Below are 60,948 nucleotides of genomic sequence, written 5' to 3' on the forward strand. Positions count from 1 at the left end.
CAAGGCAGCAGCATACAAAATGCCTGATCTTACCATCACTGATGCTGGAGGCTGCTGGAGAATGTAGAAACAGATTTGTAATAAAGGGCTGTAATAAACACCCGGCTTCAGTGCTCATTTTACACACTGCCATGAAAAAATCCCAGGTGCTCTAGATCCCTCAGCAGGACACTGGCAAGTTCTCCAAGTGCCCAGGAAATTTTCAGGCACAGACTAGAGGTACCTTGCAGTACAAGGACCAGACAGTCTGAGCCTTGGGCTTTGGGCTCCCAACTCTCAATTTAAGCAGTCTGGATCCTGCACACAGCTAACACCTTATTATATGTTCCTGTTCCTTTTCCAGGTCTTTCATAATTCCTCAAGTATCAGCTCTCCCTGCTTAAGTCCCTCTCATCCTAGCACATTGGCACCAAAACCACAGACCTGCTCTGAACATTTTCAAAGTGGTATTTAGCCAAATATCCCACTACATCAAAGATGAAACACCTCAGAAGAACATGAATGTTTCAAGAGAGTTTTGCTTGTGACCAAAGAGAAACCTTCCAACCTGAGGGCTTTGATCTCAAACTAGGCATGTCAATATGGCTCTCTTTCACAGAAACATTTGAAAGGCTCTGCTTTGTATTTTGTTCCCACAAAAGATACAGAAAGACTTCAGAAACTGCAAGAACTTTCCATGGGATGTAATGACTTTCCATGGGATGGAATTTCTGCTCTAGTACTGCCAGGGGAGGGGCTCAGGTAAGGATGCTCATGTCAACCATCTTGGTCATTCAAAAAAGAGTGACTGGAAACATGCCGCAAGTTCAAAAAGCACGAAAATTATATAAGAAATCACTGAATGTTTTGCCTAATTCTCCTAAAAAAGCCAAAATGACAAAAGAAATCACTGTAATCAAAGTAAGGTTCATGATTATAAAATAACTGGAAACCTCTTGTATCAGCTTTTTCTTTCTACACTGTGTCCAATTAGTCCTTAGTTTGCTTCAAGCTTTTATATAAGGAAAAGGGTAGCTTGGTTCATGTCTTTTTAAAAGACGCTTAGTAGACATTTTGTGCAAGTAATTACTGAAGTTGCAATAGAAGAAAAAAAAATGCTATTTCCTACTCCATTACTGTACATTAATATATCTTCCCTGACATTTACTGTCAGGACTCAGTTTTTCTTACCATCAATCTACTTCACACAATTTAGTCTCTTATTGGATGGAAACTTTTCAGACTAAGAATATCGCACAGTCCTTCTGTTGCATGATGATTCCTACCACTTTAGGTGTCTGTTTTATCAATCACAAGAACCAGAGACTTTTCTTAACAATAAAGCTAGAAGTGTGAATAAGATTCAGAAAATGTTGCCTTTTTCATGAGATGCCCTCTCAGGAACTAAGAATTTCCATTTTCTATCTACCTTTTGGCCTTTCCCATTTCTTGAGTGTAATTTGGATTTGAAATCAGAACAGAGTATGGGTTGATGGCACAGGTTTTTTCATTTTAAACAGATTACATATTATTCTTCTGCCAGGTGGACTCTTGTATTACTCTCCCAATTCCTCATTGCACTGCAGATTGTTCATATAGTCACGTGAAATTACTGTCAGCATAAAAAAAAGTGTTTCATTCCAAGTGTCCTCAACTTACTCATTGATATGTTTCTGCTTTGCTTGAATCCAAACAACTCTCTAATGGGAATGAAGGACAAGCTGGATTATTTCAGCCCAGAAGGGTGAAGCCAGAGAAAAGAGAATATTATTGCCAATAGAAGGGAGCCAGCCATGCAGCTCAGGCACCCCTGCACTGGGCCAGAGACACCTCTGAGCCTGCTGGGCAGGCTCAGACCAAGCTGCGGGAGTGGCTCTCACACTTGTAAGTGTCCCAGCCCCACAGCTGGAGCTGTGCCAGCGCAGAAGAACCATTTCTATACCCCCCTTCAGCTCAGACAGCATATTTATAAATCTGCACACAACCAAAAGGGATTATGGTGAATGATGCTCAGCAAACGTCTGAGAAGAGCTGTCAGGCTTCATCATTTTTAGCATCCTCAAACAGTTTTCATTAAAAGAAAGAAATGGATGGATGTCACTGGTTGAAGGGCTCGCTTCCAGCAGTGAAATACAAGAAGGCAGCAACTGAGAAGGTGCTGAAAGTTTCTGATATTTTTCATGCTGCCCAAAGATAAGAAGGATACTTGGACATGTCACAGTTTTCAAAGCAAAAAATAATTCCTATTCACAATATCATGAAAAATCAAGAATACCCATTTGATAATTCTGACAGAATAATCTGTCAGATATGAGGGATTAAAACTGAAGAGTGAAAACGAGCAATGAGGTGTAAAAAGGCAGGGATCTGCCCCAAAGCAGCAACAGCAAATGGTAGCTTCTTCAAGTGTAAGGTCTTTGAAGCAGGGGCATCTTGCTTGTTGCTTGTGCAAGAGGTAGCAGGGGTGGAATCCATGTGTACTGCTGCCAGTGCCACCTTGACTAGAAACAGAATGGGCTGCAGAATTGGTAAGTCTGGAAGGTGAAAGAAATTGCTAGGTTCAGCAAAAGATTGTGCAATTCCTGTGGAAGACCATCTCCAAGCCCCTGAGAAATGCTGCTGTCATCTCACCTGATCAAAGGAGCTTATCAAAGGACCTTGCATTCCATAGGAAACAGCAGGTGAATAACCAAATGCCACCTGAAGAGGAGTGACTCCATCAGCAACCATCAAATTTCTCCTCCTCCAGCAGATGCAAAGTGGGATTTCTGTGAGGAAAGAAGCTTAAAGGTTGTGACAGCTCCTTTGCTTAAGCTCCAGCATCAGAGGCAGGTAACAAAAACCAAAAACACAAGGTTCCAGTTTAGACGGTGCAAAAAACAACTGCACCAAATGAAGAATTTTATATCCTTGATTCAGGTGTCAGTGCCCGACTTCTTGATGTCATCCAGGATATCACTCACCACCACTCTACTCCCACACACCTACCCTCTCCTCCCCGAAAAAAGGCCAGAAAAAGTCTCTGCACTGCAAGGAAATACTATGGGCAGAAGCTTAATCTGTCCATTAGTGAGGTGCAATATCTAATAGGTAACTTGGCCTTCCCTCCTACTCCCATGGATCAATGAAAACTTCAGGTTATTTGTAAGATGAAATATCATGCCATTAGCAGAAGCCACTCATGACAAACACTCAGGCATTTGACTTCTGTAGAAGAGTAGATGTTGATTTTTGCTCTAGCTCCAGGAAAATAGTGATTAATTGGAAGCTATTCAGTGTTCCAGTGCCAACATGGGTATAAAGCACCAAACAACATCTTGTGAACATCTTTACTCTCTGTTATTAAAAGAAAAGGTTGCACATTCACAATAAATGTCACAGTTAGTTACGGTGACTTCATTTCTGTCCTCTTTTCTAGGCACAGGTTAGAGGTATCTGACGTAACACATAAAGAGCGTGTGTTTCTCTGTTCAAGGGTGTCAGAGACTGCTGCCAAAGCAGGGGTAGATCATGGGCTTAAACCCAGAAGGAAACTCAGGTGCATGTTCAAGAGGAGCTGTCTCAGCTCCTGGCAGCTGTTCCTGGAGGAGCAGAGCAAAAGGAGCCCCAGAGCTCTGCCCCATGCAAGCACAAACCTCCGTGACCCCAGGAGCAGCTGCTCAGGGTGTGACCAGAGAAATCCCCACTTTTCTTGTTCTCCAGCTGTCTCATTCTCCCCTGGGCAATGCTTGTGACACAGGGAGATGTAGATAAAGCTCTTTCAAAATTGCACCAAAAAAATAAAATTCATATGGTTGGAATGTACAAGGGGGAAAAGAAGTCAGGCCACATTGGAATTATTCTGTCTTCTGACTTGGCCCACAGCTCCTGTCTTGTGAGCAGCCTTTACTTACAGCTCCTCTTGCTGTAAGCCTGAGGACTCATTTTTCTTCCAGGGATGTCTTCAGCTGTAATGAAAGTTTTACTATATAGCACCATAAGTCTTTAGGATGAAAGGAGCAACATAAACCCAAATAATTTACTAATGAAAATCATTAATAATAAATGTAATTACAGAGCTTTTGTAATTATTCAAGATCTTTAGAATATTTCAACATTTGCATTATCCATTTATGATTTTAAAACAGAGGAAGATAATAGAATTTTTACAGAAATCTTTAAAAGGGAGGAATTCTACACAATCATTAAAATACTAAGAGTTTCTCCTGGAGGAGAAAAAAATTCAGGGAATGGAGAAAAAAGGAAGGGGAACAAGACTTTAAAATGTGGTTTCAGTTCCTAGGCTGTAGGAGTATTTGCACAATTTAAGGCTGGGTGGGAGGAGGATTATGGATAACTTGAATGGAGTCAAGACCAGCTATAGGTTATGGCACTGAATATCACCAGGGGAAAAATCATCAACAATGAAAACAAAGTAGCTAAGAAAATGGATGAAAAAGCAAAAGGAGATTGGTTCTAAAGAAAAATAAAGGAAAATAAGAAAGATAATATAAACCAAATAACATATAGTCTGAGAATTTTATATCCCATTTATATTATTCATTATGTCATCACATTTTGCCTTACATAAATATATTGAATGTTCAACAATATAAAGATGTGCAGTGGTGTCACTCCTCCTTAGAAATCTTCTGGGACTTTTCCAAATTATTTCTTCCTTCAAGATGAAGAAGTTTTCATTTTTTTAACTACTGCACACGTTATGAGTCAAGACTTATTAAATAAGCATCCAGCAGTACCAGATATCAGAAGTGAACAATTAACTGGTCCATTTCTTCTTTCCATCACCTTTTCTAGCACTACAGTCTTTACATATTGCCTGATAAATCAGAGCTTTTTAGAAAACAAAAGCCACCCCCCAAAAGAGTTTTCTCACAATAAACCATTATGATACCAGGTTTTTATGGTATCTTCCCTGCCCTTCTTGTCAGGACCCAGCACATAGTCTAGGTAGAATTTTCATCTCTGTTGATGCATCCTAAAAGTGGTAGTAAAATGTAAGCAAGAACAAGATGAATGGGAGGAGTCAAAAAAGCTTTAATCAACCCCTACACATTCCAAATCATAAAACAATGGCTTCAAACAGAATTCAGTGTTGCAGTCTTTGACGTCAAGAAAAACCTGAGTCAAAATTACAAAGCCAGGCCTCAGTAATACAAAATCTTCAGCAAGGTTATTTACCATTAGAAATCCAACAGGTGTTTTTTTAGTTTGGAAAAAAACCCCAAAAAGCTAACCCCAAAAATTTAAAACATGATTTTGCCCCATTTAATTTTTGTGAGGTTTTAAAATTACCAGTAATATTTGACTGCCACAAGATTTTTCAAAAAGTCATGATCTGTTCATGATCTATTCAACACAAGTGTTTTCTAGAGAAAATCAAGTTCATATGCCTGCTTAATGTTCACGAAGCATTTTGAAGATGAAAAGTAAGAAGTGCTAAACATGAAGCTAGTCTGACCATCTTCTCATTACAATACAGATAGACAATCTCTCAGAACAAGAAAAACGAGACACGAAGCTGGTCTGGTGAGGATCCTGTTTTGCATTTGAAAAATGTTAAAGTAATTGATAGTTTCAATAATACATAGTTTCAAAGTATTAAGCATTCCTTTTCACAGTGCTTCAAAGGGGTCCCCATATGCCTAGAAATGCAACTATTTTCCTTTTCATGTTTGATAGGAAAAAGTATTAAAAAGACTCTTAAAAATACAAATAAAGAGATCTATCCACTTTTTGATCCACCTTTATCTGAAATTAAAAAAGAAATTCGAGTGCTTTACATGTCCCCCTGTAATGAAAAGCCTCACAAAAAGACTCTGATGTGGAACTAATTTGCATTCTGAATGTGCTGAATGGACTACAGAGACTATAGTAACCTTTAGAGAATCTTTGCTGTATTAAAAAAAGCAATTCATATTCTACCTCCTTCTACAGAAAATGAAAGGTTGAAAGATGTAAATTAGACAAAACAAACAAACCTTTCATAGTATATTATGAGCTTCAGGTTTCCTGTGCACTTACGAAAATTTCAGTATCCCTCTTTCAATTTCAAGCGTAAATCGGAGCTATTTGACAAATGCCTTATCACCATTTGATTTAAGTGTTGCCGCATACAGGAGCATATTTCAAGGAATAAAGCATTATGAAACAACTTCTTTGAACTTCCTTACTGTCTCACTCATGCCATCAAAGGGAGGATAACTTTTTTATTATTTAAAGCTCACATAATTTCTAGCCTGTCTAACTGACTTTAGGCTTACATGACCATGTGGTGTATGTGCATCTTCACATATCCTTAATTCAAGTGTTGGAACCCGCTGACCTGTGTCAATACATTTTAACAGGGTGGTCAAAGCCATAAACAGAATTAAGTTCCTGCTCATCCCATGAAAATGAGGGGGTTAAGGAAAAGAAAAGCATCCTCTGAAAGCCTTAATTAAGAGATTGGAAACAGCATACACTCGTCCCATGTGAGAGACAGTGAGCCTTTCTAAAGACTCAGGAAGCACCAGGAATCCCTTGGCTTCAGTGTTTGTGGGGTTCTCCACTAAGGGGCAATCAAGTTAACTCCAAAAGCAGTGAAATAGTGATTTGATAGCAATTCCTTATCACCACCATGCAGCATCAGTAAAATTATCTTTCATCCACACAAACTGTCTGTCTTTCCTTATTTACTCTTGTCCTTATAACAACCCTGCCAGTCCTACATAACGAGGCCTCATTGCTTCCCCAGATGCCCCAAATCCTTGCACCAACACTATTATCTTGGAACCAGATGGGAAAGAAGGGCTGTGAGAGGCCCTTCAGCCTTCCTCTTGCCCAAAGGTATGATCAGCTAGATCTGAATTATTTTGAAATGGTGTTTATCTAACCTGTTTTCAGAAACATCCTCAACCTTCCCCAGCAACCTCGGTCAATGCTTATGAACATGACTTGTTATCTTCAGAGCACACAGGAGGGACAAGCTCTGTCCCTACATCTCAGAAACTGCTTTTCACCTGCAGGTTTCAATATGCTTCCTACTTTTCTTTTTGTAGCTAAATATGCTCTACTCTTTCTACTTTTTTCCCATCTACAGCTGTTGTGGTTTTCACTACCCTACTCCAAATTTTACCAGTTGATATCTGCTAATTGCAGTGTCCAAAACTGGACACAGCACTTCTTATTTGTAGCTTGTAAGATTTCTTTTGAAGTGTTTGCCTTAAGCATTTTCCAGAAGTTTCTCTTTTTTTTGGAGAGTCCTTTTCCCCAGGAAATCCAACCCTTGTCTTCTCCCCAGTCTTCCTGACCCCCCACCCTGTCATATGCAGGACAGCAATTAAACACATCTTTTTCCTCCTTTCCCCAGGTGGAACAAACCTAGCAAGACTGCAAGCTCTTCAGGGCTGAAACCATCTTAAAAGCCACTTAGCTATAACCTATTAGCTATAATTCTCTATACTAGCTATATAAAATATATTAATATGGATATATCACATACATATTAACTATAATAGCTATATTCAGCTCATAAGTAAGAGTAGATAGGGTATTTCAGTGCCACTGGAAATCAAATTTGAAGGGTCCATCTGGAAAAGGATGCAATTTCCCTTATTGTCAGTTCATTGGCCTTTCACTCAGCCCCTCCTTCTTCCTTGTCAGAGATCGACATAAATCCATCACTGGGTTTATAGACCCATTCTGGTCTTTAGTGCAATGATTGGCTCAAGCCCAAAGCTGGGGCTTGACTGGGGCCCTGAGCTGTCCCTGGTTGGAGCACCAAGGAGTGTGGCTGCTCTGGAAGGGCGCTGATCCCCATGGGCAGGCCTGGGACAGGAGTGTGGGCAGACTGCAGAGCCCAGGCAGATCTGACCTTGTTAAATCCTCCCATCCAGCTGCATGTAGCAGAGGGGAAAGACACCACCTTGGTGGAGGTATTTACAGACACTCCTTCTGCCATAGCAATCAGAGGTTCTAGAGTACAGGAAGCAAAAGCAGCAGGCACACAAAACAGAAAAGAAAAATAAGCAGGGATCCCATGAGGTCTATAAGAGCTTTCAGCATTATACAGGGATTTTACACAGAAGGCCATCAAACTACAGCCCACAAGGACACTGATCTTAACAGGAATTCAAGTCAGGCACCAAATTACCTTTGAAGACCTGGGCTTTAATTACAGAAAATGGTGTAAAACCTGCTGATGAATGGCTAATGCCTAGCAGGAGTTCTGCAAGCTCTCAGTACAGTCTGCCTCTGCTCTGAAGAACACTTCATATCAGACTGCAGGGAAAGAAAAAAGAATGAAGTAGAAGTTGAACAATGTCAGCCTGCACTGCTGAGGAAGAACAGACCCACTAAATGTAAACACATTGAAATACTAATTAAAGTCACAGACCCCCATCAGCAGCCTAGCAAAATCCACCAAACCCCTAGTGGAATGGATCACACATTTTGGGATCAAAGCTGACAGCTCAGTAAGGCCACAGAAGTATGTGTGGCTGCTTTACCTCTCTCATCCTGTTCCTCCACCATGCTGGCAATGTGCTTTTGCTTGCAGTAAAACTGTGTCAGAGGCCTCAGGTCAGTGCCAGATGAACAGGGCTAAATTACTGTGGAGTTCATGTTCTGAAAATAGCTGTATGTTCTTTTGATATTTTAATTTCAGTAAAAACACAAATTAGCAGGGAAGAAAATATCCCGTCTGTCATCCCGGTAGTGCTTCAGGTTGGCTCATTTACTGATGGCACTTTGCAAGAGGACACACCTTACAGGAGAATTTTGGAATGGAGGCTAATTCCAATGAGAAAAAATTGCTGTGTTGCATGTAATTTTGTGTTCGTTTCCTGAAACAGGAAAGACAACAAAATCAGAGTAGTGACAACAACCTTAAAAAATTAAGTTGGAGATGCTGTTGGAAACATAAAAAAGCACAAAATGCCAACAAGTTTTCGAAAATATATTTAAAAATGTACATAGCAGATACATGACAGCAAATGTCATTGTTGTGTCCCAGAATAATGATATCTTTTTTGTATTGCTCACACAGCCCTGCCAAAGGACTTTTCTTCCTCATTGTTCAAAAACTTCATCATACTAAAACACTGAAACTGCCATGTTTTAGCAAAGACTCCACCAAGACTCTATATCATGTTTTGTGATTCAATGAAGTCCATTTGCATTCTACTAATATGCTTCAGACTGTCTTTATTACTGAACAGCCACCAGATAATCTGCTTTCAGAGGAAATTCTTCCTGCTTCCTCAAACAAGGGAGGTTCTCACAACATGATTTCTACCCATTTTAATTTTTTTTTTTTAATTCTTGCTATTATGGTTTTAATTGCTATCATGAGCTATATGTGCTCAGTTTTGAATCTTACTAGTCCAAGCAATCACACAAAATGCATTTGTTATTGTACTCAGGTGTATGTATCCCTCTGAACTCAAGGTTCAGTCTTACTCCCCAAAAACCATTTGGGTTTTATACAACTCAGTAAAGACAATATACAGTTTTTGTCACGAGAAGTTTACATATTTCAGCATGATGAACACAGACTTTGGGTCCAGCTTATGCACACTAAGCCATCTGAAAAAAGTCCACGCTCTGCTTTCAGTGAGAGTGGATGAAAAGCGGGAAACAGAACAATTGCTTTACAGAGGCATTGCTTCCTTTAATAATTTGTGCCACATAAAGAATACTTTTCATGCTAGGTCATTCAAGAGAGATTTTGGTGGAATGTGATCATTCAGTTTATGCAGCAAAACCAAGCTACCACGATTTAATTCTGCTGTGTGCTCAAATTTTATATTGTACACCCATCAGTTGTTAAAGCATAGCTCCTGCTAAGCTGAAAGCATAAAAGAGTCTCATTTCACTTCTGAAAAGCCTGAAAATGTTTTATTCATGTATTTGTAGCACATACATTGCAGGGAGTATTGCTGGATTCAAGAGAGAATTGAACAACCCTTCACAGATGAGATTCTGTTAGTTTAGGATTTTGATTGGGCAGTAAAGAATCTATGAGGTTTTTTCTTCAGCTCCAGGTCATTCATTCTGGACATTTTGATGAAGTCTAAACCAGAGCAATTATGCATTCATGAGCAGGATGCTGAGGGTTTCACTTGGAAAACTGAAGGCTGATAACCAAAGTAAGGATCAAGTATCTTTCCTGAGGCTACTGCATAATGATGAAAAGACCACATCTCAAAGCACATATTGCAGAAAGCCTAGTGCTGCTCTTCAGGCTGCTATAGATAAACTGATGGATTTAAAATAACCAGCCCCTTCATCTGTCGGGGCTCAGTAGACCTCTACAGTGCATCAAACATAATGTGTGTTCTAGAATGAAGAGCTTTGTGCTGCTACGAGGCAGAGCTGACAGCTCCTGTTTCAAAGTTATCTTTAATGCAAAAACAAGAAACGTTCCCAACTGTATCCATTACAATAAAGATGCTGGGTGATAAAGTCTGCTGCCTAAATCATTTCAGTCATGTATGGGAAATCAAATCTCTATAAGCCTGAACGCACACAAAATGCAAATCACTCTGAACTGCCTCTAATACAAGCACATTCACATCCATCCTCAATTTCAGATACAAGGTGTTATTGTGAGCTCACTGCAGAGCCTGGTGTAACCCGAGTCCAGGGAAATGCTGACTTGGAAAGATGTGTGACAAAGAGCCCAGCCCTGCAAGTGTTTGTTCCCATGAGCCCTTCCAGAGGCAAACAGACTGCATAAGAACGACTCTGGGGATAAATTACTGCATATTAAACAATGTACTAATGTACTAATAACATTAGAGAGCAGGCTGCAGTCTCCAGCTAGCTTGAGAGTATTTGCATTGTACAGGCAAACCCTAATTTGATGGATTTGGCTAAGAGTTGGGAATGGCTTGTCAAAATAAGCCTGAGTTCATTTATTGAGACATTAACAATGTCCTATCTCCACGTGGACAAAGGGGGACTGCCCTTGGTACAACACAGCACTGCCTGTGCACTGGTCCGGTGTGGAGAAAGGCTCAGGGGACAGGGCTGTGTCTTGCTGAAAACAAGGAGGCCACTGGCAGTGGTGTTGGATCTGGCCCAAAATACTTCACCTTGCAGAGATTTTTGCTGAATGGAAGTCGTTCATTCAAAGTCCCTGTGGATTTCTAAACTAGCTGAAAACTGCAATTTGGAAAGATTTAAGGGCTATTCAGAGTATGATGTTGAGAAGGAAGGAGTAGTAAGCTGCACACAAACTGTAAGGGCTCATTTTAGGTATTTCCATTCAAATAATAACACTGCACTTTATTCAGGACTTGTGTGGCTAGCAAGCATGTGTTTACAACGAAAGCAGAGCCATGCATCAGACAGAGCAGTATTGTTTCAGAGTCATTGCAATATACACTATCCAGACACACTTCAGCTGGACAGACCTCTGAAAGTGAGGGGCATAGGTAAGAGCTGGCTCTAGTTATTGTTGGTGTTATTTCAAAAAATTAAAGAGTTGTGAAGTGCGTGGGCTCCATTGTGCTCCCTCCCCTCCCGCCCTCCCTGCTCTGTTAAATGCATCCATCACATCCTCTTTCCCTGGGTGGATTTCTTCATCACTGATTCCATTGTCCTGGGATGGAATGGAACAGAACAAAGGTTACCAGATAATTTTTCTAAATCACTCATCTAGTCTGGTGAAAACTCTAAAACTCAAGAGAATTTAAATAGCTTAAATGCTATTGAAGAGCAATCTGACTCTATTTCCCAAATCAAAAAAAAAAAAAAAAAAAAAAATTAAAATTTTGAAAAAAGCATGGCACCCATTATGTCTGATTATTTTGCAAAAGCTTCCAACACACTTCTTTTATTGGGCTGGCATATCATAGAATTAAGACCCATTGTTGCAGCCTTTTTCCTTGTCTGCCTGTCTTTGGAGAGAGGTTATTTTTAGTTTAATGTTTTTTAAAAAAGGTCCACAGCCGGGTTGGTTGGTTTATCTTCCTGCTTTCTCCTGGAGCATTTGGAGAAAAGCTAAACAAAGGAACAACGTGCTTTGATACTCCCTGCACGTTCCAAGATTTAGTTAAACAGCCAGCTTTGATAAACTTATCCTGCTCCTTGGTTTGCTCAGCCTACTGGAAAAGCAAAGGAACAGAAGCAAAGCCCTGCCACGCCGCATTCCCTCCCACTGCAGCCTTGGGAGGCCTCTCCAGGGGCCTCTTTCCCACTGACAAATGCAGCCTCGGCATGCCTAAGTGCTTAGGCACTTGGGAATGTGCTTCTCCACATGTAGGGAGTGAAGATAACCACAGAGAACAACCCTGGGCCTTTAAGGGGTATTAGAAAGGAACATACCTGGAAAACAACACAGACACGGTTTTGGAATGTCAGGAACTGCAACTATTTGTTACTGAATGCTCATCTGGTTAATTTTTGCTTTAAAGCAATTTTTTGCACAAATTCCTACCTCTTCCAGTCTCTGTCCTTCATCAAGCATGGTTCAGCTTGTATTATTGGGATATACCTACTGTGTTGGGGTAGTCTGTGGGAGGCAGAAACCTTAAGCAGTTAATTCAAATTGCTTGATACCCAGTAGCTGAGAAACAGTTTTAGCCACCATAAAGAAAACTGCTCATTGCCACCAAAAGAAATAAAGAAAACTGTCTAAGCAGTTTGTCCAACATGAAAACATAGTCATGCTTTAAAGGGGAAGAATCTGTATAAGCATGGAAAACTTACTACAGTTACTAGAGATGCTAACTAAATCTCACTCCCTGGTTTCAAAGCAAAATCCAGACTCCCAGTGGCACAAAACCTTCCAGAGAAATAAAACTAATTACACTTCAGCATTTCTAGACCTTGAGGTTTTTAATCACATATACCATCTTGCTTAACAGTTCATTCACTTAACACAGGCAAGGTACAGGTTTTTGTAGAAGTGTCTGGAAGTGCATCTAGAATGCATTGCCTGCCCACTGTTTTATTTACAGTTTTTTTCAATGAAAATCAGTAGCTAATAAATCAAAGCATTATTACACAAACACAAAATACAATCATTAACACTTTACTGGATACAAATGATAAGCATAAGGAAATGTCCATGTACACCCACTGACATGAATTTGTGTTAGCCTGCTACTAATATATGATACTGTGAATTGGTGGTAATGTAACTGAAAGACAGATGTGTATTAAAAAAAATTAGAGAGCCACTCATGTTTGACATGATCTTATACTGAGATAAATATCTACAGACAGTGGTATGATCATGTACATTCACACATGTGATCATATCAACATAGTTAATTTTTTTCTGACAAGGTATCATCATCAAGGTAGTTGAACCTCCTCAACAAAGCTTGCTAAGATCAAGTACCAGATAGTATTTTCTAAAGTGTTGGATGATACAGAAACAATCTGTGCAAGTGTAGCAATTTTGATTCAGAAAAAATTTTTAAAAAGTAGTATTTACAAAGGTAATTTTTAAATTCAGTGATTAAATTAAGACTCCAGTCTTCATATTCCAAACACCTGTTCATTTAATTTCTTTTTTTTTTTGGCGGTTTGCTCTTCTCTCCCCATTCCTTCTCCCCACCACAAATATTAGCCCAGGTTTAAAGTAGACTATCACAATTAAAACTCTTCAAAAACAGTAAGTTATTCACCTTGTGCCAAAAAAAATAAAAGAAAAAAAAAGCACTACTATAACATTATTCATAAGATTTCATAAATCCTTCATAATTAAGGAAAGTTCCAGGAGCAAAAAACTTATACAACTTGGGAGGAGAAATAAAGGAAATAGGAGACATATATCCATTGACTTGCTTGTTTGTTCTTTCTGAATTTCATTTACAAAAAGCTCCTGGTATTTTTTCTAATGTTTCCATACCTCCTTTCTCTGGCACATATGGTTTAATATACAAACAATTTAAATAAAATGTCAAATTCAAATTCCCACCATAAATAATTCCACTCTTATGAAAACTGGTGGGGTTTTAGCTATTTCAAAACTAGCCCTGCCTGGCTAACCATTTGGTTAAATAAGAGGATTCTTGCAAAAAATTTGTTATTCTATTTTAGCCTTGTAACAATTTAATACAAATGAAATCTAGAAGAAACCCTTTTCACTGATGTTGTTTCTTTTTCATACATCCTAATACCCGTAAGTTATAACCATACAGGCTGTGTAAGAAACAGAATTACTTGAGCTTTTCTGTGTTTTCTAGGGATTCTATGAGCCTGTTGATGTTTTTGAACTTAAACAAAAAATAAAAACTCTTGAAGTCCTTATTCTAAATGGTAGATAAACTCTCTAGCCTTTTTTCTTCATGCAGTGTTATTATCCATCCTTATTATAAGATACTGTATTTCTTCTCAACTTTAAATTTGGTTTGTCAGTACAGTCTCTTTTTGTTTCCATCTTGTTTTTCGGATTCCAACTCATTTGGTGAAAGAGCTCATAACTTTACCTCCTTGCTGAAGCTGATCTTGTCTCACTGGTCAGCTTTGAAAGTCAGAATACTGAGTGTTTCTCTAGGTCAGACTGGTACTAATTTGAGTATGGAGTGGAACCAAGCTGGTTTGATGTGGAGTTTGGATTGATTTCTTCTCATGCTGGGTTGGAGATCTAGCCATCTCGGGTGGTTCAGGAAACAGGGTGGGGAGCGGTAGCCATTTCCATGCCAGAGTCTCTTAACAGCAAAAATACAGAAGAGAAATGGAGAGAATGAAAAAAAGACTTGTGGTTGAGTGAAGAGAATTTCCATGTCCGTGAGTGGTGGTATTGTTCAGTGAATTTGTGACAGCTGACAGAGAAGTGGAATTTGCTGAAGAACTGTTTGAAGGTGTTGGACTTGTTCCATTGGGACCACAGTAGATCTAGAATGTGGAAAGGAGAGGAAGTAACAAAAAGGGTTATATTGTCTCTTTTTAAAAGTCAGAATACAAATTAGAAGCAGTGAACACTGTGTGGCCCCCCTCAGACACAGCACTCCAATGATACATACAAATGCTCACGCCTTTCATTGTGCACTTAGGGACAAAGACATTCTGAATTGCACTTGTGGGATTTTTTAAAGAAAAAATCTAATATTTTTCTAAATGTATTTACATAACTATTTCTTTATGGAAATCCTTTAATCCTTCCCTAAATTAGAAGACACATAGGTTTCAAAAAACCTCAGGAAAAAAAAAAGTGCAAATGTAGAGCTATGTAAAGGCAGATCTTAGGATAAGAAAGACTTTCAAACAACTGTGTGAATTGCAGTCTGTGTTTGCAGACCAAGCCACAAACAAAAATATGAGGAAACCATGGTCAAGAATCTATTGATATTGTTTCTGGGGCTGGTCTGCAGCTTCCTTTGAAGCAATGGTGGGGCTTAATGTGAGTGGATTTAATATTTCAGCCTCTCTTATCTTGCTGTGGTAGCACTGAACTGCAGAAGTTAGAACAATGAAACCATACTGATTAAATCACAACCTATTGGCATTCTAGAAGACACAAAAAAAAGAAGTGCAGTGAAAAGACCATATATTAGCAAATTTTAAAAATGCTGACAGAAAGCAAAATAAAAAATACCTTTTCCCCCTCATAACTCTGCATTATAGGGACAGAACAAAAACTTGCACTCTGTGCAACCTCAATATCAAGTTATTTCCTATATATGCACAGGAAAATTTTCAAAGATAACCTAAAGTATGTTTATTCCTGTGAAAAAAAGCACGTGAAACACAAGGATGAAAGACAAGAGCAAGAATCACAATATCTCATCCCCAAAAATGAGCCTAATACAGAAAGCTTGGTTTCAACTCCATGGCAGCAAACTTGTACGCTACCAGAGCATTCTGGTAAGCTCTTAGACTTAATTCAAGTAAAACCATATTTTTTTTTAAAGAGGTTAGTTAGTTTAAGAAGTAATTCTGTCCACAAAAGGTGTCCTTGTTTTCTCATGTTTCTAGTACTGCTGAGAAAATAGATTAGCAGGAGGAAAAAAATCAATCCCTCAATACTGTAGCAATGAAGTCTATGTTAAATTAATTAGAAAATTGCATAAGCGTTTTCTTTTGATATTTCCTACTAAAAAAACCCCCATACAATAGAAAAACATAAGAATGGTGTAAAGCTTCTGATATTTAGCATTTCTGGCAATCGGCACCATGTTGGAAGCAATTTAGGACTGCAGGATAAAAATCGCTGTGTTGAAGTTTCTGTTAAAACCGGTCTGAAAGTGATCAATAGTGAATTGCTGAGTTAATAACCTACTAGGCAAGTCCCAGCCTGCCCTGGAATTGTTTTGAGTCTCCATACAAAAACTCCACCATCATTCTACTCTTGGTTATGTATATTTTAGGTTTTCTTGGTTTTAAACAAAAAAACTAGTTGCTGAGTATTTTCTCTTTTTTTTTGGTGGAAGCGAATGGGCTTATGTCCAAGTTCCCCAGCATCACAGTAGATGGGACCCCAGAGGTTTTCTCAGCGTGAATGTGGTAAATGTGATAAATACCGGCAACCCAAAGGGTCTGATCCTTCTCTCAATCACTGCCAAGGGTAAGACTCCACTGAGCACAAAGGAGAAGGGATAATGCCCTTCCTTGCAAACAAAGAGAGGAGGAGGGCACACGATCCAGCAGTGCCGTTGCTGTTCATTTTTCTGATACTGTGCTATTCACCCTATTGATGAGGTGGTCTCTAGGAACAACACACCGACACGGAACCTGCGAGCCCCGCTCGGCTTGGCCGCTCAAAGAGAAGCGGATCGCCCCTGCATCCATCACCTTTGCGCCAAGGGCACGGCTCGGCCAGCGCAGCAGCCAGAGCCCGGCGCCTTCGCTTCCAGCGCTAAACCTCCCGCTCCTGCCGAGAGCCCAGCCCAGAACCAGCCCCTGAGCCCCGCAGCTTCGGGTGGGGGGAGGACCAGACCCGGGTCCCGCTGCAAAACCTTCCCGGAGCTCTCTCGGCTTGGGAGGGATCGGTCTCCCTCAGATCAGCGGGGCAATGAACGCTCAGCTGCCGCTCACACCGCGGTTCCGCGGCTTTCCCTCGAGGATCCCACGGGGGAAAAAAAGGCGGCCAACTCGATCTTTTCTGATGTGACCGGGGTAATCCGCGGCACCGCCGTCCCAGGGCTCCGGCTCGCCCCGCCGCGCCCATCCCCGCCCGTCCGCAGCCGGGGCTGCCCGGGCTCGTTCCTCCCGCCCGCCGCCACCCACGGCCGCCCGCGGCAGGCTCCGGGACGGCGCACACGGACGGGGGAGCTCCTCTCGGGAGGAACCCGCCCTCCGCCGCTGCCGAGGCGGCCGGGGAGGGTCTCGGTGCGGCCGCTCCCGCGTCTCGCCCTGGGGCCGGCGGAGGGAAAGCGCCGAGCCGCTCCGGGGCTCACCTGCGTGGGAAGGAGGAGGGCAAGGAGCAGGAGCCCCAGGCCGAGCCGCGCCGCCAGCGCCGTCCCCATGCCCATCTGCTGCTGTCCCGGCGCGATGCTGGTGCTGCTCCTGCCGCTGTGGCTGCGGGCGAGAGGGATGCGCCGCTCCGCCGCGCCCGGCCCCTTTTATAGCGGCGCGGGCTGCCGTGAACGCCCCGCGCCGCCGCCGCCTTCCCTCCTCCGCCCCGCACCTCCGCTCCCGCCCTCCGCGCCCGCAAGACGCGGCCGCCCCCTGGTCCCGCTCCGGGCTCCGCTGCCCCTGCCCGGGCTGTCCCGCGGGACCGGGCGCGCTCGGCTCCTGCCGAACCCTCTCCGACAGACCCGGAGCTCTGCCGGCTCCCCTGGGTTCTTACAGGTGCTGGCCCCCCTCTAGTGCCCGTGTCGTGTTCTGGTATGGAGGGACTGGCACAGGGCTGTGGCGCTTGAGCTGCAGTTACTCCAGAGAAACGTTTGTGTTTATGAAAACACCAGGCTTTTTCCATTGAAAAAAAAGGAGTGAAAGAAGGAAAGGTAAAAGCGGCTGTAAATATTTCTAACTGGCTGGAGCAGTGGGAAAAAAGCTGGGGAGTTAAGATCCCATCTTGTTTGGAGCTGCCTCACCATCAGTGCTCAGGCTTCAGACCACAGGTTGCAATTTCAAGCACTCTGGATCTAAATATTTTATTATTACCATTATTCTTTAAAGAAACCTATGTAACAAGTGGAACACGAAGTTCTTCCAGCTGTAGCCTCTGTGTAGGCGAGGTTCTACCTTCTGGCTCAGTAAATGCTGTACTTGTATCTCCCCCCTTGGCTGACTGAAGACTGATTTGGTGAGGCCCTGACACGACCTTTCAGATGTCTCAGTATATGGACAACTGAACAAAAATACTCTGTGTCCTCTTTATAAACTACAAAAAAGAGACACCCATGTGCTGATTCTATCGTCACAAACCAATTGTTTCTATCTAAGATTTTCTGTTGACTCAGACAAAACAGGTTTCAAAATTGGACAGATTTGTGTTTATCTCAGAACAAAGTGTGAGGAGATACCCAAGTCCAACACTACAGAATTCATTGGCCATCTTCAGGGGCTGGACTGCTTTTGAAGAGCTTCCAAGGACATTGCTAGAACTCAGTCCAAAAGCACAGGAAATGTGGAGAGATGCAGTGTAGAACCTCACTGTAGAACCAGGTGCTGGGACTTGTGTTGGACAAGAATATTTCGTTCCAAATTAAGTCTTTCATTAATTCTTTCAGAATGCCTGACAAAGCTATGGTAATTTTATTTTTCCAGAAATAAAGGCATTTTGCAAGCTGTACCACCCAAGATATCAATCCTTGGACAAAAGATATCAAACCAGGACAAAAGAGCTTTTGAGAGCTATGCAAAGTCTGAAGCACTTCTGAAGCAACATTTCCTTCATTCTGATCACAGCCACAGTCCAGTCCTTCACTATAAAGAGACATAGTCTGTCAATAGAGTAACTATGGGAACAGTCAACAAATTGATGGTCTCTGAATATTCTCTGGTTGTGAATCCACTGAAAGCTGGATGCCAGAAGATGGGTTTTCATGATTATGGAGCTATAAGGAGAGAAAGAAGAGAACTGTGGTGGACTTCAAATGACAGAGGAGTGACAAAGCTGAAAACATTTCTATCACTACTTCGCCTTGCCAACAGTCAGTTTTGGTTGTCATAGTTAAATGACTCACACATGGGGGGGAAGGTCACCTTTTCATTGAGTAGATAAGCCTAATACTACAGAAAAGTGAAATTCCTGTGAGAAAAGTCATGTGAATCACAGCAATAAAGTCAGGGCTCGTGATTCTGACACCAGATTCCATGGAGGAGATGAAAAATGAAGGGAATCCAGTTAGGGCTCAACAATAGCTAAAGCAAAGAATATTCTAGTGTAAATCTGACTGAGATGATTGCCATTATTATCTCTCCCATCTTGTTTGGGAGAAAAGGAAGTGATACAGCTGTTGCATGATCCCATAGGGATCATAACTGGCTGTTCCAGGTTGAAGCAGCAGCTGAGACACTTAAATATCAACACCAGGACAGATGAGAATGAGAGAATAACAGTCAGATGGCCTTTCCCATTCTCTCTACCTGGGCATCTTGCCTGAGGTCTGTAACTGTAAAAAAAGAGGATGATGCACAGTTCTTGTAAGGTGACATGAACAAATAGAGCATGATACAACTGACTGTTATTATTATTATTATACAGTGTATTGCAGTTCTGGTGTTTTAACAAGTTTCAGTGAAAATGAGGGTATCATTCTTTTTTCTAAAAATATTGTGAAGTCTGTTCCTCTACTTAAAAAAAAAGAAAAAAGCCCGTGGTTTAACAACATTTGGCAGAAATTATAAATTACAGAAATAGTAAAACTCTATAAAGTTTATGTTTGGAGGCCAAAAGAAAGCCTTTTTGAAGTATTCCTGAAATACTAATATAAATAAGGAAATGTTCTGTCAGCAAGAGAGAAATGCTAAAAATATTTTAAGCCCAAGAATTTCATTGAAGCTTTTGTCATTGGAAATTATAACACCTAACACTCCATTAGATTTGTACAACCAACTTTCCCCATTCAGGAAAGCTGCAGTATTGATTCCTCCTGAACACATAAATCATCTGCATTCCTAATTCCAAAATCTTTTTTTTACAGCTGAAGTCTATCATGAGGTCTGCAAAAGATATATCTGAGCAAGAGCCCAGGATCCAATATATGGATTTTTCAACAAGGCAAGGAATGCTGTGAGCTGAGAACCGTACGAAGTGAAGTACTGCTATCTGGTGGCCAAAAGGAATTTCAGATATTTTTCTTTCAGAAAAGACAATGTGCACCCTCAATCAAACACCCTTTGATAGCAGTGTGCTCTTAGGGTTCTCATCATGCTGAGACCCAGTGTTAAATATTGTTGAATCCCTGTTGTTCTGCTTCCTTTAGTTTTTTTCCATAGGTCAGCACCTGTCCCAGTTAAATACATAGTATTTGATTAGAAAGGTTAGAAAAGAGAAGGGAGAAAATGATCTTGATCTTTTGAGTTAAATGTAAGTTCATGTGTATATTCCACTAGTGACTTTTAAGTTGATTGAACTTCGCAATAGACATAGCTCTCAGTTCAGTGAGCAGAAACAAAACTTGTGCTGCTTTGTATAATGCACTGGAAAACAAGATCAGCTCAACTGACTGGCAGAAAACCCCAACAGTTGTCTATAAAAGGAGGCAGAGAAGTCTACAAGACACATAAGTAATTTATTCAAATACATTACATTTAAATAAAAAGCTTTAGCAAAATAAGTGGAGACAGAGCATTAAGTGGAATGAATGAGAAATAATTTTAAGTTAACCATTAATTTACTCTTACCTTTTAGATGCTAATCTTGATCCATCCAAAATATTTGAGGATCATCAATTGCCAGTGAGAATCACTGAATCTTGTGTTCCCCCAGCCAGCTCTTCACTCCCCTCGGTTGTGCACAGACTAGAACTTAGTACTTATATATTAGAACTTACTACACCCTGTGGGTCCTCTCAGTATCTTCACCCACTTCAGGGTGAAGCAGCTACTGCAGCTACTCAGGCTACTGCAGCTCTCAGTACTCACCTGAGTCATATTATGAATTATTTTAGTTAATACCAACCTGTGAACTCGTGTATTTATGTATTAGAACCTGACGTTTTTTCAAAAGACAGATTTGGAGAAGTCCATTTTAGCAGTGTTCATCAACTAGCCCACATATGCTTATCTAAGCTGACATAATCTGGTGATGTTTCCTTGATATCCATTTTTAGCATATGGTTCTGCCTTGAGAAACTCACACGTCAATATTTCCTAATATTTCCTAATATTTCATTAGTTAGTCTGGTCCCTCTCTTGCTGCTTGTTTAGTAGAAAGGACCTGTGTTGCAGCAGCTCCAGCCATATAATCAAAATTTGCCAGATATTTTGAAGTACCCTTCCTTACATTTGCATCTTCACTACCATTGCAGAACAAGACTGAAATACTGATGGGACTGGCTGAAACTGATTTTAGACAACTGGACAAAGCTGTTTGGCATGTGTCTTGGATAAGAACTCAGAATATATATTGAGGATTGCATTCCCTCTTCCAGTGAAGGGTTCATATTAGATTTTTGTTAGTAAAGCTTTTAATGGAAGGCTTTTAATGATTGGTGGTAATGCAAATCTACATTTATTGGTAATAAATGTTGATTAGATTCAGCTACACATGTCTTCAGACATGGGCCTTGCTGCCATGATGCAGAACCAGGATCCCAGCAGTGGCACTGTTTCCTATCTGTATTGGTCTGAGACAAAGGTGTTGGGCTGGTTAGTTAGAGGTATAGTTATGGTTATAGTAAGCAAAACCATGATTTCCAGACCTGGAATTGTAAGCCTGGAAGTTTGAGCAGAAGGGAAATTGTGATTCCAGAAACAGTCTCAAGAAGAAATGTGTAAGGGTTGCTGCTTTAATGTCCACGGATCATTTGACTTCAAGGGATGCTGTCAGCCTACACAAATAGGTGTGGCTTCAGATCTGCTTGAAAGCACACCTTTCTCCTTAAGTGAAACAAACTCTTGGGTGACATCAATACAAACAAATTAAATGGTAGCAGAGCCTGTTCTTTGGCCTTCAGGCCACCTGACAAGTCTAACCTTGTCCACACTATTAAACTCTCTTAGTCTCCAGAAGATGGAGGCTAAGTCTAAGCTGCCTGTTGGTACATAGCTGTCCCTGAACTTTTCCATGGTCAGGAATTGTTTGGGATCGTGCTACTTGGAATAGGACAAAAGCAAGGCAGAGCTTTCCTTCACTCATGAGGCATAATGTCAGATAATAGGTCTATAGACATGAAGAAGTAAAAATGACCAAAGGCCATTTATTCTGATTTGAGAAAAGTTTAAACATTACACTCAGAAAAAAAATCAGAGAAGGGCATTCCCCAGCCCATAGGCCTTCTGTTTGTTTGCCAAACTATCTTTGCATAATATTCTCTCAAGTCTTCTTGCTGCAAGTTTACATTGTACTGCAACAATTTATTGCATTGCATAGTAAAGTGCACAGATAATAATGATGACCAGATTTGTAGCGAAGTGTTTACTGGTTGAAAACATATCAGACACTTTGCACTGAGAGAAGGAGGGGTTGCATGACAGCAGCCATCTACATCTAAGTGAGTCTCCCTGGAAACCCTTGATGGATGATGAAAGGAAACAAGTGCTTCTATGACGTAATAATCTCATTTCAACACAGATATCTGAAATAGATTAATCGCTTCCTGGAGATGCTGACATCTCTTCACCAGATCCTAAAAGAGTATAGATGATTCACTCTGACATTTGCCACTATATTTTCCTGTAGTTTGAGGAACATATTCAATTCCTTCAAGCTTTCTTCACAGGATTTTTATGGTTTTTTTGTCACTTTCCTTTGTAGTCTCTCAAATCTGTCTTTATTAGATCACCTTTTCCAAAGTAGCACACTCTACTCAAGATAAGACTTCATCAAGCAACAGCTCCATTGATTTAGCTTAGAAAGAACAATTTTTTCCAGCTGTTTTGTTTTGTTTGTGGTTTGATGCAGTTTTGAGATTATCTCACTCCAGTTCTTGAGCAATAGTGCAATGTTAGCACTTTTCCCATCTCCCTGAATTTTCCTTTTATGATGAAACTTATCAGTAATTTCAATTATTGCTGCCAAGTTCTTCTCACCATTATCTTGAGCCCTAGCTGTGATTTCTTTCACTGGATTTGATATTCTGCATTACCTCTCTTACCTGGGGATAGAAAGTTAGCTATCCTCATACTATACTGCTACTTTGCTGTGCTTCTTTCCACATAAATGAAAATATATACACTGAAAATCCTTGCATCCTTATTAGTCATTTTAATCATCATCATTAGTTTATGACTGCTGGGATTTCTTCTATCCCTGACACTTTACAGGACCTATGTTTTCAGCCCTGCATATGAAGCATTTTTTTTTCTGATAGCAGTGGAAGTCTTTATCTTCTTTTGAGAAATGTTAAACACTTGCACCTTCCAATCTGGACCTTGTATTCTGCTTCCATTTTTTTGTTTGCTATTGTTTCCTTGGTTTTGTGGTTTGGTTTTCTGTTGTTGTTTATTTACTGCCTTCTCTTTGCCAGTTAACAGGGCAGATTTTTACCCACAGCTATGAAGAAGATAGTCTATATGAAAAGAGAGCTGTCTTATGGAGTACCTAGGTTCAGAATTAATTACTGCTGCATGGCATCCTGAAGGGGTTATTCTTTTGTAATCTTTTCTGAGTAATTTCTAGTTTGAGTAGAGGACAGGCAGAGATAACAAAGTAATGATAACGAACCATGGAGAAATCTGATAAACAGGAAGATCTAAAGTTGGATGGGAAGACACAATATTTTAAATCAAAATAAAAACAAATAGGATTAAAACATGTGTAAAGTAGATCAGCTATTCTTCCCATTTCATAATAGAAAAAGGGACTAGTCTAGGATTTGAAAAGAGGAACTGCTGAAAGGAAACATGTATCATGTATCACTAGGAGTGTTAGGACTTCATGTATCTTTTAAATGGTGAATACTTTATCACATGGTATCATTATGCAAGGTACAGAGAAGGAGTGGTCACACGGTGATGAGAACACCCAGAGCTGAAACAGCTAGTGTTGCAAGGACACGCTTCCCCGGGAGATAAAGCATCCCAGATCTTCTACCATGGGATTTACACATCTTTTACACCTCTGGAGCTGCACATTGTGAAAGGGCAGGACAGCCTTGACACCAAGCAATATTATTCTGACATTTTATCCCTCTTTACTGCAGCTTTATTGATATTATTTCTTTATGTGTGTGTTTGTGTGTGTGTATCTCAAAGGTGCATTGAAACAGATAAATTTTTCTGTTTACAGATGCTAATCAAGAAAATTTGGTCCCTGAGTCACACTGGAAGCTGAAGTCCTTTGCTCAGCCTTTTTTATGCTTTTAAAAGCAAACCTGACACAAAATATTGTTGGTTTGGTTTTGTTTGGGGCTTTTAGTTTGCTTGTTTTAAGGAAACTTTAATTATACATACATGGAGAAACAATTGAAATTTCCCCACTGGAAATTAATAATGCTAAACCTGCATGTGTATATCTTGAATTAGTTGCTATCAATTAGAAAAGAGAACGTTATTTTCTAGTAACTAAAGACATTAATCTGAGAAGAATACAGAGGAAACACCAAAGTAAACAAATAATTCAAACTACTTAACATTTGCTCATGGATTTTGTTGTTTTATGGCTAATAAATAAGGTTCAAATAATGAATGCTTAATTGATTGGGTTTGGGTTTTATTGCATTTGCCACCCACTGTTGGTGTAGGTAGATAAATCCTAGAGCAGCAACCAACACCAGCAGAATCTGAACACGTTCACTACAGAATGAATGAAAGTCTCAAATCCTGTCTTAGGAAACAGCATGATAACTTTTCCTATCAAAAAATTTTTGTGTTTTAGACAATTAGCAAACAAGAAAGTGAGGGTGAAACAACAAGACAAATCTCATTGCAAAGCTCTCACCAAACTGGGGAATGAAAGAATTAGCAGTGAAACTGCAGAGCTTTTAATCTTGGTGCAGCTGGATTTAATACCAGACTGGCTGAAGGAAGTTACTCACTGTTTTCTTCCCACTTGCTTAACCACTGATGTAACACCAGTTTGCACTGGCAAGGCAGCAATGAGTTTCTGGTTTAGGTGGTTCACCATGCTCTGACTGATGGAGTGGCCTCACATCACTTTGTGGTTTGGTTTTGTGCAATCAGTGCAAATCAGAGCAACCTGCATTATCCACCTCCATCTTCTTTCTTATCATGGCTCAATGTAGCCTCTTTCTTTAGAAGATAATAAGAGTACAAAAGCCAAATTAGCCAGGTAGCAAAAAGGATGGTGAAAAAAAGAGAGAATGCTACATTAACAAGTGGTTGTATCTACATCACTTAAAGAAATACAAAACAATACCTGAAATTCATCCACCTTCCCCTACTCCCCTAATTACCATCTTTAATGTCTAAGATGGGTTTTCAAGGAATAAGCAAACTGCAAGTAAAGGTGCTTTGTGAAAACTTGCAAGGGATTCTCTTGCAGGATGTCAATGTGGCTGCAGGAAAAAAACAGACAAGTTCATAATGCAGTTGTTACCACAAGAGACGAAATAGCAACACAAAGAGTTGGTAAGTAGAGAGAAACAGAGGTTTCACTGTGCTGGGATAAGAGCTGAATACATTAAAGGTATCCTAAAGAGAATAAATACAATATTTTATAGTAAAAGATAGCACAGTAGATTATATGGGCAAATGTGTGAGAAAGGGAAGTTTAGAGCAGTGTGTCAGGCAGTGGAAGAGCTGGAAAGGGAGATTCTGCTGCATTATTTTTCAGAGAGGGGCTTTAGAGAAACAGATGATAGGATTATTTGGTCACAGATTGAATGCAAGTAACCAACTAGAGGAATTGTCTCTAGGCTATGGACTAAGAAAAAAGAACGTCTAAGCAGTTACAATAGGTATGACATTGGAAGAGGTGAATTAGCAGTCAGGAAGCTCATTATTCAAATGAATATGGACAAACTTAAAGGTGATGCTCGTATGGGAACACTCTGGCCAGGCAGCATAAATATGCATAGAACACTGTCCAGTCATCTTCTCACCTTGAAATAAGCACTGTAAGTTAAAAAGCGTGTGGTCTCAACAACGCAATGCTGGAGCTAAATCTGCCGAGACAAGTGATCTGGTGAGATGTGCATTGCAGAATGTTAGTCAGAGCTACTCACAGCACCCAAATGGCAGCATGGGGCTCTTTATTTTGAGATGCAATGAGTGTCAGCAGATCCAGCACTGCCACTTGACTGACCTTGCAGGAAAACAAAGGTAACAAAAAACCCCAGGCAGTGGGGAGGGAATTCCCAGTTACAGATTCAAACATACAGCTCAAAAGCTACTGAGAATTTTCTGTCTGAGCTATCAAATCTAAAAGACTAATCTCCTTGTGAGTGAATTGCATAGGGAGTATAGTGAAATACACAAAATTAAAATCAAACAAGAGAGGAATTACCCTTCCTAGAGAGGAGATGACTCCACTGGAAATAAAAGAAATTAATCAATCCTATGAGAATAGCCATGGCAAGAATACACTTGGTCAGATTAATTTAAAAAAAAAAAAAAAAAATAGACCACCATGAATCTGCCAGAGATGAATGATCGCTGTTTCTTACCGAAATTTAATGAAATTTTTGACTGTATGTTGCTGAGGTTTTATATTTAAAGAAAAAAAGAAAAAAAAAAGTAATGTGTAAGTAGCTTAAAGAACATCCTGCTGAGAGATAGCTATGACTGAAGTGAGCTTGAGCAAAGCCTCTCGTGCGGGAAGCCTGAGCCCGTGACAGCTTTGAGAGGAGCTTTTCAGTGCCATCTAATGGTAGACTGAGAAAAACTACACTGAGGTCTTCACCCCCTCGGAACATTTTGGTTGTAATTACAGTCCCATATATATATAAAGCAGGATTAATCATTCTCAACTTAATTTTTGCATCGTTCTTTATTAAAAAGTGCACATACTGACCCATGCTGGGAGTTCCCTTTCATGACCCTTCAACTCTGTGGCACGGAGGGAGTCTGACAACAAGACCTGAGAGACGCTGAAGTTCCTCTACAGTCCAGGGCTGAATGAATCCTGGCAGCGTGGGGGGGCGGGAATCCCAAAAAACTTTGGTAAGCATCTGCTTTCATGACTGAGATGTAATAATAACATGATGTCCTTTCCAACCAGTACAACTGGAACAGTTGCCCTCATAGCTGGACTAGGAAATTCAGCAAGTGTGACAGAGGTGATGTCTCTGTTTGGGGTTGCGAAATGATGAGATAAATCAGATTTGTGATGCCTGCTCATGACAACCAAGTCGCATTTCCTCTGCATCTGAATAATTTCTGCTTCTGTCAGATGCAACAGTATAATATATTTTAAAATATAAAAGACAGGGTGACTTCAGACACACTCTTTATCTTGCCATTCAATATGAAGGTGTAATAAGGATGTGTAATACCTGAACAACATAGAAAGGCACTAATTGTTATATTTTGGTTTACAAAGAGTAAGTTAACTTCATTCTCAGCAATGTTAGATCATTACTTTAATCCTGCATGAGACAAATCAAATTCCAAAAGATTTGAAGAGAATGGGGTATATGGAAAGACAGGTTTGGGGTGGTTTTTGTTGAGTTTTGGCTGAGGGGTTTTTTACTCCTTGGAGAAGGTGGTAGCATTTCTGCTTAGGGAATCCATGCTCCTCTTGACATTTTTTTCTGTTTTGACTCACTATGTGCCACTATGAATGCAAGTAAGTTACTCTTACCGTTCTTTTTTTCCCCGCAGTAAGTATGTATATATATTTTATGATATACAGGGGAAAAGTGCTAAAAAGTTAGAGGCTATATTCTCAACTGAAATTGGTCAGAATCTCACAGAACTTAGCACTGGAACATTCAAAATACATAAAGACACAAAGGTGTTCAGAGATTTCTTCCCAGTGAAGTTTCTAAGGAGGGGAAATAGCTTTGCCCATTAATTGCTCCATTACCAAATGTCCCTGACATAAAAACCCTCCCATTCAAACATTTAATGACAAAGTTTATACAGGTGAAAAATTAAGCAAGCACTTATAATGCCCATGCTAATTGCACAGCTGCTGTTCAGCAGTAGTTCTGCAGTTATATCACTTTTCAGATTTGCCAGTATTTTTCCAAGGGATGACTGGTCTGTCAGGTGAGGTGGCCAGCATTTTAAAGCAAAACTGTAAAGTTGAGGAGCTTTTCCATTTGCCAAAATTACCCTTAATCTTGTGCAGCCACTTACATGAGGGCAAGAGGCTACCAATCTGATTGAATTCTGTGCCTGCTCTGTATGGATACAGAGAATTCCCCAAATCCTGAGAAATTGGAGTGATCAGAAGCACCAAGAGATTGGTGCACAGGATAGAGAAATCTGAGAGAAGGCAGAAGAGGGGATGGACCTCTCCTACTTTCTGAGCTCCACAGAAAAGGAATTATGAATTACCTCCAGTAATGGAGATGCTGAGTAAGAGGGAGATGTTATGTGAAAGAAAATAAGAAGGATAAGGGAAAAAACATGAGCCGCAGAGGGGTTTGGATTAAATTGTCATGGTGGCCAAGCCCTTCAAATCAATGTGTGGTTGGAAAACTTGTGTGTCTGCTGAAGTGATTTCCCCAGTGAGAGATTTTAAATGTTTTACTGGTTTGGGCATTTGGTCAGAACATGAGGGGCTGAAAATACAGGGAAAAAAAACTTCCCTAGGAAGCTGGGGAAATGATAATGGGAAACAGCTCCAGCACATCTCAGTGGGGCAGGAGACCATCAGTGGCTGGACCAGTCTCCAGCAGAGAACAGGGCAGAGGTGGCCCAAGCACAGAGGGCTCCTCCCGTGGAGTCTCCCGGTTTGCTGAGGAGGGATCGGCAGGACGCCCGCTTCAGCCTCCTGCCCTCCTGCTTCTCTCCCAGCTCCCTCCAGCCTCTGCTCCCAAACCACAGAGTGCAGAAGGGGAGAGGCAGTCACAAATATCTAGAGGGAGGATGCCAAGAGGATGGAGGCAGGTTTTTCTTGGTGGTGCCAGCTATTAGGACAAGAGGCAACAGGCAGAAAATGATGCACAGGAAATTTCACTGGCACACGAGGAAGAATTTCTTTACTGCTGGGATAACCAAGCACTGGAACAGGCTGCCCAGAGAGCTTGTGGAGTCTCTTCACTGGAGATACTCAGCAACTGCCCGGACACAATCCTGTGCCCTGTGCTATGGGATGAAAAAGTAGTGCAGTCTCTTCGATATGATGTGATCTTGATAGCTGGTCTAGACATGGCAAGAAAGTAAGTACAGAAGAAACAACTTGCTACTGAAAATGATGACATATCTAAAATTTGACTTTTGATAAGTTTTTACATCAGTTTTTGGTGGGTTTTGTGTTTGTTTGTTTGTTTGTTTTAGGGTGTAGCTTTTTTGATTCTCTAAATATATGTTTTGGATGTACGGATATTCCTGTTCATTTCACCCTACCTCCCTTGAAACAGCCTGCTTGAGCAGGGAGGTTGGACCAAATGAATACTGTGGCGCCTTCCAGCCTTACCCGTTCCGTGATTCCGTGAGAGGCGCCTCGGCTCGCAGACCGGCGGGCACGGGGCGGAGACGGAGCGGGCCCCGCGCTGCCCGTTCCGCCCCGGGGCGCCGAGCGGGTCCGCCGAGCTCCGGTCCCGGCAGAGGGCGCCGAGCCGTGGCTGCGGCGGCTCCGGCTCCGCCTCCGGCGGGCGGGCGAGCGGCGGCGCGGGGACGGCAGCGCGGTCCGGGCCGAGGCGCCCCGGCACCCAGGTAACGCCGGCCCGCGGGCCGCCCTCCGCCGCCGCCGGGGCGGGCGCGCAAGGCTCCGAGGCGGCGGGGCCGGGTCCTGGCGGCGGCCGGCGGCGGCTGGGCCGCGGCCGGGCCCCTGCGGCCTCCCGGGGCAGCCGCCGGGGAAGGCGGGGCCGCCCGGTGCCGGTGCCGCCGCCACCGAGCGCCCCGCCGGCGGGTCAGGGGGTGCCGGGCCCGGCTCTGCCCGCCCGGGGGTTCCAGCGGGGCGGAGGGGGCGCGCCTGCTGCGCCGGGCGGGCTCAGCCCCCTCCTGGGCCGCTTGTACCCGCTGGCCTGCGCGGAACAAACTAAGGTCGAACGCTAAAAAGAAGCAATAATATTTGTTAGCGCGTTCTGCAAACAATATTTGCAATAATATTTCTGTGCACGTTCTGCAAGTAATATTTGCAGTGATATTTCTTGGCATGTTCTTGCAGTTCCAAATAACTGTTGGAATTTGCCCCCGAACTGAGGAGAGGCCTGTGTCTTCTGCAGTCGCTGTACCGTCCTACAATTCAAACTATTTTTTCCTATATTTCAAGGTTACATATTTAGAGACAAGAAAAATACAGGGGAGGTGTAATTATTTTTATTTGGTCGGTAATTGCTGTCATTGATTAAGGCTTTTTTTCTCAGCCACAAATAGCGCCTCATTTAATGTTTGGGCAGAGGTCACTGGGGTGCGGGGAAACCAGACTCTAATCTCGTAAGGAAACACGTGTTTCCGTGGATATGAGATCACAGTAAAAGCCAGCGCTGCGACCAGCTCGTAGGGGCTGTAAATCATTTTCTGAGAGCCTTGAAAGACATCTGAGGTGTTTTGGAGGTGTTTGCCCCTACTTGTCCCAGGTCAGAGAGAGGAGCAGCTGTGTTGTATTGATCAGTTTTGCACAGCAGCACCGGGGAGCTTTCATATGAGTCTGCTGCGGTGCACAGAGCCGTGTTATTTCTGCCGAGCGCTACCTCGTCACCAGTTCCCATCTGGAGAAACAGGGCGGGGACGTTGTGCAGCGTTTTGCCACGCAGGGGTCTTGTGGTACAAGCAGAAGAAACGGAGGTTAAGCAGCTTTCAGCTTTTCTGGATTTGCTTGCTTGCAATGTTCAGCAACTTGCTTGTATTGACAATGACTCATGATAAGTAGAGATATCCCTGTGCTTTTTATGACACAGATAGCAGCGTTACTGTGTATTTTGTGATTGTATTTCAGATGTAGGGAGGGAAGTGCCACAAATGTGTTTGCACAGTTAATGCTGAACACCAGAAAAAGAATTGCAAACGGAGTATTCTGCTGGGCTTTTCTGCATTTGTTTCTCATCTGGTGTCTTAGCTCTTTGTAGTGTTGGCCAGCGTATGAGAAAGTCGGATCATAAAGCCTTGTGCTTTCAGGTGATGCATTACTGTATGGGGAACTGGATACTCATCTTTCTGTAGTAACTGTTATGACATATGTAGGGAAATCCTTCCAATCCGTCAAAGCAGTTGTTCATTTTTACATATGAATGTTTGTTTTATTTTAGGTTATGCTATGACTGGCTTCAGACTCCCCGTCAGCACTTTCAGAAAACTAAATGTCTGGATCGGACTGTGGGAGAAATTTCCCTCAAATAAACTCTATCCCACTTGGAGGAGAAGCTTATTCTGCAGCTGTCAAGCAAGCACAGTAAACTACAGAAGATGTTTCAGTTTTTCTCCAGTCAGACTCAGTGCACTAAGACTCTCTCCAGAGTATATCTCAGTACTTTCTCTGAGGAACAAAAGCAGCAAAAGCTCTAAAAAGAGCAGACAAAGTGTGCAAGAGGAGGAGGAAGAAGAGGATGAAGAGGAAAGTAATTTGGAAGATGAATTTGAGGATGACCCCAATGTAGTAAAAGATTACAAGGATCTTGAAAAAGTAGTGCAGTCTCTTCGATATGATGTGATCTTGAAAGCCGGTCTAGACATGGCAAGAAAGTAAGTACAGAAGAAACAACTTGCTACTGAGAAAGATGTCATACATCTAAAATTAGACTTTTGGTAAATTTTTACTGCTGGAATAACTCAGTATTTGTGGGGGGTTTTTTTGGTGTAGCTTTTTTTGACTCTCTAAATAGATGTTTTGGATGTATGGACATTCCTGTTTATTTCACCCTACCTCCCTTGAAACAGCTTGATTTTATTTTCCCTATATGCAGTATTTCTAAGATTGCTGAGGAGGCATTTTGTAATCACTTCCTATTTATTTGAAATTAAGGAAATGTAAAATACTGTGTGATATGAAAAGGTCTAATTTGAGATTGAGGGAGTAAAATAATGCACTATTTAATGAATGGAGAAATAGGGGCTGGTAAGTATAAGCTTCACAGGTCCACCAGGTAAATGTGCAGTCTATAAATGTATCACAGTGTTTGATCTAATGCAACCTGCAGAAGTCTGATATCACTGTGTTGTTGGAACAGAATGTTAGTATAACTTGATCACTAACAAATTATTAAACTGGCTGGTGCAGGAAAGGGGATATTATTTATTGGATATTCAGGAGACAGATCTCTAGAAACAGCTTTTCTGGCACAGAAGCAACTATATGCTATTATTTCATTTAATATTTGTGAAAGCCCTTTTCTTTACTTCCAGTTCAAATCTCTCCTGACCTTAAGTGGTGTCCTTTGCACACAAGTTAGAGATGTAGAAATGTGCCTTGCCTATGAATGGTGGTGTTGTGTTTCTGCAAAGAAACAATTGCATTTTGTTTGCTGCACACTGTAACTGCAACAAAACGTTGTTTTTCTTCAGTAAAGTAGAAGACGCATTCTACAATAATGAACTCAGGCTGAATGGAGAAAAACTATGGAAGAAAAGTAGAACTGTAAGACTTTTTAATTTTTTTTTTTAATATAGTACAAGAAAATATCTAAGGCATGATCTTCTTCCTCTAGATCACTCTGCAAAGGTGAATGCACAGCATTGCTAACACCACTTCCATCTGGGGGGATGGTGTGACCATGGTTCCCTGGGTAAAACTTTATTCCCTAAGGCAGACAGGAAACTTGCGTGGTTGGAGAGTCAAATGTAAGTCTGAAAGCCAGGAGAAGGCAGCAAGGACGGAACATTTTAAGTTGCTGAAGGAAGTGATGATATCACTATCTGAGGTTGATGGAGTAGGAATGATTAAATCTGAGATACAGGTGGAGCAGGCACATGATTAAAGAAAAACAGGAAGTTTGATGATAGAAAGGGATTGAAACTGGGGTAGCTGAGGGAAGGTTGTTGTACCTGTAATAGAGCACACAGGACCACAGTTAGGAGAGAGACAGAAGGGTCACCAGACATGTACTTACTTCTACCTACCCTTTCTTTATGTGAGGGTGATCCTCGGTTGTGGCTACTGTCATCAAAGGGCAATATGATGAGAAGTTTTGATTCCTGATCCTATAGAGTTAAGGCTGGTTTATGAGAGGTGCACTGCTTCTGTGTGACTTTTGAGAGGAGCATAGGCACTTGCTGAGCACTCTGTTCTTTGAAACACTTTAAACTGTTCTAAAGGCAGGAGGGAGAACTTCACACTTTGCTGATTTGTGTCTATGTTGACAGGAAATAAAGACATATGTGAAAACTTTTACAGAGTTAGGTGTTGGTTGTATCACACGGAGCGTGAAGCTCTTGGCAGGGGAGGTGCTGAGACATGTAATTGTGTACTGCCACGGCTTTCCTGGAAATTCATCTCTGGAGGATCTATAATAGGTCTGGTATTGGCTGCCTTCCTCCTCTCCTGTGAGATAGGAATATTAAGTGGAAAGAAAGGACATGGCGGGGATTTCCCCAGACAATGTTTATAATCACTCATCTTCTCTTTCTGTTTCCAGGTGAAACTTGGTGACACACTGGATCTCATAATAGGTGAAGATAAAGAAACAGGAAGTGCTGTAGTTATGCGGGTAGTCTTAAAAAAATTATCTGACAAAACTGAAAGTGAAAAATACAAAGTTGTTTTGAGGCGTTGGAAAAACTTAAAAGTGCCCAAACAGGATGTACTTAAGTAACAAGGGGTTGCATGTGGCAGCATAAGATTTTTGCAGAAAAACATATTTTTTTGTTAAATATGAATTTTGGTTGAACAAAATTACAGTACCCTTTTTAAGGGCTTGTGTCAGAATGTTATCTCACTCTGCTGCGTACATCAATAATCATGCAATAAAGCCTGTCAATTTTGCTGGTAGCTTTGTCTTGTGGTACTGTAAGTTAAAAGATCCAACACTTACATTTCCAGGAAGTTTCTTATAAATGATGAATCAATAAAGACTGATTTGATCACTATTTAATTGTTGTCTAATTTTGTTAATCAGAAAGGTTACATTAAAGCTGATATCACATCAAACAAAATGGCTTTCTTTGTTTTATTTCTATTCATGAAGTAGGACGAAAGCCTTCAATTATGCAAAGTTCCTTTTTCATTATTTAATCTTAATTAAAGGTTAACAATACCAACTCCATGCTTACATATGCTGCTGCTATACCAAGAATACAGCAGGATACTGATTGCAGTGACATATTTCTAAGCAGGAAAACTTCATGATGACAGAGAATCATAGAATCAGAATAGTTTATGTTGAAGAGACAAGATCATTGAGTCCATCACTAAATTGTGTCCATAAGTACCACATCTACACACCATTTAAATACCTCCAGGGATGGTGACTCCACCACTTCCTGGGCAGCCTGTTCCAATGCTTGACAACCCCTGCCAGTGAAGAAATCTTTCCTGATATCCAATCTAAAACTCACCTGGTGCAACTTGATGCTCTTTCCTCTTGTCAAATCACTTGTTGTCTGGGAGAAGAGACAATCCCCATTCCCCCTCACTCTCTGGGCCCAGCCATCCAGACAGGTTTTTACCCAGTGAATGATGCACCTGTCCAAGCCATAAGCAGCCACTTTCTCAAGAAGGATGCTGAGGAAAAAAACAGAAGCTTTACTAAAGTCCAGGTAGACAACATCCACAGCCTTTTCTTCATTCATTAAGGAGGTTGGTTTATCACAGATGGAGATCAGGCTGGTCAAGCAGGACCTTCCTTATATCTCCTTTCCAGAGTGTTTGTAAGCCTTTCTTTTCAGGTTCGCAAGATTTCGTTTCCCTTCCCGAAAGGAAATGTTATTTCCTTTCGGGAAGGGAAAGAAATCTAGCAATTTCAATGGGGATCAATTGGGCAAGCTTTGGTCCGTGTCCCTGCATTTGATGGCATGTTGTGCCTTTTGATAAGAGTTACTTTGGCCAAGATTGATTTTTGATTTTTTTTTAAAGTATCCATGCTATGTCCCTCATATCTTCCCCTCTAAGTTGTGTCTTCCTCCTGCTTTTTTCCCCTGCTTTTGCAACATCTGTTAGCTTAGTTTTGGCCTGTTTTGGTCCTTGGTACTGCAGCTCATTTTCTCCCAGACCACTTCCTTGTAGTCACTAAATCTCCCTTTTTTTTTTTTTATTTTCCTTCAATTGAACTTCTTTCATCAAATCGCTATTTCAGAGTGTTTGTAAGTCCTTCTTTTCTCTTTCTGGGAGTTTTATGGATCAATTTTGGCAAACTTTGTTCCGTGTCCCAGCACTTGATGGCATGCCATGCCTTCTGATGGGATTCACATTGGTGAAAATTGATTTTTTTTTTTTTTTTTTTTTTTTGGTGTCCATGCCATGTCCCTCATATCTTCCCGTCAAAGTTGTGTCATCTGCCTTGATTTTTTCACCTCCTTTTCCAACATCTGAGAGCTTAGTTTTTGCATGTTTTTGACCTTTGCACTGCACCTCATTTTCTTCCAGACCACTTTGTTGTGGACACTAAAACTCCCAATTTTCAAGGTTTTTTTCAATTGCATTTCATTTGATCATATCTCCTTTTCAAAGTGTTTGTAAGCTTTTCTTTTCACGTTTGCAAGATTTTGTTTCCCTTCCCAAAAGGGAATGTTACTTCCTAAGGAAATGTTCAAGGCCAAATGGGACAGGTCTTGTGCTAACCGAAATTGCACGGTCAGTCCATGCCCGGCAGAGCTTGACACAATTTTTCTTGGAAAAGTCTCACAGCTTTCAGGGTCTAAATTCATTTGGAAGCTTTAGGGCACTGCAGTGTGGGGAAACTCAGCATGGTGCCATCTTTGAAAGGCTTCACTTTCCCAAGCAGATGAGATGGGAATCCTGGCACAGGGACTTGTCCCGATTTTTACCCTTTTACGTCCTATGCCCCAAATTAAACTTGTAAAGAAATCCAGCTTTGATTTCTCGCTCCTATTACCTGGCCCACTTTGGGGCTCATCAGTTTATGCTTAATGCAATGCCATTGGAAAAACCAACATGGATTTCAATGCCTGTGAAGCATCAAAATGAACTCCACTTCTCCAGCATCTGAGCTCAATGTTGCAGTGCCCAGACTCTCAGACTGAAAAGGACACTGAGTGCCCTGACCTGCTGAGCACAGCCAGGGCTCTGCATGATCATCATAGGCAAAAAAGGGACAGAAGATCCTGAAGCCTGACACTGATCAAACAGGGATCAGTCTCAATATCACAACGCTCTCCACTGCAAAAAAAAACCCATCTCCGCTGTTTGTGATACCCAGCACAGCCCCCCTAAACCAACATTCAAATAGTCAAGAGTGACACTGCCCTGGGTAAGGGGATACCCAGCACATTTACATCCCTGCACCTGCCCTGTGCCCACAGTCGTGGCCCCAAAATCCCTGCAGTGCCTGAGTGCCGTTAGCTTAGGCATGGAATCCTGCTCCTCCATTTCACATCTGAAATTACAAGTCATGGATGTGAGGATGTTCACTGCTATGTTCAGCAATCAGGTAGAAAAGGGCTTGTGCCATGACACCCCTGCCCGCAGCACAAGGCAGGCAGCTTAAGTGGGTTTTGAGTAGGAAATGGGCCTGTGCTAGAAAGAAGTCAGCCCTTTAAGCTAAGCAACATATTTTTCTCTAAACAAATCAAAGTAGGAATCTATTCATAAGAGATACATTGCAGAGGAAAAAGTACAGAGATCTTTTCTTGTTTAGAGAAGAAGGGCCCCAGAGCACTAATCCTTCACGTAACATAAATAAATGTTCTTTAACACTTTCTTTTAGGAAGGATTGTTGCTGACACCTAAGCTGAACAGGACATACTGCTAGCAAAATAAGCATGTCTCAAGATACAGCATGTCAAGGCTGTTTTCACGGGCAAGCAAAGAGAATCAAAACACAGGACAAAGACAATATTTCTACATGTTTGGCAGTGGATGTGAGAAAGGAAGCAAAAAAAATGACTCAAAAGCAGAGCTGTCTGAGAAACACTTGGTTTTTAGTACCCTTAACTTTGAAATAACTCAAGAACCTAAAGCAGGTGTCTAAAGATAAGTCATTCTGAGAACATATGTTTGCTTTCCTAGGTATATATATAGGGGGTCTCTAGGATGCCTTTTAGGCACTGTGCTAGGCTCTCAGGTCTCCCTGGAGCTCTCTCTTCTCCAGGCTGAACAGCCCCAGCTCTCAGCCTGTCTCCACAGCAGAGGGACTCCAGCACCAGTTGCATTTTGTCCTCTCTGGAGGGCAGTGGAGGCACATTATTCCATTGGCTGCAGTTCTGGGAAAAACTTGGTGATGGGAAAAGCTGCTGCTCTTCCACTCTGGGAAGTACAGCAGGTGCCTTTTGGTCTCTTACTCCACATTGTATGAAGTGCCCAAAATTGCTGCGCATCAGTATTCCCACACCTAAGTGCAGATCCACCCTGGATTCCTGGACACAATCACTACCTGGTGTCACTAAATGCAGATAATACCTTTTCTTAATCTGCTTCCATTGGTTTTAACTCCACTGTAACACAGAGAAACTCAGACACAGAAATGTACTGCAATGTATGTCCTACAAAAGCAAATGTCTCCTGAGCTGGAAAAACAGTCATATCAAACTGGCACCAAGCACATTTTTAATTAAAAAATTACCCATGAAGCTTCCCAATTTTTAGGTAAGTCTATTTACTTTTGCAGGGCTTGAAATCAACACAAGACTCAACTTGTCAAATACCTACAGGTTCACAAATCCAGCATTCAGATCTGAAATACACAGCAGAGGAAAACGACAGCAGTTGCTCTGCTTTAAAAGTATTATAAATACCTGTAATTCTAGATAGGAAAAAATAATAAGTGTACATTAAAAATAGAAGCATATATAAACATATCTTCCTGAACAAAAGAGCGGAAGATGGTTAGCAAAATTCCCTGACTGGAGTAATTTTGGCAAAGGTCACATAAAGATAATATTTCATTAGGTAAACTGTTAATGCTGAGACAAACAAGCAGGCTTTTGGACATTCAGGGCATTGTTCAGGTACCACTGGAAAATTTTATTGTGTGTTATAATGTAATCTGAGATGTTGTCAGCTTGGAGCTCAGGGCCAGTAAAACAGGACAGATACATTTGATTTAAAAAGGAATGTACTATTTGTTTTTAGTCCTGTATAATTCAAAACTTAAAATAGTGTCTAAAATCAGATGGCAGCAAAGATTATGCCCTGAACTACTTTACGTAGAAAATATCTACAGATTCCCTTGGCCTGTACTGAGGTCAGACTAGTAGGAAGAGAAAAGACACAAAGGGTAGAGTAGGTCAATATGAATGTTTTTCAGAATATGATTCCCTGACTTAATTACTCATCTCACTGCCCTGGATGTGCTTTGCTCAGTGCAAACCCCACTCTGAGAGATCATCATTGGTGATAAAGGGACAGAAGAATCCAGATGCTGAAGCCTGACACTGATCAAACAGGGAAAAGCCTGAACATCACAACACTCCCCACCACAGAAAAACATCTCCGCTGTTTGTGCCACGTGGCACAGCCCCCCCAAACCAACATTCAAATAGTCAAGAGTGGCCCCGGGTAAGGGGATACCCAGCACATTTACATCCCTGCACCTGCCCTGTGCCCACAGCAGCGGCACCAAAACCCCCCCAGCAGCAGCAGCAGCAGCAGCTCTATAAAGCTCCTGTTGCCATCCCTGACACTCCACCAAGAGCAGCCACTGACCTGCCTCAGGCTCTGCTGCCACAGCCCCCTTGGCCAGCACAGCTCTGATCACCATCTCACACCATGGAAGCTTGCCACCCTCCACAGCAATTCAATGTCACTGCACATGGAGCCACAGCTGTGGCCATCATCACCCTGGAGGCATTTGCAGGCATGTGGATCAATGCTTTCATCGTTTGTCTGCTTTGCATTGCCTGGGTCCAAAAGAAAACCTTGAACTCTAATGAGAAGATCTTGCTGCTGCTGGGATGCTCCAGGATATCCTATTTGTGCTTCTCATGGGTATCCCACTTCCTTTCAAAAATTTATCCCAACTATCTTTATGCTCCCACTATACTTCCACTACTTGCAATTTTTCAAACCTTTTCTAATTATTCAAACTTGTGGGTCTCAGCCTGTCTTTGTGGTTTCTACTGCATAAAAATTGCCAATTTCAGGAACAGCTTCTTCATCTACCTGGAAGTAAAGGTTGACAGGATGGTGCCCTGGCTCTTGTTGGGGTCAGAGATTGTAGCCTTGGCTATGGGCATTGTTGTCTATGACCTCATGGAAACTGCGCAGAGTAGCAACCTGACTTTCACCTGCCAAGAAAACTTTTGGGAAGCAAGAATCAAAATGGATAAACATTTTTTTCTCATCTTTTTTTCTCACTGGCTTTGGATATGCTGCCTCATTCCTGGCAGTCTTCTTTTCTGCTGTTTTCCTTCTCTTTTCTCTCTGGAGACACAAGCGCACGATGCAGACAAGCTCCATGAAGGATCTCAGCATGGATGCCCACATCAGAGCCATGAAATCTGTCCTCTCCTTTTTAGTGATGTTCAGCATCAACTTTGTATGTTTGATCTTGACAACAATTTATGCCATGAAGAAAGAAAATATCATAACACTTCTTATATCCGTATATCTTTGTGCTTTTCCAGGTGTTCATTCACTTATTCTGATTTTCAGCAATCCCAAGCTGGAAAAGGCATTGCTAAAGATTCTCTCCTGTGTGAAGTGTGAGTTTTTCACGAAATAGGAACTGTGATAACAGCTAGAGCCCATGTAAAATGTTGATGTTTTACTGTAGTAAACAGCTAATTTAATTTCTGATGCAGGTCTCCAGGCAGTGTAGATGATACTGATGTTCACTCTTCAACATCCAAGCTAGAGAAAACTTCATTTGTATCTTTAAACCTTTATTATTTGGAGCTAAATATATCATTATAATGTTGCATTATTATCATACTTAGATTTAGGTAAACTTTGAGACATATTTGTGTCATTAACAAAGTAATTTAGCCCTGTTGGTAGGAATAATTCCTCAGCCCCTGTGTGGTGAAGGGATTCATGTGGGCATGAGAGTCTGCTGGTGGGGTGATGGATCATCAGGCAGAGCCCCTTCACCTCTGCCTGGGCCCAGTGGAACAGGGAGTGATGCTAATTGAGTGTTCAGCCCCTGCCCAAGACTCACAGCCTTTGCAATCCCAACCCTGGCTATCCCTCATCTCCACAGCAGCTGGCTGCCCACCCCCATTCACCATGGCAGCAAGGAGGTGTTTTGACTGCAGCCTCACCTGCATTTCTCCCAAAAGGATTGATTTGGCATTTCAAATCCTGCCTGGCAGAGGATGGGAATATGACCCCACTGTGCAGACAGGACAGCAGGATTGCTTTGCTCTCCTCCCCAAAGTAGGGAACAGCCCTTGGTTATGATTTGCTCTTTTGACTCTGTCAGATTGTACCCAGGTGAAATTCTGTTCATAGGCTGAACTGGTGGTGAAATTGAGCTTAATGATTTACCCATTGCTCTTCCTTATTTGCTTCTTTTTTCCTAAATATATTTAGAGCTAATCCAGTGAGTGTATTTATTAGTGACAGTTCCCAATTTGTATTTCTACAATAAAATGCATGAGTTGTGATTCTGTGACTCTGAAAGTTCTTATTGAACATTACAGGACTTACATGTTGAATTTGCCAGAATCAGAAATTCAACTGAACTGCACCTGGGCCTTTTCATCTCTGAGGACCAGCAAGGGCTTTATTTTCTGCCAAATTTCTATACTCTAAATGGAACAGAAAAATGTGCAAGACTGGAACACAAACTGGATGCAAAAAATGGAATAACAATCCTGCCAACCAGCCTCAAATGTTTTGGTATTCACAGAATGAAATGGCTGCAATGAAGAGGTTTCTCTCAATTTTGGTTTACCTTTCCTTCTGCTGTGGCCCTGTGCTGTGGCACATATTATGGGCTGTATGAGTGCCTGGCAGTGGCTGACAGCTCAGTGTGAACACGCTGAGCCCTGTCACTCCCCAGAGGTGGTCACTGAGCCACAAAGAGCGAGGCAGGAACAGCCCCGGGGAGCTCAGGGGCTGCAGAGCCCCCTGCCCACTCCAGCCCTGCGTGTCCTCTGTGCCCCACTGCCTGCAAGGACAGGATTGCCTGCTCTGTGGGACTGCTCTCCTGGCCTGCTCTCACCTGGAGATGAGCTTGGCTTTTCCCACTGCACTCTGGCTCACTTACAGCCCCAGGAAGGTGGGTTTTGTGCAAGGTGCAGCGTGGAATGAAGCCACAGCTTCATCTCACAGTGACCCACAAGCAGATGTACTGGGTGCCTGGGCCAGGAGCTGCAGCTGGTGGCCTGTTGGGTCTCAATCATGTGAGGTCAAGGTTGTCCCATGCTGGGAAAAGCCAATTCCAGGCACTCCAATGGTCCCAACACTGGACATTGCTCTTCTCATCAGCAACCACTGTGGCTCCTCTGGGAAAAGAGAAGACCTGAAGTACTGCAGGCCATGGGAGGCAGCCATGCTGGAGCAGGAGAAAAATGAAGGAGACAACTTTTTATGAACTGACAACAACATTCCCTGACCTCCTGTGCTCCTGAGGAGAGGAGGTGCTAGAGAATCTCTGAATGAGTTAAATCGAGCCTGAGATTATTGGGGGGCGAAGAGCAAATATTCTAGTTGTGTCCATGTTCTACATCATCCTACTCTGTTTTCAATTGGCAATAAATTACACTGATTTTCCCTGTCTCAAGTCTGTTTTGTCTGTGAGAATAATTGCGGAGTGATTCCCCTGTCTTTGTCTTGACTCATGAGCAGTTCCACCTTATTTGTCAGCCCTGTCCTATTCCAGAGTGAGAGTCAAGGAGTGACTGAGTGGGGCTCTGAGAGCTGCCCGAGGACAGCTCCCCATGAGAGTGAAATGTGAAATAGTTCCAGTGGGCAGGAACACATTCAGGGCAGACAGCTCAGGGAGCAGCTGCAATGGGAGGGAGCTGCAGGTTGTGGGGAAGTGCTGGGAGTCCCAAGCATGGTGCCAGGCCTTGCACAGCAAAGGGCACAGGGACCTGTGGCACCAGCCAGCTGACTGGACACTCAGGACACCCCAGTCATCATGTGCACAGACAGGAAGGACACAAAATCCCAGGGATCCAATTGTTTGGCTTACCTCCTCAGAGGCACCCAGCTTGAGCTGCCTCTGTGCTACTGTGCCATGACTAAAGTGCTTGAAAGATCCAGAGGCCTGAGACTCCACTATGGGAAAGCCAGTGCCAAGCTGGAGAGGAAACCTTGTAGTGAAACCATCAGGTTTTGCCACAGCCCTGTGGAGAATCTAAATAATGGAATGCTTACACAGCAGCAAAGAAGCTTCCTGACTCCAGGGACATCCACCCTATAACCTATCCCTATAGCCATGTAAGGCAATATCTTGTTAACCCTACTATTCGTCACTTCTGGTCACTCTAACCTTTGCCATTGGTCGGGATTGGAACCGGGCCAAGGCTATAAAAGTACCCCTACTAAAAGTACCCCTATACTGTACCCTACTAACTCGGAAGAAGAAGTGCGAGAGCCTTCACGAACCCCTCCAATAAAGCCATACATGTGGAACAGCTGGCGTCTTCTCCTTCTCCTCTCTCTACCGTCTGCTGGAGCCTTAAGCCAGGGGAAGCTACCTAGCAAGCAAAGCTGAAATCATATGAGCTGCCTAATCACTATAAGAGCTGAATATTCCCTGCTTGCTAGGGGCTGACCCACGGCCTTGGTTGGAGCGAGCTGGCTTCTGGCACTCAGTCCCCTCGGGGACTGAGCTCTGGAGCTGTAATAGCTTGCCTAGGATAAGACCAATCAAGGCTCATTTAAAACCTGGTCTGGCTGTGAGCGTGGTGTGTGCAGGGAGCGGAGTGGAGCAGCTGCCCACGGTGAAGGGGCTTTGGTGCCTGCAGTGACAGTCTCTGGTGCTGGGGCGTGACTGTCAGAGGCCTCCTGGGTGGTGAGACAGGAAAGTTTCCTTCACACCAGCATGAACAGAGCAGAACCTGAACTGGTCATTTATTTTACCAGCTCATGCTCAGAAGGTCGTTTTACCTGACACTCAGTGCCAGGTGTGCATTTCTCATCTCACCTGCAAAAAGCTTCCTCCCTGCTTCTATACTGAGAGATACAACCATTTAGGCCAGAGCATCATCTCAAGCACTGATTGTAGCAGGCTGCCTCACCAAACTACCCAAATCTCCTTAAACAGCAACTGTCCAGAAACAAGCAAACAAATAATTAAAGCCACTTGATAACACGCCAATCCACCTTCTGAGGCTAAGAATGATTCGGATTTGAATTTACATTTCCATGACAAGTTCATGACACATGCCCTGAGGAGATTTCATTTTGGGACCTTCTGCTCATTGAAGTCCAGTTATGGATGGAACATATCCCAGCAGTGAGGACCGAGGAATGTTGTGAGAAACATTGCTGAAGGACAGGGCCAAGGAAGGGAAGGGATAGGTTGCTCCATGTGCTGGAGAAAAAATTCCCCTGCAGCCTGTGAAAAGCACCGTGGTGAGGCAAGCGTGCCCTGCAGCCCATGGAGGTCTGTGGTGGAAAGGAGAGGCGCCTGCAGCCCCAGGAGAACCCCACAGCACAATCAGTGGGCTGGGTGTATCCTGAAGGATGGTAGCCCCTGCAGAGGCCACGCTGGAATCAGCTCATGCTGAAGGACTGCAGCCCAATGGAGGGACCATTGTTAGAGCAGGGGAAGAGTGCAAGCACAGAGTGGAGGAGACACCTTGTTATGAGCTGACTGCAATCCCCATTCCCCAACCCTGATGTAGGGGAAAGATGTAGAGAACCTGGGAAAGAGGCATCAAACTGATCTGAGGAAGAAGGGGACGGTAGAGGCAGCAGGTTCAAATCTTCTCCTTGTTTCTTATCAGCCTACAATATTTCCAATAGTCAATAAATAATTTGATTTTGTTCTTCTCAAGACTCTTCTGTTGATGACATTCCCTGGTGATTGACCTCCCTGTCCTTATCTCAATCCATGAGGTTTCCCATCTTATTTTCCACACCGGCCCCAACTGTAGGTGAGAGTGTAGGAGCAGCTGGGTGGGAATGTGACAGCTGCACAAGGTCCACCCATCACAGCAGGTGAAACATGAAATATCTCCAGTAAGAACACAGCAAAAACACTCTGAACTGATAATATCTGTCACCAGCAGCTCAGGTCCAAAGGCAGATTGTAAGCAGCTGTGCTGGACCCATCTCCCCTGTCAAAGGCCTTGAAAGGACAGAAACAGCCACACACCCCCTTTTTCACTGCTGCTGCTCATGCACTTCCTGCTTTAACCTGAAAGCCGCAGTTGATCACACAAAAATAGTCCTGGAAGATCCATCTCATTCCCTACATCAGCCAGGGCTTTGCATGATCATCATAGGCAAAAAAGGGACACAAGAACCCAGATCCTGAAGCCTGACACTGATCAAACAGGCATCAGTATCAAAATCAAAACACTCTGCACCACAGAAAAACATCTCCGCTCTTTGTGACACCCAGCACAGCCCCCCCAAACCAACATTCAAATAGTCAAGAGTGGCCCCGGGTAAGGGGATACCCAGCACATTTACATCCCTGCACCTGCCCTGTGCCCACAGCAGCGGCACCAAAATCCCCCCAGCAGCAGCAGCAGCAGCAGCTCTATAAAGCTCCTGTTGCCATCCCTGACACTCCACCAAGAGCAGCCCCTGACCTGCCTCAGGCTCTGCTGCCACAGCCCCCTTGGCCAGCACAGCTCTGATCACCAGCTCGCACCATGGAAGCTTGTCATCCCACACAGCAATCCAATGTCACTTCATACAGGGCCACAACTGTGGCCATCATCACCCTGGAGGCATTTGCAGGCATGTGGATCAATGCTTTCATCGTTTGTCTGCTTTGCATTGCCTGGGTCAAAAAGAAAACATGGAATTCTAATGAGAAGATCTTGCTGCTGCTGGGATGCTCCAGGATTCGCTTTGTATGCTTCGCATGGGTATACCAGTTCATTTCCATAATTTATCCCAACATCCTTCATGTTCAAACCATACTTCAACTACTTGCATCTTGTGCAGCTGTTTTTAATTATTCCAGCTTGTGGGTCTCAGCCTGTCTTTGTGGTTTCTACTGCATAAAAATTGCCAATTTCAGGAACAGCTTCTTCATCTACCTGAAAGTAAAGGTTGACAGGATGGTGCCCTGGCTCTTGTTGGGGTCAGAGATTGTAGCCTCGGCTATGGGCATTGTTGTCTATGACCTCCATGAAACTCTGCAGATGAACAACATCACTTCCACCAGTCAAGGAAATTTTTGGGAAGTAACTATCAGAAAGGATATACATCTTTTGTTTTCCTGTTTTCTTTCTGGCCTTGTGTTTGCTCTTCCATTCCTGGCAGTCTTCTTTTCTGCTGTTTTCCTTCTCTTTTCCCTCTGGAGACACAAGCGCACGATGCAGACAAGCTCCATGAAGGATCTCAGCATGGATGCCCACATCAGAGCCATGAAATCTGTCCTCTCCTTCTTAGTGATGTACAGCATCAACTTTGTATGTTTGGTCTTGACAATAATTTATGCCACGAAGAAAGAAAATGTCATCACACTCCTTATTTACATATATCTGTTTGCTTTTCCAGGTGTTCATTCACTTATTCTGATTTTCAGCAATCCCAAGCTGGAAAAGGCATTGCTAAAGATTCTCTCCTGTGTGAAGTGTGTGTTTTTCACAAAATAGGAACTGTGATAACAGCTAGAGCCCATGTAAAATGTTGATGTTTTACTGTAGTAAACAGCTAATTTAATTTCTGATGCAGGTCTCCAGGCAGTGTAGATGATACTGATGTTCACTCTTCAACATCCAAGCTAGAGAAAACTTCATTTGTATCTTAAAACCTTTATTATTTGGAGCTAAATATATCATTATAATGTTGCATTATTATCATACTTAGATTTAGGTAAACTTTGAGACATATTTGTGTCATTAACAAAGTAATTTAGCCCTGTTGGTAGGAATAATTCCTCAGCCCCTGTGTGGTGAAGGGATTCATGTGGGCATGAGAGTCTGCTGGTGGGGTGATGGATCATCAGGCAGAGCCCCTTCACCTCTGCCTGGGCCCAGTGGAACAGGGAGTGATGCTAATTGAGTGTTCAGCCCCTGCCCAAGACTCACAGCCTTTGCAATCCCAACCCTGGCTATCCCTCATCTCCACAGCAGCTGGCCGCCCACCCCCATTCACCATGGCAGCAAGGAGGTGTTTTGACTGCAGCCTCACCTGCATTTCCTCCAAAAGTATCACAATGGCAATCCCAAATCCTGCCTGGCAGAGGATGGGAATATGACCCCACTGTGCAGACAGGACAGCAAGATTGCTTTGCTTTCCTCCCCAAAGCAGGGAACACCTCTTGGTTAAGATTTGCTCTTTTGACTCTGTCAGATTGTACCCCGGTGAAATTCTGTTCATAGGCCTACCTGGTGGTGAAGTTGAGCTTAATGAATTACCCATTGCTCTTCCTTATTTGCCTCTCAATTCCTTAATATATTTAGAGCTAGTTTAGAGTGTATTTATTAGTGGCAGTTCCCAATTTGTATTTCTACAATAAAATGCATGAGTTGTGATTCTGTGACTCTGAAAGTTCTTATTGAACATTACACGACTTACATGTTGAATTTGCCAGAATCAGAAATTCAACTGAACTGCACCCATGCCTTTGGATCACTGAGGACCAGCAAGGGCTTTATTTTCTGCCAAATTTCTACACTCTAAATAGAACCGTAAAATGTGCAAGACTGGAACACAAACTGGATGTAAAAAATGGAATAACAATCCTGCCAACCAGCCACAAATGTTTTGGTATTCACAGAATGAAATGGCTGCAATGAAGAGGTTTCTCTCAATTTTGGTTTACCTTTCCTTCTGCTGTGGCCCTGTGCTGTGGCACATATTATGGGCTGTATGAGTGCCTGGCAGTGGCTGACAGCTCAGTGTGAACACGCTGAGCCCTGTCACTCCCCAGAGGTGGTCACTGAGCCACAAAGAGCGAGGCAGGAACGGTCCCGGGGAGCTCAGGGGCTGCAGAGCCCCGTGCCCACTCCAGCCCTGCGTGTCCTCTGTGCCCCACTGCCTGCAAGGACAGGATTGCCTGCTCTGTGGGACTGCTCTCCTGGCCTGCTCTCACCTGGAGATGAGCTTGGCTTTTCCACTGCACTCTGGCTCAGTGAAACACCCAGACAACAGGCTTTGCTCTCAACTCGAGAAACAGCTTGAGGAGTCAGGAGTGGAGAAGACAACTTGTTAAGAGCTGACTGCAGCCCCTATTCGACTTGCCCCTGTGCTGCTGTTAGGGAGGAGGTGGGGATGAAGTAGGGAAGTTGAGCCTCAGATGATAGGGGTGTGGGGGGAGTGGGATCAAGTTTTCCATTTCTTCCTCATTATCATGCCCTATTTTCTTTTTTAAAATAAATTAAGCTCATTTCCCTGTGTCAAATGCATTGTGTCCATGACAGTAACTGGTGAGTGATCTCCCTGCCATTATTTCGAACCCTTGTATTCCCACCGTGTTTTTCATCCCTGCCCTTCCTGTGGGTAAGAGAGAAGGAAGAGCTCAGTGGAGTTCTGGCTTCTCCCTGAGGGCAACCCATCACAGCAGGTGAAACATGAAATAGTGCCAACAAATACAAAACAGAACCTGAATTAGTCACTTCTACCAGCAGCTCAGGTCCAGAGGCAGATTGTAAGCATCTCTGGTGGACATATCTCCCTATGAAAGGCCTTCAAAAAACAGAAACAGCCACAAATCCCTTCTTCCTCAGCTGCTGCTCATGCAGTTCCTGCTTTTATCTGACACTCCTCTGCAGTTTCATGGGAAAACCCTGGAAGATTCACCTCATTCCCTACATCCAGTGCAGCATCCATCCCTCCCAACTTCACATGACACAACACTCAGCAGGCAAAACCCAGCACCTTGCACATCTTACCACGCAAAACACCACACAAAGTCCCAGAAAACAACATTGCAGATCCATTCTTCCATTTCCCCATGAAACCCCTGAGAATGTGACAGCCAGCACAGAATACCGCTCCTGTGCACCAGCCCCACTCAGCTGGCACTGCAGGGGACAGGGTGTCCATCAGCACAGCCACCCTGCACAGCCCATGGGGACAGATGCAGGATGTGCCCAGCCTGGAGAAGCTGACACATGACAGGTGTCAGAACTCAATGGGAAGGGCTGCCCTGTGCTGGAACAGAATGGAAAACTGCTCTGGGTCACATTCCAAGTCTTTATGGCGGCCAATCAATGCAATTAGGAGCATGTGATATGAATATTCATGTAACATCCTGCTGGCTGTTCTATCCCACAGAAAACATGACTATCAGCGTTTGGAAGAGAGAAAATGCTGGGGGTTCATTTCCTGTAGCCATAGAGCTCTTGCTTGGGCTTTCATTTCTCCTGCCTCCACCACAGCATCAGATGAGATCTCCTTGGTTGCTGCGGTCCTGATGTGCAAGGCCAAATGGGACAGGTCCTGTACTACCCCAAAGGGCACGGGCAGTCCATGCCCTACAAAGTTTAACACAACTTGCCTGGGAAAAACCTCAGAGCTTTCAGAGTCTAAATTCATCTGGAAGTTTTAGGGCACTGCAGTGTGGGGGAAACTCAGCATGGAGCCATCTTTGAAAGGCTTCACTTTCCCAAGCAGATGTGATTGGAATCACGGCACAGGGACTTGTCTGATTTTTACCCTTTTATGTCATGTGCTCCAAATTAAACTTGTAAGAAGTACCAGCATTATTTTCTTGGCTCCCATCACCTGCCCCAATATGTGTCTCATCACTAATACATAAGGTAATGCCATTGGAAAAACCAACATGGATTTCAATGCCTGTGAAGCATCAAAATGAACTCCACTTCTCCAGCATCAGGGCTGAATGTTGTAGCATCCAGACTCTCAGACTGAAAAGGACACTGAGTCCCCTGACCTGCTGAGCACAGCCAGGGCTCTGCATGATCATCATAGGCAAAGGAGCTAAAGAAAAACCCAGATCCTGAAGCCTGACACTGATCAAACAGGCATCAGTATCAAAATCAAAACACTCTCCACCACAGAAAACATCTCCGCTCTTTGTGACACCTGCCACAGCCCCCCCAAACCAACATTCAAATAGTCAAGAGTGGCCCCGGGTAAGGGGATACCCAGCACATTTACATCCCTGCACCTGCCCTGTGCCCACAGCAGCGGCACCAAAACCCCCCCAGCAGCAGCAGCAGCAGCAGCAGCAGCTCTATAAAGCTCCTGTTGCCATCCCTGACACTCCACCAAGAGCAGCCACTGACCTGCCTCAGGCTCTGCTGCCACAGCCCCCTTGGCCAGCACAGCTCTGCTCCACAGCTCACACCATGGAAGCTTCTCTCTTTCCACAGCAATCCAATGTCACTTCATACGGGCCCACAACTGTGGCCATCATCACCCTGGAGGTGTCTTTGGGCATGTGGATCAATGCCTTCCTTGTTTGTGTGCTTTGCATTGGCTGGGTCAAAAAGAAAACCTTGAACTCTAATGAGAAGATCTTGCTGCTGCTGGGATGCTCCAGGATATCCTATTTGTGCTTCACATGGGTATATCACTTCCTTTCAATGATTTATCCACATATCCTTCATGTTCAAACCATACGTCAACTAATTAGATCTTTGGCAACCTTTTTTAATTATTCCAGCTTGTGGGTCTCAGCCTGTCTTTGTGGTTTCTACTGCATAAAAATTGCCAATTTCAGGAACAGCTTCTTCATCTACCTGAAAGTAAAAGTTGACAGGATGGTGCCCTGGCTCTTGTTGGGGTCAGAGACTGTAGCCTTGGCTATGAGCGTCTTTATCTCTGACCTCTCTGAAACTCTGCAGATGAACAACATCACTTCCACCAGTCAAGGAAATTTTTGGGAAGTAACTATCAGGAAGGATATACATCTTTTCTCTACTTTTTTACTGTCTGGTTTTGTATTTGCTGCCTCATTCCTGGTAGTCACCTTTTCTGCTGTTTTCCTTCTCTTTTCTCTCTGGAGACACAAGCGCACGATGCAGACAAGCTCCATGAAGGACCTCAGCATGGATGCCCACATCAGAGCCATGAAATCTGTCCTCTCCTTCTTAGTGATGTACAGCATCAACTTTGTATGTTTGGTCTTGACAATAATTTATGCCACGAAGAAAGAAAATATCATGAAACTCCTTTTATACATGTACCTTTGTGCTTTTCCAGGTGTTCATTCACTTATTCTGATTTTCAGCAATCCCAAGCTGGAAAAGGCACTGCTGAAGATGCTGTCCTGTGTGAAGTTAGAGTTTTTCATGAAGTAGGAGCTGTGATAACAGCTGGAGTGCATGCAAAATCTTGAAAACTGTAAAACACAAGGAATTGAATTTCTGATGCAACTCTCCAGGCAGTGTAGATGATACTGATGTTCACTCTTCAACATGCAAATTATTAAAACTTTATTTGTATCATTTTAGCAAAATTATTGTGAGCTAAATATGTTATTATCATATTTAGATTTAGCTAAATCTTTGAAAAATATTTTTATAAAAACAAAGTCATTTAGCCCTGATGGTAGGAATGATGCCTCAGCCCCTGTGTGGTGAAGGGATTCATGTGGGCATGAGGTCTGCTGGTGGGGTGATGGATCATCAGGCAGAGCCCCTTCACCTCTGCCTGGGCCCAGTGGAACAGGGAGTGATGCTAATTGAGTGTTCAGCCCCTGCCCAAGACTCACAGCCTTTGCAATCCCAACCCTGGCTATCCCTCATCTCCACAGCAGCTGGCCGCCCACCCCCATTCACCATGGCAGCAAGGAGGTGTTTTGACTGCAGCCTCACCTGCATTTCCTCCAAAAGTATCGCAATGGCAATCCCAAATCCTGCCTGGCAGAGGATGGGAATATGACCCCACTGTGCAGACAGGACAGCAAGATTGCTTTGCTTTCCTCCCCAAAGCAGGGAACACCTCTTGGTTAAGATTTGCTCTTTTGATTTTGTCAGATTTAACCCTGGTGAAATTGTGTTCATAGGCCTACATGGTGGTTAAGTTAAGCCTAATAAATTACCCATTGCTCTTCCTTATTTGCTTCTCTTTTCATAAATGTATTTAGAGTTAGTCCAATGAGTGTATTTATTAGTGGCAATTCCCAATTTGTATTTCTACAATAAAATGCATGAGTTGTGATTCTGTGACTCTGAAAGTTCTTATTGAACATGACAAGACCTACATGTTGAATTTGCCAGAATCAGAAATTCAACTGAACTGCACCTGGGCTTTTTTATCTCTGAGGACCAGCAAGGGCTTTTCTGCCAAATTTCTGTACTCTAAATGGAACAGAAAAATGTGCAAGGCTGGAACACAAACTGGATGCAAAAACTGGAATAACAATACTGCCAACCTGCCAAAAATATTTTGGTATTCACAGAATGAAATGGCTGCAATGAAGAGGTTTCTCTCAATTTTGGTTTACCTTTCCTTCTGCTGTGGCCCTGTGCTGTGGCACATATTATGGGCTGTATGAGTGCCTGGCAGTGGCTGACAGCTCAGTGTGAACACGCTGAGCCCTGTCACTCCCCAGAGGTGGTCACTGAGCCACAAAGAGCGAGGCAGGAACGGCCCCGGGAGCTCAGGGGCTGCAGAGCCCCGTGCCCACTCCAGCCCTGCGTGTCCTCTGTGCCCCACTGCCTGCAAGGACAGGATTGCCTGCTCTGTGGGACTGCTCTCCTGGCCTGCTCTCACCTGGAGATGAGCTTGGCTTTTCCCACTGCACTCTGGCTCAGTGAAACACCCAGACAACAGGCTTTGCTCTCATTTGGGGAAACAGCTTGAGGAGTCAGGAGTGGAGGAGACAACTTTTTAAGAGCTGACTGCAGCCACTATTCGACTTGCCCCTGTGCTGCTTTTAGGGAGGAGGTGGGGATGAAGGAGGGAAGTTGAGCCTCCAATGAAAGGGCTGTGGAGGGAGTACAATAAAGTTTTCCATTTCTTCCTCCTTATCCTGCTATATTTTCCATATTTAAATGAATGAAATTCATTTTCCTGATGTCAAATGCATTGTGTCCCTGACAGTAACTGGTGTGTGATCTCCCTGCCATTATCTTGAAACATGAGTTTTTCCATCCTCTGTTTCACCCCTGCGCTTCCTGTTGGTGAGAGAGAAGGAACAGTTCAATTGTCGTGGTGAGGGAGAACTCAGATGTTCAATATGAGTGATCAGCAAGCTTCATTTATTGATGGGAGCATCAGATATTGATGCACAATAAGTAATAAGCTCATACATATTCTGTAAGCCAAGTATTCTATTGCTTATGCTATAGATATCAGCTCCTCTCTTACTTCCTCACTCCTTACGACTTACATCTTCTTTTCCTCACGTCTCTCTCTCAACTACAGCACCTTGTTATCGCACCACAGCTATGCTCAAGGACACAGTGTCCTTGCAGCCGTCGGGGACTCAGATTAGCCGGGTCCGGTACTTTCCCAATTCTTGGTCAGCTATCCAAAGCATGTCTACGTGGCCTTTGTCACGTAGCCATTCCTTCACAATTCCCCTGTTTGCTTTTTGCACAGGCAATGTTTGATTAAATGCAGCAGATATCATCCTTCAGGGAGCATTGCAGGTTTAGGCAGTCTGGGCTTCAGGGCTCCCATACTATGCATCTGATCATTGACAGCACATAGATCATGCAGGAGTCGATATTTGCCAGATTTTTTTTTGATGACAAAAATAGGAGTATTCCAAGGACTAACAGATAGCTGCAGATGTCCTTGTTCAAACTGTTCCTGTACCAGCTTGTGTGCCTGAATGAGACTTTCCCCTTTTAAAGGCCATTGCTCAACCCACACCGGCTCCTCTGTTTTCCATCAGAGTGGGATCGGGAAAGTCCTTCCAATGGCCATCCTTATAAAGGGAGATCTGTGGTAAGGACCATTCCCAACTGTGCCAACACATCGCCGCCCAGCAAGGCGTGGACACCCTCAGGGAGCAGTATTACAGAAACTGTACAGGTGACAGTCTTTCCCTCCATAATAATTTTCTGCAGAGGGGATTTCCATGCAAGCATGAGTCCTCCTACTCCTGTGAATGTAGAGTTTGCTTCGTGGGTGGGCCACTGGGGTGGCCATTTCTGCGTCTCTATGATGCTGACGTCTGCGCTGGTATCTAAGAGTGCAACCAGGGTGATGGTTTAATCCTGATACTGGATGTCAATTTGTTTTTTAGGACGATGCTTTAAGTCCACTGTTAACAATGACATTGTTCCTGTGGAACCAAAACTACCTCCACCACGTTGCTGCTTGCCAAGTGGTAAAGTTTTTCTGGTTAATTGAGGCAAGGGGATCAATTGAGCAATTCGCGATCCAGCCGGAATGAACAATGGCGGGAATAGCTTTTGCACCATTGTTTGTATTTCACCTGTATAATCGGCATCAATTAGTCCAACAACAATAGTAAGTCCCAATATGCTGGCAGACGAGTGTCCAATCAATAAAGCTCCCACTGGTTGTCCGCCTGCTGTAACAGGCCATTTGACCCCCGTTTGGATACATTGCGGCTTGCAGTCTATTAAGGTACAGTCTACTGAGGTTGCCAGGTCCAAACCGAGGCTCCCTCTGGTTGTGGGGCTGAGGGAGGAGGCGCTTGTGCTGGGAAGGCGCTCGGGTTCTGGGCCGCCATTTGTGTCGGACTGGGGCGACCCCTCCCACTGGGCTTCCCGTTTCCCGAGGCGCGCCAGCAGGCTGACTCCTTGTGTGTGTTGGACTTGCAGCGCCAGCACCACACAGCTCTCATTGTACAATCCCGTTGCATATGGCCAGCAATTCCACAGTGGAACCATCGGAGTTGTGATAGTCCTTTTCCTTGTGGCCAATTTACTGACGTTTGCAAGGGGGCAAGAGCTGCCAACACCTGACTCTGTGTCGCCTGTGCCTGTTCCCTTAAACTACTTCCCAGTTCTCTCACTGCTTCCACTAACATAGCCTGTGGCCCCACCGGTACCTGAGCCATTAATTCCAAAGCCTCCTCAACAGTCCAAGTACCAGGGAGTGTGACAAGTATACTCCAAGTGGTGGGATTGCAATTTTGTAGAGCACGTTGCTTTAGTAGTGCTCCATGCATATATTCAGGGACCCCTGCTGTCTGGATAGCATTTGCCACTCTCTCAATAAACAACCCAAATTCTCTTCTCTTCCTTGTTTAATTCCCATATATGAGGGAATACCTCCTGGGGATTTCACCCTATCGAGCCCCACCCGGGCTAACCTCATAGCCTCCCTCAGCTTCTTGGGCCCGATTAGTGCTTGCGCCTCTGTCCTTAGGTATGCCCCTAACCCCATAAGCTCCTCTACAGTAACTCCATATAGCGGATCTCCTGGCTGTCTCGGGGTAGCCACAGACTCTTGGCACGCGGCCTGCCAGTGAGCATTAAACAACAATTGTTGATGCTGGGTAAGCACTAGCCTCATGAGGCTTTTAATATCTGATGGCAACAGTATGTTTCCTCCCCACAAATAATTCAACATCTGGCGAGTGGGTCCTCCTTGTATACCACACTCACTTACAGTGGCACGGAGCTGTGCTAGCCACTTCCAATCTAAGGCAGTAATCGTTGCTTGCAAGCCTCCAGCAGGATTTGGGGCGCAAACCACCGGACAAGCTACCTCAAGTAAGGCATCAGCAGCTGCTGGATTGCCTGCGGCTATCACCTTTCCTGTTTTTTCGCCATGCCTTACGTCTTTCACTAGCAATTCGCACCGCCTCTGGGTCAAGCATTTCTTGTGTTCCTTCCCCGTCGTCCCCTCCAGCCAGAGCGCGGTGCCAATCCTCCACTGCCAGCAGAGGCGCAGAAAGAGCGGCTCAGGCGGTTGCTGCCAAGGCTGTCCCCACTAGCAAATACACTGTGTTAGTTGCTGGGGGCAGGGGATAAGAGAACGCAGATGTTGAGGCCCCGCTATTCTCACAAGGAACAGGCATTCCCAGTCAAGCAGAGGCTGCCTGAGCAGCCTTCTGCTCTGCCTGGTGTTGTTTTAGTGCATTAGAGACAATCCGCCAAGATTTAGACAACATTTTTGCAGACTTGCAATCATCTAGCACAGCTTCCCATAACTTATCCCCAAACCAACACCACTCTAAATACTCAAAGACCTGGTTGGGATCTACAAAGCACCCTTTTGCAACCCCATATTCAAGCAATCCCGGGAGCTCTTTTCCCAGGTCGATAACCTGTAATCCCTGCTTTTCTAAAACGTATTTAAAAAGATCATACACCGCTTGCCCCTCCATACCTTCTAATCTAGTCGTCAGCGCTGTTGCAGACCTTGCAAGATGTCGGCGGCGCTTAGTTGGCCGAGACCCCTCACTAGGATCGCTCGAGGCACGGAGTCCACTCTATCAGTTCCCATGCTGCATCGGGACCGACACAGATACTGCGCAGACCGTGGCTTGCAGGTCCAAGCCCCTCATTAGAGTCCCTGTTCAAGGTGCCATTATGTTGCGGTGAGGGAGAACTTGGACGTTCAATATGAGTGATCAGCAAGCTTCATTTATTGATGGGAGCATCAGATATTGATGCACAATAAGTAATAAGCTCATACATATTCTGTTAGCCAAGTATTCCATTGCTTATACTATAGATATCAGCTCCTCTCTTACTTCCTCACTCCTTACGACTTACATCTTCTTTTTTTCATGTCTCTCTCTCAACTACAGCACCTTGTTATCGCACCACAGCTATGCTCAAGGACACAGTGTCCTTGCAGCCCTCAGAGACTCAGATTAGCTGGGTCTGGTACTTTCCCAATTCTTGGTCAGCTATCCAGAGCTGACGTGGCCTTTGTCATATAGCCATTCCTCCATACTCAATGGAGTTCTGGCTGCTCCCTGAGCGCAACACATCACAGTAAGTGAAACATGAAATATTGCCAGCAGATACAAAACAGAACCTGATTTGGTCACTTGTAACAGCAGCTCAGGTCCAGAGACAGATTGTAAGCAGTTGTGCTGGACAAATCTCTCCTGTGAAAGGCCTTGAAAGGATAGAAACAGTCACACATCCCTACTTCCCCAGTTACTGCTGCACATGCACTTCATGCTTTAACCTGAAAGCCACAGTTGATTGCACAAAAATAGTCCTGGAAGATCAATCTCATTCCCTACATCCAGTGCAGCATCAACCCCTCACAACCTCACATGCCACAAGACTCAGCAGGCAAAATCCAGCACCTTGCACATGTTACCACAGAAAACACCAGAGCTCCAGCGAACCATGCTGCAGATCAATTCTACTATCCCCATGAAAACCCTGAGAATGTGACAGCCTGCACAGAATCCCTCAATTGTGCACCAGCCCCACTCAGCTGGCACTGCAGGGAACAGGGTGTCCCTCAGCACAGCCACCCTGCACAGCCCATGGGGACAGATGCAGGATGTGCCCAGCCTGGAGAAGCTGACACATGACAGGTGTCAGAACTCAATGGGGAATGGCTGCCCAGTGCTGGAACAGAATGGAAAACTGCTCTGGGTCACATTCCAAGTCTTTATGGCGGCCAATCAATGCAATTAGGAGCATGTGATATGAATATTCATGTAACATCCTGCTGGCTGTTCTATCCCACAGAAAACATGACTATCAGCGTTTGGAAGAGAGAAAATGCTGGGGGTTCATTTCCTGTAGCCATAGAGCTCTTGCTTGGGCTTTCATTTCTCCTGCCTCCACCACAGCATTAGATGAGATCTCCATGGTTGCTGTGGTTCTGATGTGCAAGGCCAAATGGGACAGGTCCTGCATTACCCCAAAAGGCATGGGGAGTCCATGCCCCACAGAGCTTAACACAACTTGCCTGGGAAAAACCTCAGAGCTTTCAGAGTCTAAATTCATTTGGAAGCTTTAGGGCACTGCAGTGTGGGGGAAACTCAGCATGGAGCCATCTTAGAAAGCCTTCACTTTCCCAAACAGATGAGATGGGAACCCTGGCACAGGGAATCGTCCCAGTTTTTTACCCTTTCCCTCCACATGCTCCAAATTACATTTGTAAAAAGTACCCCATTTATTTTCTTGGCTCCTATCACCTGCCCCAATATGGGGTCCTTGACTTACACTTAAGGCAATGCCATTGGAAAAACAAACATGGACTTCAATGCCTGTGAAGCATCAAAATACACTCCAGTATTACAGCTTCTGGACTCAATGTACCAGCATCCAGACTCTCAGACTGAAAAGGACACTGAGTCCCCTGACCTGCTGAGCACAGCCAGGGCTCTGCATGATCATCATAGGCAAATGAGCTAAAGAAAAACCCAGATCCTGAAGCCTGACACTGATCAAACAGGGATCAGTATCAAAATCAAAACACTCTGCACCACAGAAAAACATCTCCGCTCTTTGTGACACCTGCCACAGCCCCCCCAAACCAACATTCAAATAGTCAAGAGTGGCCCCGGGTAAGGGGATACCCAGCACATTTACATCCCTGCACCTGCCCTGTGCCCACAGCAGCGGCACCAAAACCCCCCCAGCAGCAGCAGCAGCAGCAGCAGCTCTATAAAGCTCCTGTTGCCATCCCTGACACTCCACCAAGAGCAGCCACTGACCTGCCTCAGGCTCTGCTGCCACAGCCCCCTTGGCCAGCACAGCTCTGCTCCACAGCTCACACCATGGAAGCTTCTCTCCTTCCACAGCAATCCAATGTCACTTCATACGGGCCCACAACTGTGGCCATCATCACCCTGGAGGTGTTTGTGGGCATGTGGATCAATGCCTTCCTTGTTTGTGTGCTTTGCATTGCCTGGGTCAAAAAGAAAACCTTGAACTCTAATGAGAAGATCTTGCTGCTGCTGGGATGCTCCAGGATTTCCTCTTTGTGCTTCACATGGATATATCGCTTCCTTTCAATGATTTATCCCCTTATCCTTCATGTTCAAACCATACGTCAACTAATTAGATCTTTGGCAACCTTTTTTAACTATTCCAGCTTGTGGGTCTCAGCCTGTCTTTGTGGTTTCTACTGCGTAAAAATTGCCAATTTCAGGAACAGCTTCTTCATCTACCTGAAAGTAAAAGTTGACAGGATGGTGCCCTGGCTCTTGTTGGGTTCAGAGATTTTAGCCTTGGCTATTAGTATCTTTACCTATGTCCTCAGTGAATCTCTGCAGATGAACAACATTACTTCCACCAGTCAAGGAAATTTTTGGGAAGTAACTATCAGAAAGAACAAACATCTTTTCTCTTCTCATTTTCTTGCTGGCCTTGTGTTTGCTGCCTCATTCCTGGTAGTCACCTTTTCTGCTGTTTTCCTTCTCTTTTCTCTCCGGAGACACAAACGCACGATGCAGACAAACTCCATGAAGGACCTCAGCATGGATGCCCACATCAGAGCCATGAAATCTGTCCTCTCCTTCTTAGTGATGTACAGCATCAACTTTGTATGTTTGATTTTGAAAATAATTTATGCCACGAAGAAAGAAAATATCATTAAACTCCTTATATACATGTATCTGTTTGCTTTTCCAGGTGTTCATTCCCTTATTCTGATTTTCAGCAATCCCAAGCTGGAAAAAGCACTGTTGAGGATTCTCTCCTGTGTGAAGTGTGAGGGTTTTATCAAGTAGGAATTGTGATATTAGCTGGAGTCCATTCATATCGTTGATCTGTTATAGGAGAAAACAAGTAATTGAATTTCTGATGCAGGTCTTCAGGCAGAGTAGATGATACTGATGTTCACTCTTCAACATGCAAATTATTAAAACTTTATTTGTATCTTTTGAGCTAAATTATTATGAGCTAAATATGTTATTATCATATTTAGATTTAGCTAAATCTTTGAAAAATATTTTTATATTAACAAAGTAATTTAGCCCTGATGGTAGGAATAATGCCTATGCCATTGTGTGGTGAAGATATCAATGTGGGCATGAGAGTCTGCTGGTGGGGTGATGGATCATCAGGCAGAGCCCCTTCACCTCTGCCTGGGCCCAGTGGAACAGGGAGTGATGCTAATTGAGTGTTCAGCCCCTGCCCAAGACTCACAGCCTTTGCAATCCCAACCCTGGCTATCCCTCATCCCCACAGCAGCTGGCTGCCCACCCCCATTCACCATGGCAGCAAGGAGGTGTTTTGACTGCAGCCTCACCTGCATTTCCTCCAAAAGGATCGATTTGGCATTTCAAATCCTGCCTGGCAGAGGATGGGAATATGACCTGTGGAGAGTTTAGTTCAAGCATGGCTTAAAGAAAAAGGCCATGAAGGCATACCTTTGAGAGAAAAGTAAAAGGTAGTTGTAAAGCAGCTCCAAAAGCAGTTCCCAGGCTTGATTTCTATAAACAATTAGGCTCTCTCATGCATCACTTTATAAACAATATGGTTCTCAGACAGTCTTCCCATAACAAGCAAAACATCCTCTCTGGGAAAAGATGGCACCCTGGGAACAGATATGGAAGTTTTGGGAACCTTTCATATCACAGTGGGAACACTGGTTCTGTTTTTAATAAACAATTATAGGTATTGTAAAACAAAAGGAGTGGTTAGAGTTTTCTCTGTTAGCCTATCATGAGCTTGGATTTTGTAATATGCATGAAGTTAATTAACACTCTTATATAAAGTGACTGATCAATCAATAAATCGGAGTTCGATGCATCAATCGGATGGTCGTCTCCCCTTCACTTCAATAATGACCCCACTGTGCAGACAGGACAGCAGGATTGCTTTGCTCTCCTCCCCAAAACAGGGAACAGCCCTTGGTTAAGATTTGCTCTTTTGATTGTGTCAGATTGTACCCCGGTGAAATTCTGTTCATAGGCTCACCTGGTGGTGAAGTTGAGCTTAATGAATTACCCATTGCTCTTCCTTATTTGCTTCTCTATTCCTTAATATATTTAGAGCTAGTTTAGAGTGTATTTATTAGTGGCAGTTCCCAGTTTGTATTTCTACAATAAAATGCATGAGTTGTGATTCTGTGACTCTGAAAGTTCTTATTGAACATTACAGGACTTACATGTTGAATTTGCCAGAATCAGAAATGCAACTGAGATGCACCCATGCCTTTGGATCACTGAGGACCAGCAAGGGATTTATTTTCTGCCAAATTTCTACACTCTAAATAGAACCGTAAAATGTGCAAGACTGGAACACAAACTGGATGTAAAAAATGGAATAACAATCCGGCCAACCAGCCACAAATGTTTTGGTATTCACAGAATGAAATGGCTGCAATGAAGAGGTTTCTCTCAATTTTGGTTTACCTTTCCTTCTGCTGTGGCCCTGTGCTGTGGCACATATTATGGGCTGTATGAGTGCCTGGCAGTGGCTGACAGCTCAGTGTGAACATGCTGAGCCCTGTCACTCCCCAGAGGTGGTCACTGAGCCACAAAGAGCGAGGCAGGAACGGCCCCGGGGAGCTCAGGGGCTGCAGAGCCCCGTGCCCACTCCAGCCCTGCGTGTCCTCTGTGCCCCACTGCCTGCAAGGACAGGATTGCCTGCTCTGTGGGACTGCTCTCCTGGCCTGCTCTCACCTGGAGATGAGCTTGGCTTTTCCCACTGCACTCTGGCTCAGTGAAACACCCAGACAACAGGCTTTGTTTTCAACTGGGGAAACACCTTGAGGATTCAGGAGTGGAGGAGACAACTTGTTAGGAGCTGACTGCAGCCCCTATTCGACTTGCCCCTGTGCTGCTGTTAGGGAGGTGCTGGGGATGAAGGAGGGAAGTTGAGCCTCAGATGATAGGGGTGTGGGGGGAGTGGCATCAAGTTTTCCATTTCTTCCTCATTATCTTACTCTATTTTTTATATTTAAATGAATGAAATTCATTTTCCTGATGTCAAATACATTTTGTCCAT

At 43.4% G+C, this 60,948-nt stretch overlaps 5 protein-coding genes across 5 annotated transcripts; all 5 read left to right on the top strand.

Annotated features, from left to right (window-relative positions):
• Positions 1–29,653: 29,653 nt before the first annotated feature.
• On the top strand, positions 29,654–34,131 carry MTRES1 (mitochondrial transcription rescue factor 1). The gene is made up of 4 exons (XM_059468028.1): positions 29,654–29,757; positions 31,293–31,725; positions 32,545–32,617; positions 33,615–34,131. Exons 2-4 carry the CDS (start codon positions 31,301–31,303, stop codon positions 33,789–33,791), a joined length of 675 nt encoding a protein of 224 aa, XP_059324011.1. The 5' UTR covers positions 29,654–29,757; positions 31,293–31,300; the 3' UTR covers positions 33,792–34,131.
• A 4,729-nt stretch (positions 34,132–38,860) lies between these two features.
• LOC132071455 (taste receptor type 2 member 9-like) lies at positions 38,861–39,815 on the top strand. Its single transcript, XM_059469036.1, is given in 2 exon segments — positions 38,861–39,391; positions 39,393–39,815. Coding segments are annotated over 2 exon segments (954 nt in total).
• A 5,056-nt stretch (positions 39,816–44,871) lies between these two features.
• On the top strand, positions 44,872–45,825 carry LOC132071372 (taste receptor type 2 member 9-like). Its single transcript, XM_059468940.1, has one exon. It carries the CDS (start codon positions 44,872–44,874, stop codon positions 45,823–45,825), a length of 954 nt encoding a protein of 317 aa, XP_059324923.1.
• Positions 45,826–49,488: 3,663 nt separating this feature from the next.
• LOC132071485 (taste receptor type 2 member 9-like) lies at positions 49,489–50,442 on the top strand. Its single transcript, XM_059469085.1, has one exon. It carries the CDS (start codon positions 49,489–49,491, stop codon positions 50,440–50,442), a length of 954 nt encoding a protein of 317 aa, XP_059325068.1.
• Positions 50,443–57,770: 7,328 nt separating this feature from the next.
• LOC132071411 (taste receptor type 2 member 9-like) lies at positions 57,771–58,724 on the top strand. Its single transcript, XM_059468991.1, has one exon. It carries the CDS (start codon positions 57,771–57,773, stop codon positions 58,722–58,724), a length of 954 nt encoding a protein of 317 aa, XP_059324974.1.
• Positions 58,725–60,948: the final 2,224 nt, after the last annotated feature.

The sequence above is a fragment of the Ammospiza nelsoni genome, chromosome 3 (genome assembly GCF_027579445.1).
Source record: "Ammospiza nelsoni isolate bAmmNel1 chromosome 3, bAmmNel1.pri, whole genome shotgun sequence".
Classification (NCBI taxonomy): Eukaryota; Metazoa; Chordata; class Aves; order Passeriformes; family Passerellidae; genus Ammospiza; species Ammospiza nelsoni.

Coding starts and splice junctions, on each gene's coding strand:
- MTRES1 (XM_059468028.1), top strand. CDS start 31,301: ATGACTGGCTTCAGACTCCCCGTCAGCACTTTCAGAAAACTAAATGTC. Junction 31,726..32,544: donor GGTCTAGACATGGCAAGAAA/GTAAGTACAGAA, acceptor GTTTTTCTTCAG/TAAAGTAGAAGACGCATTCT. Junction 32,618..33,614: donor TATGGAAGAAAAGTAGAACT/GTAAGACTTTTT, acceptor TTCTGTTTCCAG/GTGAAACTTGGTGACACACT.
- LOC132071411 (XM_059468991.1), top strand. CDS start 57,771: ATGGAAGCTTCTCTCCTTCCACAGCAATCCAATGTCACTTCATACGGG.
- LOC132071372 (XM_059468940.1), top strand. CDS start 44,872: ATGGAAGCTTGTCATCCCACACAGCAATCCAATGTCACTTCATACAGG.
- LOC132071485 (XM_059469085.1), top strand. CDS start 49,489: ATGGAAGCTTCTCTCTTTCCACAGCAATCCAATGTCACTTCATACGGG.